The sequence below is a fragment of the Pinus tabuliformis genome, chromosome X, assembly GCF_031772625.1.
Source record: "Pinus tabuliformis cultivar Carrire ecotype Pingquan chromosome X, CPIR1, whole genome shotgun sequence".
In the NCBI taxonomy this organism is placed as follows: Eukaryota; Viridiplantae; Streptophyta; class Pinopsida; order Pinales; family Pinaceae; genus Pinus; species Pinus tabuliformis.
The window spans coordinates 607,075,142-607,147,230 of NC_142308.1; the positions used below are offsets into that span (position 1 = coordinate 607,075,142).

At 36.9% G+C, this 72,089-nt stretch overlaps 1 protein-coding gene and 1 pseudogene across 1 annotated transcript; both read right to left on the minus strand.

Moving 5' to 3' along the window:
• Nucleotides 1–13,510: 13,510 nt before the first annotated feature.
• On the minus strand, nucleotides 13,511–14,221 carry LOC149141504 (pentatricopeptide repeat-containing protein At2g22070 pseudogene; annotated as a pseudogene).
• Nucleotides 14,222–14,335: 114 nt separating this feature from the next.
• Nucleotides 14,336–21,760, minus strand: LOC149141505 (pentatricopeptide repeat-containing protein At4g39530-like). Its single transcript, XM_089451254.1, has 4 exons — nucleotides 21,382–21,760; nucleotides 15,155–15,715; nucleotides 14,620–15,020; nucleotides 14,336–14,527 (listed from the first exon to the last, which is right to left on the minus strand). The coding sequence occupies exons 1-4, from the start codon at nucleotides 21,758–21,760 to the stop codon at nucleotides 14,336–14,338; spliced, it is 1,533 nt and encodes a 510-aa protein (XP_089307380.1).
• Nucleotides 21,761–72,089: the final 50,329 nt, after the last annotated feature.

Here is a 72,089-nt window from a genome sequence, read left to right on the forward strand (position 1 = left end):
CATTTATTCATTGCATTTTGAGAATGTAACATCACTAAATAATGAATTAGTCACCTCTAGATAATTTTGTTTGAAGCAATTCTACCGTCCTCGGCTACTTATATTATGTCAATAACAATGAGAAACATATAATACTCATAGAAGAAACTTCCATGGTAGCCTCATCAATCCATGGAGGAAGATGAAGTCCAATAAATGAAAACAATAATCCAACTGCTATGGGGATACCCATTACATTATAATCCAAATCCCACAAGGAATTAAGTTTAATTTGTGTGAATGTGCTCCTTGAAAGGTCAATAGCAGTAATGCCATTTTCCAAGATGCTTCTCTTCAATACTATGTTAGCCACTACATTGGTGTATATGTGCCAACAACAACTACCATGTCCACATTCACAACCACAAGTGATGGAGAATCATTGATGCCACCACCCACCATTGTAACTATCATCCAAATATATGTAGAACAAAAATCAAAAGGACACAAGTTCTCTTCATACAAAGTTGAATACGCTCATACCAAAACGTTTAGAGCTCAACAAAAGTTTCTAGCCTTTTGCATTAGTCATATTAAAATACATATGACTAGGAAAAAAAACTATAGGGAGGAACAAATGCTTGTCCAAGGCTTAGGGGTAAAAGGAAACTAAAATGTAACTCTAACTCTTTCATTTTCTTTGTTATTCCCTATGGGAGCATTTCTTACATGAGATTGTTAATTCTAGCTTCCTTATCAATTGTGTTTGCAATATGCCAATTATCTCTTGTGACCATAATACTTTTAACTCTCATTGATTTCAAAATGGACATTTGCCTTTGGCTTAACTAAATTTGACATTGTGAATATTCCCATCAACTCTCTATTGATAAACATCAAAGATAAATTTGGTATTAATCAACAATAATTGTTAGTGATTAATCATTATTTGCATAAATGGCTCTAAAAAAATGTCAAAATAAATGTAATGTAAGAAGATTTATTATAAAATATAGATTACACATTTTAGTTTACTGCAACAGATATTTAGACTAGGCTATGTAGATATGCATTTGACGAAATTGTAACAATTAATTGATTTTAGTAGCATTTTCTCAAGGAAAATGTTTGAGAAAAAATAAATTAATAAATTTAATGAAGACAAAAATATGTGTGAAACTTTTCAATTTTCTTTTAACAGAGAATTAGTGCAGGCTTCGAGAATTTAGACTTAGTCATCAATAATTTATACAATTTGTCGATTTTTTTAGTAACGACATTAGATGAACTTGATGAATTAAGGGAGAAATGTTGAAGGGATTTAAATTTAAGATGATTATAAAACAATTGTAGGAATATAATCTTATGAAGAGTTTTGAAGCAAACTCTAGAGAATTATCAGCCATAACAATGTAGAAAGCGGGGATTTGTCAGATTATTCTCAACCCATCTCCAATATACTTCTATGGAGCCGCTTTCCTTGAATCGAGAGTTTGTAAATGAAATTGTTCAATGCAATTCTTGCTTAGAAACAAGAATTTGGTAAGTTAGTTTTTGGTTATCTTAGCAATAATTAAAGCTTTGTAACCATATTCTTGATAACATAAAGAAGGCCAAACTAGTTAAAATAAAAAGAAAAATATTCTTGACCTAGTGAAGACCGCAGGGAATTTTAGTGACAAACTAAGTCATTTGAGTGTCTACATTATTACATAGGTGATTATGGTTTGTGGACTGCCTTTTTGGTATTCCTTGTTAGACTATTTTACTACATTCCTAGTGAGTCACAAGAGCTCAAATGCCATCCTATTTTACTTACTTGGTCGTTCTTTCCTGCACAGTATATTGAGTTGAATTGCATGACATAACTGTAGTGTTTGACAAACTTAATTTGTTGGGAACAGGGGAATTGGAACTGCCATTTTTATTTGTGTTACTGGTGATTATTGCTTCTTATCAAGCCATGAACCTGAGGCAAGTTGTTGTTTTCCTTAACAAATGATTGAATTGGTGTTTGGAAATGTGGATGGTAGTTTATGGGATGTTGTTGGTTTGCAGAGGAACCCAAGCTGGAATGGTCATTTCCATAGCGGCTTCTGCATACTTGATCTATCAACACGTCACCAGGACAGGGGGATTAAAAAGGCTTTTGATCAGGGAGTTGTTGTACCCACCATTGCTGCTGCCTGCCGTTCATATTCCTCGTTAAAGGGTATATATTTTAATTTAACCAGGTGTCAGGCCTAAACAGTGCCATATTCGTAAAGCCATCTTGACTCCCTACTTAAAATTTTCAAATTATTATTGTGGAAAATAGTACATGTAAGGTGGTGTGTAATAAAGATCTAGTATATAAATAAGTCCAACAAGTTGCATGATTGACTCCTTGGGAGCCTTGTCTTCTTGGACAATCATGTCAATTTGGACTGCATGAGAGATTGGTTGAGAAAATTAGATCTGCTCTTTCTGGATATGTTTGAACCTCCTCTGTCCTTTTCAAGGGTAGCTAGTTGGCTGACTTGTGGAAAGCACTATTTTTGTCCATGGAGACAAAAATTGTATGAATAATATTTTAAAGAACACAAGGTTTTTTTCACTCAGCATACTTAAGTGCATTAATCGTGACACAACCAACAATCTTACTGTAGTCAATGGCATCATTATGAGCTCAACATAGCCATGGCAAGTTAAACATGAGTTTGTTAATGAACCCTTGAACAACAATGAGCACAAACTCGCTACAACAAAAGTATAAAGATCAATTTAGAATGGGGCTCAGGTTTTGGTTCAAAATATTCGATTTTATGCCACGGCTTCAATAATGCCACAAAATTTAGAATTAACTCAAGATTTGCTTCAGATCTTCTAGGGCTTACAAACCCGAAGCCCAAAATTTCATCAGACTTGACATGTGCAAATTTATCCTGCTGTAGTCAATATTGGATGCCATCATATCATTTCAAACCTCTCATTGATCACGTGGAATTTGTTGCATAGATAGTGAACAAGAGTTTGAATTTGTGTCAATTGTAGGTCTTTTCTCCAAGTATCATAAGAGATCCTCAGACTTCCCTCAGAGGCAGGCCTAAACAAGCCCTCTGTAATCTACACATTTAGATCCTCAGATGAACCATTAGCTTATGAAAAATTCCTTCAGTACATAGATTACAACATGCAGCAAGTAGAAGATATAATCCACAAATGTTATCTGTGTGTCCTCTGATATAATCCTTGAAGCTAAAGGCAATCAATGGTGAAACAATTTTCATCAACAGGGATGCAAAAGATTTCAAATCCTCTTAGACAATTTAACTTGTATCACCACTCTCCTGTTAGCACTCCTGCTATAAATGATTCTTCCATATACCCTTCCTGTTTTAACAAAACTGGCAGTAGCAGGCTTTAGTGAAAAAGATTCTTGGATAGAGCAATACACATCGCAGTATAAAACCTCTTCCTGGTCATCAAGGCAACAATTGCCATCTTAGCTCAGGCAGCCTTTCACTCAGCATACTTAAGTACATTAATCATGACACAACCAACAATCTTACTATAGTCAATGGCATCATTATGAGCTCAACATAGCCATGGCAAGTTAAACATAAGTTTATTAATGAACCCTTGAACAGCAACAAGCACAAACTCGCTACAACACAAGTCTAAAGATCAATTTAGAATGGGGCTCGGGTTTTGTTTCAAAATATTCGATTTTATGCCACGGCTTCAATAATGCCACAAAATTTAGAATTAACTCAGGATTTGCTTCAGGTCTTCTAGGGCTTACAAACCCGAAGCCCAAAATTTCATCAGACTTGACATGTGCAAATTTATCCTGCTGTAGTCAATATTGGATGCCATCATATCATTTCAAACCTCTCATTGATCACCTGGAATTTGTTGCATAGATAGTGAACAAGAGTTTGACTTTGTGTCAATTGTAGGTCTTTTCTCCACGTATCATAAGAGATCCTCAAACCTCCCTCAGAGGCAGGCCTAAACGAGCCCTCTGTAATCTACACATTTAGATCCTCAGATGAACCATTAGCTTATGAAAAATTCCTGCAGTACATAGATTACAACATGCAGCAAGTAGAAGATAATCCACAAATGTTATCTGCGTGTCCTCTAATATAATCCTTGAAGCTAAAGTCAATCAATGGTGAAACAATTTTCATCAACAGAGATGCAAAAGATTTCAAATCCTCTTAGACAATTTAACTTGTAGTTGTTATATATGTGATGGCAAGCTATCTTATTATAGTGGAATACATGATATGATTGATATGATCAAAGTCAAACAGTTGACTTTGCTCATGTCCATCAAAAATCAGTTGATAGTTTTCATTTAAAAATATTTCTGCATTGTTCACTCTTTGCATGCCTTTATTTGGAAATAGTCAACTATGCACATCATATAAACATTCACTCCATTACCTTGAGATTAACAAAATCCATTACAAGAAACACTTAACTATAACAAGCTATACATTTTTATTTGCTAGGACACCCACATTAGCTTACTTTTTCCTCAAAAATAGGTGGGTTTCTTGTTGTCATTAAATGGGACAAGAAAAAACATTCTTAACAATTGTAGGGTGTACAGAAATTCCAACATATCCTAGAATGTATTCATGGATTCGAATCCAAATGGCATTCGGAAAATATTACAATGTGCCCACATATCCAAGAATGTATCCAAAGGTCAGTACTCTAAAAAAGGCATTAGGCTTTTTTGAGTCATAATTCAACTTTCATTTTTGGGACTCAAGTAGTTGTTGAGGCAAAAAATGATTCAATTATGGTGTCGCAGGGTTTTGATGTTATCAAAGCACACAGCCATCGACAAATCTTTCCTTGCTCCACTGTTGGCCCTAGAGGCACCTGGAGATGTCATTTCTTGGATCAGGTGACCAGGTTCTTCCCAGTTGCAAAATTGGACAAATTCCAGTGAAGTGAACTGAGAGTTTAAACTTCACCCCACATTTGGATTTGTTTGTCTACATTATAACAGAGGTGATTATGGTTTGTGGACTGCCTTTTTGGTCTTCCTTGTTAGACTATTTTACTACATTCATGGTGAGTCACAAGAACTCAAATGCCATCCTATTTTACTTACTTGCTCATTCTTTCCTGCACAGTATATTGAGTTGAATTGCATGACATAACTGTAGTGTTTGACAAACTTAATTTGTTGGTAACAGGGGAATTGGAACTGCCATTTTTATTTGTGTTACTAGTGAATATTGCTCCTTATCAAGCCATGAACCTGAGGCAAGTTGTTGTTTTCCTTAACAAATGATTAAATTGGTGTTTGGAAATGTGGATGGTAGTTTATGGGATGTTGTTGGTTTGCAGAGGAACCCAAGCTGGAATGGTCTTTTCCATAGCGGCTTCTGCATACTTGATCTATCAACACGTTACCAGGACAGGGGGTATTAAAAAGGCTTTTTATCAGGGAGTTGTTGTACCCACCATTGCTGTTGCGTGCCTTATCTGTGTGCCGTTCATATTCCTCGTTAAAGGGTATATATTTTAATTTAACCAGGTGTAAGGCCTAAAAAGTGCCATATTTGTAAAGCCATCTGGACTCCCTACTTAAAATTTTCAAATTATTATTGTGGAAACTAGTACATGTAAGGTGGTGTGTAATAAAGATCGAGTATATAAATAAGTCCAACAAGCTACATGATTGACTCCTTGGGAGCCTTGTCTTCTTGGCAAATCATGTCAATTTGGATTGCATGAGAGATTGGTTGAGAAAATTAGATCTACTCTTTATGGATATGTTTCAACCTCCTCTGTCCTTTGCAAGGGTAGCTGGTTGGTTGACTTGTTGAAAGCACTATTTTTGTCCATGGAGACAAAAACTGTATGAAAAATATTTTAAAGAACACAAGGTTTTTTTCACTCAGCATACTTAAGTACATTAATCATGACACAACCAACAGTTTCACTATAGTCAATGGCATCATTATGAGCTCAAGATAGCCATGGAAAGTTAAACATGAGTTTATTAATGAACCCTTGAACAGCAACGAGCACAAACTCGCTACAACAAAAGTCTAAAGATCAATTTAGAATGGGGCTCAGGTTTTGTTTCAAAATATTCGATTTTATGCCACAGCTTCAATAATGCCACAGAATTTAGAATTAACTCAGGATTTGCTACAGGTCTTCTAGGGCTTACAAACCCGAAGCCCAAAATTTCATCAGACTTGACATGTGCAAATTTATCCTACTGTAGTCAATATTGGATGCCATCATATCATTTCAAACCTCTCATTGATCACCTGGAATTTGTTGCATAGATAGTGAACAAGAGTTTGACTTTGTGTCAATTGTAGGTCTTTTCTCCAAGTATCATAAGAGATCCTCAGACTTCCCTCAGAGGCAGGCCTAAACAAGCCCTCTGTAATCTACACATTTAGATCCTCAGATGAACCATTAGCTTATGAAAAATTCCTTCAGTACATAGATTACAACATGCAGCAAGTAGAAGATATAATCCACAAATGTTATCTGCGTGTCCTCTGATATAATCCTTGAAGCTAAAGGCAATCAATGGTGAAACAATTTTCATCAACATGGATGCAAAAGATTTCAAATCCTCTTAGAAAATTTAACTTGTATCACCACTCTCCTGTTAGCACTCCTGCTATAAATGATTCTTCCATATACCCTTCCCGTTTCAACAAAACTGGCAGTAGCAGGCTTTAGTAAAAAAGATTCTTGGATAGAGCAATACACATCGCAGTATAAAACCTCTTCCTGGTCATCATGGCAACAATTGCCATCTTATCTCAGGCAGCCTTTCACTCAGCATACTTAAATACATTAATCATGACACAACCAACAATCTTACTATAGTCAATGGCATCATTATGAGCTCAACATAGCCATGGAAAGTTAAACATCAATTTATTAATGAACCCTTGAACAGTGACAAGCACAAACTCGCTACAACAAAAGTCTAAAGATCAATTTAGAATGGGGCTCGGGTTTTGTTTCAAAATATTCGATTTTATGCCACGGCTTCAATAATGCCACAGAATTTAGAATTAACTCAGGATTTGCTTCAGGTCTTCTAGGGCTTACAAACCCGAAGCCCAAAATTTCATCAGACTTGACATGTGCAAATTTATCCTGCTGTAGTCAATATTGGATGCCATCATATCATTTCAAACCTCTCATTGATCACCTGGAATTTGTTGCATAGATAGTGAACAAGAGTTTGACTTTGTGTCAATTGTAGGTCTTTTCTCCACGTATCATAAGAGATCCTCAAACCTCCCTCAGAGGCAGGCCTAAACAAGCCCTCTGTAATCTACACATTTAGATCCTCAGATGAACCATTAGCTTATGAAAAATTCCCTCAGTACATAGATTACAACATGCAACAAGTAGAAGATATAATCCACAAATGTTATCTGCGTGTCCTCTGATATAATCCTTGAAGCTAAAGGCAATCAATGGTGAAACAATTTTCATCAACAGGGATGCAAAAGATTTCAAATCATCGTAGACAATTTAACTTGTAGTTGTTATATATGTGATGGCAAGCTATCTTATTATAGTGGAATACCTGATATGATTGATATGATCAAAGTCAAACAGTTGACTTTGCTCATGTCCATCAAAAATCAGTTGATAGTTTTCATTTAAAAATATTTATGCATTGTTCACTCTTTGCATGCCTTTATTTGGAAATAGTCAAATATGCACATCATATAAACATTCAGTCCATTACCTTGAGATTAACAAAATCCATTGCATGAAACACTTAACTATAACAAGCTATACATTTTTATTTGCTAGGACACCCACGTTAGCTTACTTTATTCCTCAAAAATAGGTGGGTTCCTTGTTGTCATTAAATGGGACAAGAAAAAAAATTCTTAACAATTGTAGGGTGTACAGAAATTCCAACATATCCTAGAATGTATTCATGGATTCGAATCCAAATAGCAATAGGAAAATATTACAATGTGCCCACATATCCAAGAATGTATCCAAAGGTCAGTACTCTAAAAAAGGCATTAGGCCTTTTTGAGTCATAATTCAACTTTTATTTTTGGGACTCAAGTAGTTGTTGAGGCAAAAAATGATTCAATTATGGTGTTGCAGGGTTTTGATGTTATCAAAGCACACAGCAATCGAAAAATCTTTCCTTGCTCCACTGTTGGCCCTAGAGGCACCTGGAGATGTCATTTCTTGGATCAGGTGACCAGGTTCTTCCCAGTTGCAAAATTGGACAAATTCCAGTGAAGTGAACTGAGAGTTTAAACTTCACCCCACATTTGGATTTGTTTGTCTATATTATTACAGAGGTGATTATGCTTTGTGGACTGCCTTTTTGGTCTTCCTTGTTAGACTATTTTACTACATTCCTGGTGAGTCACAAGAACTCAAATGCCATCCTATTTTACTTACTTGGTCGTTCTTTCCTACACAGTATATTGAGTTTAATTGCATGACATAACTGTAGTGTTTGACAAACTTAATTTGTTTGGAACAGGGGAATTGGAACTGCCATTTTTATTTGTGTTACTGGTGATTATTGCTTCTTATCAAGCCATGAACCTGAGGCAAGTTGTTGTTTACCTTAACAAATGATTGAATTGGTGTTTGGAAATGTGGATGGTAGTTTATGGGATGTTGTTGGTTTGCAGAGGAACCCAAGCTAGAATTGTCATTTCCATAGCGGCTTCTGCATACTTGATCTATCAACACGTCACCAGGACAGGGGGTATTAAAAAGGCTTTTGATCAGGGAGTTGTTGTACCCACCATTGCTGCTGCTTGCCATTCATATTCCTCGTTAAAGGGTATATATTTTAATTTAACCAGGTGTCAGGCCTAAACAGTGCCATATTTGTAAAGCCATCTTGACTCCCTACTTAAAATTTTCAAATTATTATTGTGGAAAATAGTACATGTAAGGTGGTGTGTAATAAAGATCTAGTATATAAATAAGTCCAACAAGCTACATGATTGACTCCTTGGGAGCCTTGTCTTCTTGGACAATCATGTCAATTTGGATTGCATGAGAGATTGGTTGAGAAAAATAGATCTTCTCTTTCTGGATATGTTTGAACCTCCTTTGTCCTTTGCAAGGGTAGCTGGTTGGTTGACTTGTTGAAAGCACTATTTTTGTCCATGGAGACAAAAACTGTATGAATAATATTTTAAAGAACACAAGGTTTTTTTCACTCAGCATACTTAAGTGCATTAATCGTGACACAACCAACAACCTTACTATAGTCAATGGCATCATTATGAGCTCAACATAGCCATGGCAAGTTAAACATGAGTTTGTTAATGAACCCTTGAACAACAACGAGCACAAACTCGCTACAACAAAAGTCTAAAGATCGATTTAGAATGGGGCTCAGGTTTTGTTTCAAAGTATTCGATTTTATGCCACGGCTTCAATAATGCCACAGAATTTAGAATTAACTCAAGATTTGCTTCAGATCTTCTAGGGCTTACAAACCCGAAGCCCAAAATTTCATCAGACTTGACATGTGCAAATTTATCCTGCTGTAGTCAATATTGGATGCCATCATATCATTTCAAACCTCTCATTGATCACCTGGAATTTGTTGCATAGATAGTGGACAAGCGTTTGACTTTGTGTCAATTGTAGGTCTTTTCTCCAAGTATCATAAGAGATCCTCAGACTTCCCTCAGAGGTAGGCCTAAACAAGCCCTCTGTAATCTACACATTTAGATCCTCAGATGAACCATTAGCTTATGAAAAATTCCTTCAGTACATAGATTACAACATGCAGCAAGTAGAAGATATAATCCACAAATGTTATCTGCGTGTCCTCTGATATAATCCTTGAACCTAAAGGCAATCAATGGTGAAACAATTTTCATCAACAGGGATGCAAAAGATTTCAAATCCTCTTAGACAATTTAACTTGTAGTTGTCATATATGTGATGGCAAGCTATCTTATTATAGTGGAATACCTGATATGATTGATATGATCAAAGTCAAACAGTTGACTTTGCTCATGTCCATCAAAAATCAGTTGATAGTTTTCATTTAAAAATATTTCTGCATTGTTCACTCTTTGCATACCTTTATTTGGAAATAGTCAACTATGCACATCATATAAACATTCACTCCATTACCTTGAGATTAACAAAATCCATTACAAGAAACACTTAACTATAACAAGCTATACATTTTTATTTGCTAGGACACCCACATTAGCTTACTTAATTCCTCAAAAACAGGTGGGTTCCTTGTTGTCATTAAATGGGACAAGAAAAAACATTCTTAACAGTTGTAGGGTGTACAACAATTCCAACATATCCTAGAATGTATTCATGGATTCAAATCCAAATAGCAGTAGGAAAATATTACAATGTGCCCACATATCCAAGAATGTATCCAAAGGTGAGTACTCTAAAAAAGGCATTAGGCTTTTTTGAGTCATAATTCAACTTTTATTTTTGGGACTCAAGTAGTTGTTGAGGCAAAAAATGATTCAATTATGGTGTTGCAGGGTTTTGATGTTATCAAAGCACACAGCCATCGACAAATCTTTCCTTGCTCCACTGTTGGCCCTAGAGGCACCTGGAGATGTCATTTCTTGGATCAGGTGACCAGGTTCTTCCCAGTTGCAAAATTAGACAAATTCCATTGAAGTGAACTGAGAGTTTAAACTTCGCCCCACATTTGGATTTGTTTGTCTACATTATTACAGAGGTGATTATGGTTTGTGGACTGCCTTTTTGGTCTTCCCTGTTAGACTATTTTACTACATTCGTGGCGAGTCACAAGAACTCAAATGCCATCCTATTTTACTTACTTGGTCGTTCTTTCCTGCACAGTATATTGAGTTGAATTTCATGACATAATTGTAGTGTTTGACAAACTTAATTTGTTGGGAACAGGGGAATTGGAACTGCCATTTTTATTTGTTACTGGTGATTATTGCTCCTTATCAAGCCATGAACCTGAGGCAAGTTGTTGTTATCCTTAACAAATGATTGGATTGGTGTTTGGAAATGTGGATGGTAGTTTATGGGATGTTGTTGGTTTGCAGAGGAACTCAAGCTGGAATGGTCATTTCCATAGCGGCTTCTGCATACTTGATCTATCAACATGTCACCAGGACAGGGGATATTAAAAAGGCTTTTGATCAGGGAGTTGTTGTCCCCACCATTGCTGTTGCGTGCCTTATCTGTGTGCCGTTCATATTCCTCGTTAAAGGGTATATATTTTAATTTAACCAGGTGTCAGGCCTAAACAGTGCCATATTTGTAAAGCCATCTTGACTCCCTACTTAAAATTTTCAAATTATTATTGTGGAAAATAGTACATGTAAGGTGTTGTGTAATAAAGATCTAGTATATAAATAAGTCCAACAAGCTGCATGATTGACTCCTTGGGAGCCGTGTCTTCTTGGCAAATCATGTCAATTTGGATTGCATGAGAGATTGGTTGAGAAAATTAGATCTGCTCTTTCTAGATATGTTTGAACCTCCTCTGTCCTTTGCAAGGGTAGCCGGTTGGCTGACTTGTTGAAAGCACTATTTTTGTCCATGGAGACAAAAACTGTATGAATAATATTTTAAAGAACACAAGGTTTTTTCAGTGGTCAAACCATGCCTTTTATTCAAAGTTGCAGATACCATACATGCATTTATATTCCTTTGCTTTTAAAAAATAAAGGATCCTCTATATTATGAGAGTATACTGAGTTGGAGGGTTTTAAAATTCAAGTTAAATAACTTATTTCTTTGCCTTTTATGCATGTGAGGCATGATCACACAAAGTTATCCATTATTCACAGTTCTGAAATATTGTGGAGCTCCTGTGCACAGTATTTATTTTCAATTTTTTGATATTTTCTATCTGTTTTCTGCCAATTTTTTTATGTCGCTTAATCTGGCATCCTTACTATTTTGATGCCAAATTTGTTACTGGATACAGAATATACTTTCAGTCTGCTAATTTTGATATTTTTAATCCGTTATTCGATCCGATTACAACACATTCTATTTTCAATCCATTATATGATATTGTTGCTCCAGTGCACCTTCTGTCTTCTTAAAACAAGATAATACCACGGATTATATAACTCGCAATAAGTCGAGATATGCAGGCTGTTTAAGGCAATATCCCATTTTTTTTTCCGAGCCTTCTGTCTTCTTAGAACAAGATAATACCACGGATTATATAACTCACAATTGTCAAGATATGCAGGCTGTTTTAGGCAAATATAACTCACAATTGTCAAGATATGCAGGCTGTTTTAGGCAATATCCCATTTTTGTTTCTAAGCCTCTGTGACTTCAATTCTAAATGAGTTTCCATATAAAACAAGTAATTTTTTCTTTCTTTATTGAGAAAGAACATATGTTAAGTTTCTATATAATATTATGGTGAAGTTAAATATTGAATTAGTATAAAGATAATTTGTTTATGATATAAGGATCTATTTTCTTATAGTAATTGGATTATTATTAGTTTTTACTGAGGTAAGACTTTGCAATATAAAAAGTGACTTTACAATATAAAAAGCTTATTGACTTATTGAACAATGTAATTATGCAATGTTTAATTTTGAAAAACAAATAATTATTATTAGTTTTTACTGAGATAAGATTCGAGTATTTTTTTTGTTTATTGATTTATTGACCAATGTAATTTATAATGTTTAACTTTGAAAAACAAATATTTATATTTCAATATTATTAAAAATAATAATAATTTTTAAACATTTAATTGGACCATAATTTAAAGGTCTTATTCTTCTAGGGTACTTGATATTTTACTAGCTTAAAATTATAATTAAATTAAATCAAAACTTGATTCTGAAATAATATAAAATTAGTATAAACCTGACTTACAATGATGGGGGCTTACATAAACAATGTCGCGCCGTTCCAAAGTTGGGATTTATCAATGTTTGACATTAATCAACATGCCATTTGTTCCCTTCCATTTAAAAGTTCAACTTGGTTTCCTGATCAAGAAATATCGATTGCATCCCTCCTTCTTAGCAACTCAATAATGATAAATGACTGAATTAACACTTCAACATATAAAAAGCAGAATTGTGAAAAAACATATGTTTTGTAATGTTGCTTCTCACCCATGCTTTTGTTCTCTTTAGAAAGTGATGTTCCTAACATCTATCCAAAGGGAAATTTTGACAATTTGCCAAACTGGTGCAGCTATAAAGACAACCAAAAATGTTAGAAATGAGTACTATAAAAGAAAGTGTCTTATGTGTCATGCAACAAGATCAGAACCGTCTTGTCAATAATCAAGCTTAACATACTAAATTTTTAACGCATCCATTCATGCTATCAAAGCAATGCAGAATCTTGTATGAAACTTACCAGAGGTGAGCTTGCTCCACATGAAGAAGCTACGAGACAATTGACATATTCTCAGCATGTTTCTCCTTATTTCCACGTGTCACAAGAAGCAACTTCTAGACCAATAGAGGATAGTATAGAGAAGCATTCAACCCACTCCCAAATAGTGCTCAAACTTCATCTTGTATTACCAATAATCCTGACAAGAGCACGTTCCATTCCTAAAATGGTGAAAACGTATAGCGTCCCTTACTACAATTTCACGTCCAACAATCTTAGAAATAAACTTGACAGCATTATGACAGTCACCACATACACGAAGGTTCTTTATTATTCGAATAGGGGCCCCCGGAGGTGTGCTCATAAGCCCAAATGCAATGACTAGCTTCTCACTGTGATGGTAGAGGACATGTTCCTTATGTTCATCCTCCATATCATGGAGGACAAAGTTTTTGTTCGGTACATAACCCGCCTCCTCCATTGGCCCGGCCAATGTATTCAACATTGCATGAACTTCCTCTATTTGTGGGTGTGATCTATCTGCTGACATGAATGCATGTACTCTATTCTTGACCTCAATCCAGCTGAACCCTGGCTTCTTTTTAGCGTCTCTGTCTTTCATCATTTTTCTAACCTTGGCTGCATCATCCCACCTGCCAGCTGCAGAATAGATATTTGAAAGTAGCACATATTCCGAAGTATTTTTCGGCTCCAAATCGAAAAGAAATTGTGCGACACGCTTTCCTATTTCCATATTGCCGTGAACTCTGTAAGCACTGAGTAGTACCACCCAGATACTGACATAAGGTTCAAATGGCATCTTATTGATGAAATCTTCTGCCTCGTCTAGACGACCAGCACGACTAAGAAGGTCAATCATGCAAGCATGATGATCCATTCTTGGTGTGATGTTATGTTCATGCCTCATGGAATGAAAGTAATAATGTCCTCAATCTACTAGACCTATATGGCTGCAAGTAGAGAGAAACCAAGGAAGGTTATGGCATCTAGACTAATGCCTGTCAGTAGCATTTTGCTCAAAAAGTTTCAAGGTTTCCACCCCATCCCCATGCTGAGCATGACCAACAATCATTTCATTCCATGAGACAACATCACACTCAATCATTTTCTCGAAAACTTTCCGTGCATCTTTTATGCCTCCAAATTTGGCATACATAGTAACTAGGGCGTTGACCATAGACATCTAGACATGGGTGACTCAAACCCCATACAGAGAATGTGGGCATGGATGTGTCTTCCATGCTCAAGCACTGCTAGGTTGGTACACGCACTAACAATGCTAGCAAAAGTTGCCTCATTTGGCTTCAAACCAGTGTGTTGCATTTGACAAAAGAGTTTTAGAGCCTCTTCACTATACCCATGCTGCACATACCCTGCAATCATTGCATTGCAAGAGATCACATATTGTTCATGAATTTTGTCTAACACTTGACGGGCATATTGTGGGCTGCCAGATTTAGCATACATGTCTACAAGAGCACTTCCAACAAACATATTTGAGTCAAAACCAGTCTGGATAATGTGGCCGTGAAGTTGTTTACCTTCTTCAAAAGTAGGTAAGCTGCAACTTACAGTGAGAATGCTTGCATAAGTGAATTGATTCAGTTTCACACCTATCTGTTTCATTTGGAAACTAACCTTTAAGGCCTCTTGATAATGGTCATTATGTGCATATCCTGCAATAATTTCATTCCATGAGATTAAGTCTCCTGCATTTTATCAAACACACATAGTGCATCTTCTATGGTTTGAGTTTTGGCATACATTGTAACAATAGCATTGCACATAGAAAATTGGGACTGGAATCCACTTTTGATAATGTACGCATGGACCTGTCTGCCAAACCTCAAATCAATGAGAACAACACACGCATTGACGACACTGACAAATGTCAACTCATTTGGCTTCATACCGGTCTGGTGAATTTCATTAAAAAACCTTGTGGCCTCGTCCGCTTGCCCATTTTGGGCATATCTTGCAACCATGGTAGTCCAAGAAACATTGTTTCGAACCGGCATTAAATAAAACATTTGGCGTGCACCATCTACTCTCCCACATTTGGCATACATATCAACAAGAGCAGTCCCAACAAATACATTTGACTCAAATCCGAGCTTAACAACCTGTCCATGAATTTTCCTCCCATATCCCAAATCCACCATGCTTGCACATGCACTTACAACGCTGGCTAAGGTGAACTCATCAGGTTTTGTGCCCATCCATTGCATCTGGCCATATAAATCCATGGCTTCAACCTGATCACCACATCGGGCATATGCCGCAATCATTGCATTCCAGGAAACTATGCTACGTTCATGCATTTTGTCAAACAGACATCGTGCATTTTCCACATACCCACATTTTGCATAGCCTGTAAGAACCGTAGTCCATGAACAGACATCTCATTCAGGGATTGTGTCAAACACTTGGCATGCATCCTTATTTGGGGACAAGAACACAGGTCCTTGAGCTGCGGCCATGGTTTTAATACCAATCCACTTTTGACTTCTTCCTTGCTTGGTAGCAATTTACAGAAAACTCTGTACCCCAACAACTAGTAAGCTCGAAACTTGTTCATATCAGACACTAATATATCCAGGGTTTTCAAATGGGCATCTCTAAAATTTTGGAAAAGAAATTTAAGCATTTGGCAAGTTTTGGCCTACTACTCATAAACATCAATCCAAAAAAGGAGTATGTGTTGTAGTATTCGTAAATGAGTAAACATTCAAATTTAGTTTTATATGAAAAAAGATTTAGTATGCATAATGAAACATTAAACTAAAATAATAATAATAAAACAATTTAATTGACATCTCATATGAACTTAGTAGTGAAAAATGTCATTTTAATAGAGTTTTGGCAAGTTAAGGAATTTGTGCATCCCTATATCTACGAAAATGTCACCGAGAGTTGAATTGGGATATTAAAAACACATTTGAGGTTTTATCCAAAAGAAAGTTCATGACATCTCATATGAAGTTAGTAGTGAAAAATGTCATTTTAATAGAGTTCTGGCAAGTTAAGGAATTTGTGCATCCCTGTATTTACGAAAATTTCACATTTGAGGTTTTATCCAAAAGAAAGTTCATAACATCTCATATGAAGTTAGTAGTGAAAATTGTCATTTTAATAGAGTTCTGGCAAGTTAAGGAATTTGTGCATCCTTATATTTATGAAAATTTCACCAGAGAGTTTGATTTCAGCAAGGAGTTTGATGGCTTTCACTTGTATTTTTCGAAACACCTAGTTGACAGAACCATGTAGTAGGAAAAGGACATTTAATTTTTACTTTCATGATGGTTTGTGACAGCTAGCAACCTTGTGTGCCCTCTTTAAAAGTGAAAATTCGTTCTTAAATATGTAACATATGGAAAAACAAAATCTCCAAATACAAAAAGAAACTTAAAATAATGTACAAAAATATGTTCACATAAACAACAACTGTTACATGAATAATGGATAACCTCTATATAACATTAACTATAACTCATTATCATCCACCCTTGCTTTCAAGAATGTCCATTCACATGTTTCTATTCTTCCACACGCTACTATTACTTATCCATATTCAAAACACACATAACTAATAGTTTCAAGTGTAACTCAATATCATCCACCTTTGCGTTCAACAATGTCCATTCACATGTCACTATTTTTCTACACACTATTATTTATAAAGTATTTATATTCAGCGTACACATAACTAACAATCTCAATTGCAACTCTTTATCATCCACCCTTGCTTTCAACAATGCCCATTCACATGTTCCTATTCTTCCACACTTTATGCCTTACGGCGTTTCCTTTGCAACATCAGGTGCAAATGCTAGTCTTAGCAACAATTAAAGCTTTGTAACCATATTCTTGATAGCATAAAGAAGGCCAAACTAGTTAAAATAAAAAGAAAAATATTCTTGACCTAGTGAAGACCGCAGGGAATTTTAGTGACAAACTAAGTCATTTGAGTTGTTAGTGTCAGTCTTTTCAGCCTTCCTACAGTGATCAAATATGCTCTTACAAAGTGGTCTCAGAGTTTCCAAGTCAAATTTTGTCATTTCAGTGAGTCTTCAAGCAAAATTTGGTCACTAGCCATTAGGTCTAGGGTTTGCCCAAATGTCAGTCTATGTCACTATTCAGCTGCGTCTATCATCATTCATAGGGTTGTCATTATCATGTCAGCGTCTAATGAGTCATTCCACACCTTGTCCATGCTTCAGTTGCCACCCAGGCAAGGTCATTTCCCTCTCCTAGGGTTTTGAAGGCAATTTCTCTTGGACGGTCAAATTACCGGCAAAACTTGTTTCCTGATGTTCATACACCTTCCCCTATCCTTAAAGTACCTTATCAAACACTCCCCATCCCTTAGATCCGCCAAATTCCTCATTTTTGTACAAACCCTAGTTTCTAGCTACAACCTGGCAATTTTCTAGGTTGGGCCTGTGTTTTGCTCTTTTAGACCCCTTCCCCTCACTCAATCACTGAGATTCCACTTTCCCCTGCTTCCTAACATCCCTCCCCACTCCCACAAATTTCCCCAAGAATTTAGAAGACCCCTATCCCCTTCATCTCGCTCCATTTCGACAAAATTCCTTGCTTCACACATCGGGACAAGTCGCACTCAAATGATGTTCCAGAGAAATAAAATATGAATTTTGGAAATCTGAAAGAGGTTTTTGTCCATAACATGCCAAAGAAGAAAAACCTCTTTCACTTTTTACACAGGTGTCATGGTTTGAGAGAAATGTCAAAAATACCGGCGAGAACGAAGGTGCTCCAAGGACAGTTGGCCAAAGCACAAAAACGAAGGAAAACGCCCGATCCACTCCAAACTTTGGCCAAAGCCTCTTTGACTGAGCATGGTACTTGATTGGGGACTCCCAGCCCAAATTTCAAGAAATTTGGAGAAAATTTTGTCATTTGTGAATTTTTTGTGCAATTTACAGGTTTTGGCCATTGGAATGGTCGCGCCCCGCGCGCGACCATTTTGGAGGACTGCTCGGAATTTTGAAAACTTGGCATTTTTGGAAAGGGCATGCAAAGAGAAAAATTACCAATACTTGGGAGAAGCCTGATTTTGAGATTTGAGCCTCCAAAAGCTCAAAATACATCAAAAAAATGACTTTCTGCACACTTTTTTAGTTGCAGAAAGTGACCTTGGGAGAAATGGTTTTTGAGGGGTCAAATCAACACCAAATTCAGAAATTCCACTTGGGATGGAAAGTAGACAGGCCAAGCTTTCCAATGAGAAATCTTGCACCTGATTTGGACCAGTGGAACCCACTCAAAAACAGCTGTGAAGGGGCGCGACCAGAACTTCCAGATTTGCCAGAATTCACATTTTTGGTCAAAAAACACTGTTTTGACTATGGTTGACTATTTTTACTTGTAGATGATGGATAAATGTAATATTTTCATGGCACTTTGGTAGATTTTATCTTTCTTTACCCTTCTAGAAGCTTCCATGATGTAAAAAGTGAAAAATTAATGCATGGATGAGTTAGCTAAGTAATAGAGGCAAGTTGTTTGGCTGCCTATTTTCTAGTTCTTAGTTTAGAATTTGTTCAAACTGCTCCTAGAAAGCTGAGCTCGACCCCTAGAGGTGGGGAAAGGAGTTAGATGGTCTATATGGTCTATATTATGCTCTCTCCTTCTCATTTTGATGGTTGGACTCTTGTGTAAGGAAGCTTTATTGTATATTGTGCATCTATTTCTGCAATTGAAGGCAAGGAAAGCCAGGGTTTTACAGACATCTTTGAGGATTCTTGTGGATCTGATTGTTGATGGTGTGTTCTATACATGTTCTTGTAAGTTTGTTTATGTGTTTCACATCTCTCTTATGCTTCTAAATTGGACAGATGAAGTGGTAAAGTTTGAACTCATGTTTTGACATGCTCAGCTTTTTAGTTTGTTCAATTTTAATGTTTTCTACTGTCTAGAGAGGATTCGAATTGTGTGTTTGCCCTCTTTAGCTTCTCCTCTATCGTCTCTGATCATCCATCTCAAATTAAGGCATCAGCACTCATTCCTACCTTGCCCCTTAGATCCCCCTGTGAAAACTGTGCTCAATCCCCGCACCTTGAATTGCACTTCCACTAATTGCCACCAAAAACCCCAAAAAATCATTAAATCAACCCCCTTATCAATTTACTAGCCTAAAATCTTTATTATTAATTGGTCAGCCTAATCATATTGAAAGATCTATCGAATCTGACCCGAGAGAGCCTTCTCATACCTCGTAGGGCTAGCTACGAGGTGAAATGGTTTGATGTAGCCTTGAGAGTTTGTCTATCTCAGCCTAGGTGAATTCCAAGCGCTAACATGAGTGTTAAAGAGTTATTTTGTTTATGAAGTTTAACGTTCCATTTTCCCATTCATATTAAAAAAATATTCATATTACCCCCAATTGTTTTCAACAATCATATGGGATTTCCCCCATGCAAATTATTTTGCAACTCGCTTATCAACATGTATATAAAATGTGGTAGCTTAATAGACACTCACAAAGCTTTCGACGAAATCCTTCTTTGAGAGATGTCATTAGGGAATATGGTTATTACAACTTATGCTAGGAATGGATTGCTCATGAGGCCATGGATTTCTTCTATTAAATGAATTTAACAAACACCCAACCTAATCGGTTCACCATTTCGAGTGTTATCTCAACAATTTCAAACTTGGGATCTCTAGCATAGGTTGGAGATCCATCAAGAGATAATTAGTAGTGGATTTTAGTTCGATGTTGTCACGATGTTGTTGTGATGGATGCTCTGAAAGTTTTGTATCCAAAATGTGGGAACATAGAGATTAAATGTGCATTGTTTTACAAAATGCCTCAGTGAGATGATGTTTTTTGGATAGTTATGATGGTACAATATGCACATGATGGGTTGGAGGGGCATTGAATATTTTCAAACAAATCCAATTGGGGGGTTGAGAGTCGAGACTAAGCTTAAAAAAAAATTATGTTGTTCTCTCAGCTTGTGCCAACCTGACATATTTAGAGCAGGGTATAAACATACATAGAGAATTGACTTCAAATGGATTTTAGTTTGATATGGTCATGGAGAGTTCCCTTGTAGTCATTGAAGTAGGTCTTTTGTTGGCTTAACATTTTAATAGAGGTAGACCCTGGGTTCGAACACAAGGTGCCAACAAAATAGCCTATCGTAATCTAGCATTACACTGCCATTTTCACCTCACTTACTGAGAAAGAGAAGTGTCTCACCCGAGGCATGTGGAGACTCAAAAAAATAAGGGATCATGATATGGAATCAAAGAACACCGCAATAGATATTCCATCTCATCGCCTTGGATTACTTTGAGCTCCAATGCACCTATTCTTCTTTGGCATCCCTTGCAACCTCCATCGTGACTACCCTCTTGTGTGCTTATCTTTCTTTGGTGATCTTTGTAAAAAAAATTGTAACTTCCTTTTCATTTCCTTTGCTCTCTTTTTCCCAATCATCCTCGACGTTTGGTTGTTTCGGCCATTTATCTCCTTTTTACTGCAATCTCTTATGCAACCATTTTTTGTCCAAAAACTTGACCAAAATTTGCCAAAATTGTTTACCCTAAAAATTAAGGACCCAATACGCCTTGACCATAATCTATTAACTCGTCCTTGAGTCAACCTGTTGCTAACACTTCTGATTTTTCTTGTTATTGTGCCACTTCTTCTTCTACTTGCTGTTGTGACATATTTGTTTATACCTCTCCTTCTTTTATTATTGGTTGTGTTGTTGGCCCACTTCCAAACAAAGGACCAAACTCAGGCATTGACTGTATAACATTCGCTCTAAACCATGAATATTCATTTATAGTAGACTTCCAAGAAGCCAAAACAAAAGTAGCCTGATCAAGAAATTGAGTAGTTTTCTCGATAGTAGGGTGCTCTATTCATGCACTTATCACGGTTTTCCATTGACTATCTGTGTCAGAGTTGAGTTGTCACAACTTGATAAAGTTATTTTGGGCAAGGCGATCCAAGATCTCGCAACACATATTTTGAGGCGTACAAGTCCTCTTACAACTAACGAATTTGTTTTTCCAGCGCATCAACACAAGCAAATAATTCCTGTTGCTGGTCAGAATCTTCAGTAACTAAGGCTTGATTAAAAAATTGTTGTGCTTGATGACGCAACTTATATAATGGTTGGTTCTTCTTTGAAAGCAGTTTGGCCCAGTCTTGAACTTGCCTAAAGACTTCTTGTGCATCCTCAATAAGACGATGAAGAGATTCTTGAAGTGAAACACCATTAACTATTTTCAGCTCAATCTCAGCATTGTATTGAGTGGCAGGGTCTAGAAGCGCCAGGTGAGAAGTTGTAACAAATTTACCCAACTCTCGATTGTTAGTAACAAGTTTAGTACAAACGAATCCAATGTGATCACAACATTCAGAAAGGGAACACATGGAAAACTCCTCTGGTGCATCAAGAATAACATCAATGATGGTTATCCATAATTTCTAAAATTTACCCTAATATCTTCAACTTGGCATTGTAATTCTTCTTTTTCATGGAGAAACTGATCCTGACCGACTTTTGGGGATTCATCCTGATTTGTTTGTAATGAATGGATAATTTCGACCTAATGAAGTGGGATAAAATTAATGATATTTGTTTCATACTTTTTAGCTTATTTTGTTATCATTTTTCCTATTTAAGAAGAGGCATTCATAGTTATACACAATGGAGAAAAACTGAAGACTATTATTTTCTGAGATAATTGAAGATAGAACTTTGTTTCATGATTTCTTTATGCTTGCTAGAGTGAATGAGTTGTTGTAGCTGAGTGTTTTAACAATGTACCAGTAAGCGTGGAGGGCCACCATACCAAGCTAAGTACACTTTGTTTTAGAATAATGTTCATAATCGTGCATATGCTAGTTTAATTCTTTATGTTCATCATATTTAAATATTGTAAATATTTGCAGATGTTTTTAATATGAATTCATTTTATAGTCGTGTTTTAAATAAAGATTTCTTTCCTTTCAACAATTAGTTTGAATGTGGAAGGACAACCATGACTCTTAGAAAAAAGACTCTTCTCCATGAGCTAGCACTAAACTAAAACAAGTTTCACTTTCTCAAATGATTTTCTAGACTAAATTCATGTTCTTTCATTTTACATTCTCTCATACTTTCTTAAATGTTTGACAATGTTATTATAGAAAAATTGTGGAAGGACAACATGGAATCTTAGAAAAGAGCCTCTTCTCAATCTTTTAAAATAGACTAATCTCATTGACTGATCGTTTTTATGCTTTTATAGAATAGATATAAATGTTTTTACTTTCTTTTGTAGAATAAATTTTATTTGTAATATGCGTTTCCATTATTTTCACAACTACCTTTTATATTAGTTTTATCCAAAATTCAATAAAGTGTGGTTTGTGTATAAGATTACCAACCTGGATTGATGAGTAAAATACATGTTTTAATTTACCTAGTAAATTAAGTTGGCATTTTTAGCATCGTTTCCGAGGAAGCATGCTTGGATATAACTAATTAGGAAAATCATTTAAAAATATTTAAGTATGGGGGATTTACGCAGTGCATTATATTAGATATCATTTTTTTTGGGATTCAACTGCGTTAAGTAAGTCATTCAAACGTATGACCATTTCCATGAGAGGTAGTCGTAACTGACTAATTTCTCATGATTTTTGAATAGTTCACTTAGCACTCATTTAAAAATATATATATTAGGATTTTTCATTATGGTTATTTATGCCTAGACAAATAGACGAAAAGGATATATACACAAAACAAGACCCCCCAACTACTAAACAATTGGTGGAAGTAGGACTACCTACATTCGAATTAACTACACAAATTGTTGGAAAACCAACTTTGAAAGAGTTAGAGGAAAAATAACGTTCAGGACAAAGGTTAACGCTTGTTGAAAGACAAACTTTGTTAGCTTATGAAGTAAAGAGAAAACAAAAACAAACAGAACATATTCCATAGGAAAACAAAGAGATATAGGAAAACCAATTGATCAGCCTATTCTTGAACAATTAGATTAGTCTATCTTTGAACAATTACATCAAACTATCTCTGAGCAAACAAAACAAGTTGAAAATACACAATCTCAATTTGTTACTAAAACATATGAAACTGCTGAAAATATATGGCAGAAGAAGGACAAGGATCCATCATCCAAATACTAACTCCAGAACAAAGGTTATAATATGAAAAGCAACAAAAAGAATGGAAAAGAAAAAGAGAGGAAGAGATGAGAAGAGAAGCAGAAAGAAAAAGAGAAGAAGATTCTAAAGGAGAATATGATAATAAGAGAAGATAAGATGCAGAAACAGATAATGATCAAGAAGCTACTTTTGGATTCCCAATTTTAGATACTAGAGTGATTCTTGGAGAAGAGGTAAAAATGAAGAATATTCCACCTTCTGTTTTACTAAATTTCTATGGAATGTCTTCTGAAGATCCTGATTCATTCATGTTTGAATTTGATATCTTATGTCGTACTTATGCTTATACTGATAATACACATAAGCTTCGTCTTTTTCCTACTACTCTTAAATCAACCGCATTAAAATGGTTTATGGGATTAGGATAACACACTATTACTTCTTGGGAAGACATGAGGCAAAATTTTCTTAAGAAATATCAAGCCTATTGTAGGTCTAGAGATTCAAAGGAAGATATTTTTAGGATGTCTCAACAAGAAGATGAGAGTTTGGAAGAATACTTAGAACAATTTCTTTACAACTTACAAAAATCCAAACAACATCCTTTAAATCCTGATACCATTCGAACAATTTTTCTCAAAGGAATACGAGATGAGTATCTTGATATTTTCAATGTGATGGGAAAAGGAGAGATATCATATTTTCCATTTGATGAAATTGCATAATTGTGTCAAAATTATTTCAGAGGGAGAGAAAAAAGTGGAAAAGGAGATGTAAATTCAAAAGTTACTAAATCAACAACAGGAATCATAACAAGAGCTAAATTAGGGAATTTGTTTGAGAATTTTAAAATTGATATTTTGAGCACATTAGGAACAAAATTTGATGTATTTAAGGCTAAAAGAAACAAAATGAACAAGATTGAGTACTATCAATTTTCTGTCCTAAATGTAGGAAGAAACATCCACTAAGGGAATGTCCTTTAGATGGTATTCATATTTGTGGATTTTGTACTGAAAACCATCTAACTGATAATTATCCAAAGCTAAAGGAATTACAAGCAAATTCAATAGATGAAAGTCAAGGAATTGACTACCTCTATTATTTGGCACCAAGAAGACCTTGGCAACCACGGTTTATAGGTATGCCTCAAAATTTACCTCAATAATTTACTCAACAAATTCCTCAAAATTATCAATATCCTGCCCAAACTTCATGGAATGCTCCTATGCCATGGCAGGCTTGGCCTCCTTAGCAAAACCAAAACCAACCCTCACAAAGTTGGCAAGGATATGTTTATGGAGCCCAACCTCCCCAACAATTTTACCCTCAACAACCATATCAAAAAAAATATCAATCTTATCCTCAACAGTGATATCAATAGACATATCCTCAACAACCATTTCCTTATCAACAATTCCAACAGCCCCCTCAATAAAATTCGTTCACACAACAATAAATTCTTGCACTAACACAACCTCAACAACTTCAATTGCCTTTTAACCAAACACCACCCAGACCAACTCAATTACCAGACCAACCGGTAGCAAATCCAAGTAACAAAGTGGAGAGGCCAATATATAATACTGAAGAAGGAACATCATATTCAATTCTTCCTATTCAAAACATCCACTTAAGGTCTGTAAAAATCTTACAAAAAGACTCTCCTATGATTATAGAAGAAAAAATTGAGGAGGAGAGAAATCCTGAAAATTTCAATGCAGAACAACAAATTCGAAAGAGTAGAATAATAACAACTCAAACAGTCGCCCCTGGTTCTGGTGGATCTTCTTGTAGCCATTGTTGGAGATTCGTTGCCATTGCCGAGTTGTTGGTGATCTGACTGTGTTTCGAAGTTTTCAGTGGGGGCTTTAAACGACTACTGTTTATCGGTTCCTGCAGCTTGAGGGGAGCTACATCTTTCGGCCCCTGCTACCCCATTCCTGCTGACCTAAAGCCTTTTCCTTGGCTTCGGCTCTGAGTTTTTGGATTGGTGGCCTGCGCGTCTTGGGCTCTATTTCGGAAGAGTTTCGGGGCACCTTGCATCGCTTTGTGTTGTGCGGCTGAGGCGAGAGTCTGTGCCTTGAAGGTTTCGGCGGCCCACTGCTTGATCCTACAGTGCCACTCTGCTTGGCGGTCAAGCAAGGAGTAGATCTTTGGTGTATTTGCCTGAGCTGCGGAGCGGGTGCAGGGTTTTATTTTGGTCCTCAAATATCTCTCTTCGTGGGGGCGAGGTGGCTGCCCTAGCCGCCTCTGCCCCCGGACTTGCCTCTGCTCTGGCTGGGACCGGATGGGTTCCTTTGCTGTGGCAGTTGGTGCTTTTTTTGGTGGCTCGCTAGCATTCCATTACAGTTTTTCGAAGCGTTGAGGGAATAGTGATGTGGAGGTTTTTCTCTGCATTGTTTCGTGCCGCTTCATCATAGCTGTTTATTTTGCTGGGGGTTTCTGCAGCGGCTGAGGGAGCTTGGGCAGTTTGGCCTCTTCCTCTGGTTTCGTCGGATTCAGGAGGAGAGTTTGAGGGGGCGGGGGAGGAGTGGCTACCCTGGCTGCTCTTTCCTCATTTCGTGCCTATCCTACTTGTTTGGGCAGCCAGATTTAGAGTTTTTTACTGTTATTTTTCTCTCCTCAGGAGCTATTATGTTTTATTTTGTTGTTTTGTTGTGACGGGAATGGGTATCCTCCACAGTTCTATTTTCTGCAGACTGGTTTGGGGTTTACATACCCTTTACTTGCTGCCCAGTCTGTGGGCTTTTCTGGAATACTTCTCTTGAAGTATTTTTATTGTAAGTGGCTTTGCCCACACTTCTGCATATGCGTTTAGCATTTAGAACATGTAATTTTCTGAAATTAATGGAAATTACGGATTTTTCTTCTCGGGAAAAAAAAGAAGAAGAAGAAGAAGAAGAAAAAAAAAAAACAACTCAAACACCTGCTTTTCCAGAAAGGTTAGTAGAGAAAAAATCTTCAATCTCTCTTCCTAAATTTGACATTTTAGATTAATTGAAACAATCTTATGTTAAAATTCCTTTATTGCACACTATTAAAGATATTCATGTTTATACAAAGGCAATTAATGAATTGTGCACAAAGAGAACTACAAAAGAAAACAAGGACCACTTACGATTCATGTCATTGGGAAATTAGCTAGTCTTATGTCAACAAATACCACAATTGAAAAATATGTTGATCCCAGAATACCTATGGTAACCATTTCAATCAACAATTTTTCAGTTTCGAAAACTCTAATTGACTTAGGAGCTACTATCAATGTCATGAAAATAGAAACCATGAAATATTTGAACTTGCAAAAATATCCGACCAGCCACTACAATTTTGGAACTAGTTGAAAGATCCAAAGTAGTGCCAGAAGGAGTACTCGAAGATATCATTGTTTCTATAGATTATTGGGAATGTCCTGTAGACTTCCTAGCCCTACAACCAAAATAAAATTTAGGAGGCCATCCTTTAATTCTTCGCATACCATGGTTAGCCACAGTTGATGCCTTTATTAGATGTAGATCAGGAAGTATGATCATATCACATGGAAATGAAAGGAAGCACATAACACTCTATTCTCCTTCCTAATCTCCTTATTTATTATCTTTTCCTCATGAACAAAAAAATAAATTCAACCCATTCTAAGTATTAATCAAGATTTCAATTTTAGAGAAAAGGATAATCACAACTTAATAGATCTTCTCATTTCAGAACCTCGCATTTCAGAGCAGCTAAGAACTATTCAATATAAAAGTTGTAGATCAATTGCTAGATCAATGTTTTCAGGAAACTTGGACTATTAATTCATTACAAACATTATTTTAAGCAATTTTCCTTGCTAACACAATAATAAATTCTCAAAGTAAACTGATTCAAATCAGCCCCAGAAAAAATATTAACATTGGTATCAATTTACAATCATCACAGGAAGAACAAGTAATTGTACTATTAAAGAAATATTCAAAAGATTTTGCTTGGAACTATACAGATATGCAGGGAATTCATCCAAAAACATGTATCCATCATATTTACACAGATGAAACTATCAAACTTATAAGACAACCACAAAGAATAATGAATCCAATGATGAAGGAGATAGTAAAAGAGGAATTGCATAAACTATTACAGGTAGGATTTATCTACCCCATCTCTGATAGTCAATGGGTTTCTCTCTTCATTGTGGTTCCTAAGAAAAATGGAAAATGGAGAATTTTGTAGACTATAGGGAACTGAATAAGGGAACACTTAAGGATGATTTCGCACTACCATTCATTGATCAAGTACTAGACTTATTAGCAGGGAAAAAGTTCTTTTCCTTTCTTGATGGATTTAGTGGTTATAATTAAATCAAGATAGCATTAGAGGATCATGATAAAACTACATTTACTTGTTTTTGGGGTACATATGCTTATAATGTGTTACCTTTTGGATTATGTAATGCACCTGCTACTTTCCAAAGAGCAGTCCTAGCCATCTTTTCCAATCTTATACATGAATGTGTAGAAGTATACATGGATGATTTTAATGTTTATGGGAATAAATTTGATGATTGTTTAAACAATTTGGAAAAGGTTTTACAAATATGCATTGACACAAATCTATCTCTTAGCAATGAGAAGTGTTTTATGATGCTAACTGAAGGGATAGTGTTGGGACACCATATTTCATCATCTGGAATAAAAGTGGATCCAACAAAGATAGAAATCATTGTAAACCTATTACCACCAACAACTCAAAAAGAGGCAAGAATTTTCTTGGGATATGCAGGCTATTACCAAAGGTTCATTGAAAATTTTAGTAAAATAACTTTGCCATTATTTAAACTACTTACAAAAGACATAGAATTTCAATGGAATACAAATTGTCAACATGCATTTAATAAACTCAAACACAAATTGTCCATAACACCAATTCTCATAGGACCAAATTGGTCATTATCATTTCACATATCCACTAATGCATCTGATCTAGCAATAGGAGCATCTCTTGGACAAAAATAAAATCAATTTAACTATGCTATATATTTTATCAACAAAAATCTAACTCCAACAGAGTTTAATTATACTGTAATTGAAAAAGAAATGCTAGTTGATGTACATGCAGTCAATAAATTTAGACATTACATATCAGGATATCAAGTGTTCATTCATATTGATCATTCAACCATAAAATACTTAATGAACAAACCTATCACTAATGGCAGAACCACTAGATGGTTGTTATTAATGCAAGAGTTTAACGTTAATATTTTGGATTGACCATGAAAAGACAATCAAGTGGAAGATTTCCTACCAAGGCTTCATCTTCCTGGTGAGATTGTTCCTGTATCTGATAATTTTCCCGATGAGCACTTATTTGCTGTAACCGTCAAAACCCCATGGTTTGCTGACATATATAATTATCTACCATTTGGAAAATTACCTTCTCATTTTACAAATAAACAGAAAAAGAAAATAATGAAAGATAGTGCTAGGTATAGTTGGGTTAATGGAGACATTTTCTATACTGGACCTGATCTTTTAATTGGAAAATGCATAAGAGAAGATAAATTTTTTTATATTTTAAAAGCATTTCATGATGAACCATGTGGCGATCATTTTGCAAGGAAAAGAATAGCACACAAGGTCTTGAATTTGGACTATTATTGGCCATCAATATTTAGAGACTCAAAGACTTATGTCAAAAAGTGTGATAGCTTCCAAAGGATAGGCACACCTATAGTTTATGATGAAATGCCATTAAAACCACAAGTACTTATAGAGCCATTTGAACAATGGGCTCTTTACTTTGTTGGTCATATGAACCGACCATCTAATGGTAAGAAGTACATATTAGTGTTTATTGACTACGTAACAAAATGGGCAGAGGCCAAAGCAATGACCAAGGTAACAAAAAATGCATTAGTATCTTTTCTTTATGAAGAGATATTTGTATGATTTTGGGTTCCAAGGTAGATTGTCATAGACCAGGGAGCACAATTCACCTCCAAGCTTGTTCAAGACCTTAAAGAGCAATACAAAATCAAGCATAGGAAATCAACTCCATATCACCCTCAGGCGAATTAAAAAGTGGAATCAACAAACAAAGTACTTGAGAACATCATGACAAAGACAGTGAACATGCACACGACAGATTGGTTAGAGAAACTCAATGAAGCACTATGGGCTTATAGGATAAGATGGAAGAATACTACTGGATTTAGACCCTATCAGCTTGTTTACGGAGAAGAAGTTTTGTTACCAATTAAATTACAGATCCATACATACAATCTTGTAGCAGAATTGGGATTGGACTTGAAGCACAACAACAAAGAATAATGCAACTCAATGAATTGAATGAGATTAGAAAACAAGTTGTAGAGCATACATCATTGGTGCGGCAACAACGAAAGAAATGGCATGACAAATTTATCAAGAGGGAAATTTTTCATCTAGGGGACTGTACACTTCTTTATGATTCAAAATATAAATATTTCAAAGAAAAATTTACTACTCATTGGCTAGGCCCATATGAAATAGAAGAAATATTTGATAATGGATCAGTGAAAATTAAAACAATAGATGAATATGCAACATCATTCTTAGTCAACGGACATAGATTAAAAATTTACAACAAACCAGTGAATAAGGAAGATTTTCTGAAGAAACTCTCAGTAGAGGAAGACATGCAGGTTTTGGAAAAGCATAGTCATATGCCTTCCTTAACTGTAGAATAAATAATAATAAGAATAAGAATAAGAATAAGAATAAGAATAAGAATAATAAAGATTTGACTGTGAAAACCAGATATCTGGCACAGATCAAATCTGAATTCATATTTGAAAACCAAATTATTAGTGAGTATGAATTCTTTGCTTTTCTTTTTAGTTCAAATTTTGTTTTAGCATTTTATTTTAAGACTTGAGGACAAGTCTGAAAGTAAGCAAGGGGGGAAGGTAAAACACAAGTAGTATTTATACTCTTGTCTATTATTACCTTCAAACCCTGTATACACTTTAGAAGGGACCTGAGCATCAAGAAAAAATATGTCAGTAGGGACCTGAAAGAATCATCAAGCAAACACTTTAGAAGGGACCTGAGCATCAAAAAAAAATGTCAGTGGGGACCTGAAATATCAAATACTTCAGAGGGACCCGATTATCAACTACTTCAAAGAATTATTCTATCTCAAAAAGATGTTATTTGTGCAAAAGACTCATCTCAGAAGCACTAAAAACTCCATTACTTCATAAAGATCACTAGGCAGCAGAGGACTACTCTATCTCAAAGGAAAAGCTACTTCAAAGGATTACTTCATCTCAAAAAGAGCCTGAAAAAAACAAAGATGAAACCTTCTTCCAAGAATAAGCTACAATCAAGAAAATTTTCTGAGTTAAATTGTTTTTTCTATTTTTATTTTAAATACTTCAATTTTGAATTAATACTCATAATTAAAGACTAAGTTGACCTTGATATTCCCATCTATTTATATTATATACCCTTCTAGAAATCCATTTCCTTTCATAAAATTCTTCCACTATGCCTCCATTTTCCTCAAAATTGACTCTTCTATAGATCATTTACACCCCCATTGTTTTTAAAATTTAAGTGAAAATCAGAAGGTAAACCTCCCTTCACTTCCAAAAAAGGCATCATAATAAGATTAACAAGGGCAGGTGTGAGAAATAAGAGTAAGTATGGGTAAGTGTTTCCTGCAAAATAAGACAAGAAAAGGGTCAAATATTAAACTAAGTTGAAAGGTAGCACTGGAAAAGTTTATTGCAACATGTTATACTTAACAAACAAAGAAATTACTAAGAAGTATGAGCTTGTAGACCTCTTCTTTTGCTTGTTTTTTAAATGACCTTAAACATGGTCATTTAAAAAAAAATTAGACTATATGGAAAATGAGAATAAGGGAATGAATTTGAAGGAAGTAGCATCATGAATTAATTTCATGAATACAGAACCTTGTTCTATGAACAAACAATCTATTTTCTCAAACTTCAAGCAAAAAGGATAACATAAGCCTACTTACATCATCAATAAACTAAGTGTAATGATGAAATCAAGTTATTGAGTATAAAATCATTACATAGACAACATAAAACATTGAAGTTATCAAGCACTAAAAGGTGAACTTTCCAAGGCAATGAAAGCATTTAATCTGTCCAAACAAAATGATTAACGCATACCCATCTGAAAGGCATAAGTGGAAGAGATCATGAAAACAAAACACAGAGGTAAAAGCCCGATTTTAAATGATTAAGCAACCAAAGGAGAAATCTTTCCCATGCAATGGTCATTAGGAGGAACGGAGGAGAAACACGGCCATGGGAACAAGACTCCATCAAATTCAAAACACAACTATGGATATGGCACAATGAGAATGAAGGAGGGGAGAATTTAAAAGAAAAAAACCAGAAGGAACTACGACTGTAATTAAAACTAGCAGTGTAGTACGAGATTTTGGGAAGACAGAGGTTACACTAGTTGTGTGCATAGGTAAGCAATCCCACAAAAATCTTGTGAATGAATCATCACAGGAAGTTCCACATACGAATCTCAAGTTCTAATTCTTATAAACATGTCAATAGAAACTCAACTTTGGCAACCACGTGGAGGAAATATAGGTAAGAACTCGACTTTGTTTCCAGTCTGGAAAATAAATGGGTAATTGACAGAGAGTAGGACTCGTGGAAAGAAACCTCTATAGCATGGATTTGGAAATCGCATGGAGGAAATATAGGAAATAACTCAGATTTTGTTTCTAGTTTGGTAAAAAAATGGGTAATTAATAGTCAGTAAGACTCGTAGAAAGAGCCGAGAGTTAAGGAAATGTTACGAGAACCTTAGCCTTGAAAAACCCTGTGTCAATTTCATTATATTTTGTGCCTCTGATGTCAAACGTACAGGAGCTTTAAAAAATGCAAAAGTATATAGGGCATCATTTCAACCTCAACACCAACTCGACCATAGTATCACACAAAATTGGTATGTACAGGGCATTGTTTTCTTTTATTCTCCTGAGAATTCAACAAAGAAAAAACAGTGTTACATGTTTTCTTTGAACTTTTGCATGAAATTTCATTTTTGAAAACCCAGAAATTGAAAATGTTTTCTAAACATAACACAGAGCCTCTTCAATGGAAAGAAGAACTAAACCTATAGGCTTTCAAATAGAAAATTGGGCACCAGAGAGTATCACGAAACTCCATAAGGCTGATTTGCTTGAGTTCTTGGGTAAATTTAGAGGGCATAACACTGAACTCACAAAATCATTTGTGGCCAATTTTTATGAAGGAAAAACAGTCATAGGAGGTTTGACTATTCTAGTAAATGAAGAATACATAGCCTAGGTCACAAGACTACCACAGACAAGGGAAAAATATCATAGGGGATGACACTTCAAGCGTAAGGAGTGGAACTACTTTTTGCAGAAGTCTAGAAAAGGGACAATTAGTTGGAAAATTGGAGCTATAAGAAATTGGTTTTAGGATCTGTGGAAGGAACCCATCTTGGTCATTTAAAAGTATCTTATCGTGATGGATGTACCATATTAAAATTCTTCAGCATATCCAAGGGGAAAAAAATAATAATCTACCCAACTTCTTTACAATGAGACTCTTGAAAATGATTGAGGGAGTTAATCAAAAGAAAGACAAAAAGGAAACAAGATATTATCATCAAGGGCCGATAAGAATGATGGTTGAACATCAACTGAAAAAAAATAACACAGGAGACATGGGCATACTTCATTAAGAGAAATAACTTCACAAAAAATCAAGAATAAGAAGAACAAGAAAATACCCAAACAAGTTTCTCAAAGGAGATAATGAACACACCCTCATATCCAAGAACAAGGTCAAGGAAAGATATCCAATTAGAAAACAGTGAGAAGGATAAACCTTTTTTCTCTCTCCTTAGGAAATCTAGGAAGGGGGTATCATCATAAAATAGGATGCCTAAGGAAACTAGACATATTGACATTCAGGATGAAGATGAACAAGGGGGTTTCGAGGAGTTTCCTTTTGATGAGGCACAACAAGAATATCATGACCACCTCGAAAAGTTAGAGAGAAGCAAATGAAACATTGATGGAAGTAGAAGAAGACAAACGAGATAGGTGGTGTGAGGAAACTAAAAAGGGCCGTTCCTCTTCATACTCTCCTTATGAAAAACTGAGCAAGAAACTTAAGAAAGTGGCAAAAGAATCATATGGAGAGACCTCCAAACCAAGCAAGGAAAGTGAAATAGAATAGATAGAGAAATTAAAGTAAAATCTTTGGGTGTCAGAGATCATGGAGAGGCATCTGAAGAAAGAAAATGAAATGTACAAGGCACAAAACAACCAACTAGTGAAAGAGAATAAAAAACTAAAAAGGAAGGCAAAGAAGCTTGAAACACAAAATATTCTCATTTCAAAACAAGCTTATAGATGGTTGAAGGAACAAAAACACTGGAAATACAAATATGAATCCCAAAAGGTGAAGACTGACATCTATAAGAGGCAGGAGGAAACAAAAGGGGTAGAGGCACTTTTACAGGTAGCACAAATAGAGGCCTCAACATCATCTCCCATAAAGAGAAAAAGATCCAGAAGAGGCAATCAAGCATGAGGACATGCTTGATGCTTAGCAAGGGGGAGTGTTGGCCTCTGATTTTGACATATTTTTATTATGCTTATTTCAATATTTATTACTTTTTCCATCATATTTTTGCCATAAGCACTTCATTTTCATACATCCATGCATAACAAGGTAATTTAACTAAGTCTTTTAATTATTTTAGTATTTTTCTGAAAATTGAGCATTTAATTAAAATTCAGACAAAACTAGAAAAGCCTGTAATGTTTCCATTGAATTCATGGTTGCAGGACACCTGGGATCAAACCAAGCATATATCTGGAAACTATGGGAAGCAAGGATGAATGAACATCTATTGGAGCACATTAAGACAGCTGCGAAGTAGTCGGTCAACGTTGGTCAAATTTCACCAGTCATCTAGAAGATCCCCTGAAAAAGGGGAAGTTTTAGGATTTTTGGAGATTCATCCTGATTTTTTGTAACAAATGGATAATTTCGACCTGATGAAGTGGGATAACATCAATTATAGTTTTTTCAGACTTTTTAGCTTATATTGTTATCATTTTACCTATTTAAGAAGAGGCATTCATAGTTATAAACAATGGAGAAAAACTGAAGACTATTATTTTTTGAGATAATTGAAGGCAAAACTTTGTTTCATGATTCCTTTATACTTGCTGGAGTGAATGAGTTGTTGTAGCTGAGTGTTTTAACAATGTACCAGCATGGGTGGAGGGTCCCCATACCAAGTTAAGTACACTTTGTTGTAGAATAATGTTCATAATTGTGCATATGCTAGTTTAATTCTTTATGTTCATCATATTTAAATGTTGTAAATATTTGCAGATGTTTTTAATATGAATTCATTTTATAGCCATGTTTTAAGTGAAGATTGATTTCCTTTCAGCAATTAGTTTGAATGTGGAAGGACAACCAGGACTCTTAGAAAAGAGCCTCTTCTCCATGAGCTAGGACTGAACTGAAACAAGATTCACTTTCTCAAATGATTTTCTAGACTAAATTCATGTGCTTTCATAGTTTACATTCTCTCATGCTTTCTTAGATGTTTGGAAATGTTATTATAGAAATATTGTGGAAGGACAACTAGGACTCTTAGAAAAGAGCCTCTTCTCCATCTTCTAAAATAGACTAATCTCATTGACCGATCATTTTTATGCTTTTATAGAATAGATCTAAATATTTTTACTTTCTTTTGTAGAATAAATTATATTTGTAATATGCATTTCCATTATTTTCACAACAACTTTCTGTATTAGTTTTATCCAAAATTCCATAAATTGTGGTTTCCTTCTAAGATTACCAACCTAGATTGATGAGTAAAATACATGTTTTAATTTACCCAGTAAATTGAGCTGACACAATTTCAATTTTGGTCTCTTCAGTAGGAGGGTTGCCTATATTTGGAATTTTGGAGATGGTGGAAGAAGGGGATGTTGAATGTGGTGATGGGATATGGGATAGGGGAGAGTTGGCAGGTGGAGAATAAGAGGTTTCTTCAATTATTTGTGCACCAGTAATAAATCCGTGGGGCTCTTCATCTGTGAGATCTACAATCTAGGAATGGCGATGATACAAATTGTTTTGAGTTGTAGATGGAAAAAGGGTAGAAAAATTAAAAGTATCTCGTACTGTTGGTTGGGAATTATAATTAGGGTCCATAGTAGCAAAATAAATGGGTAACAGTCTCAGTAAGTGAGTACTAATAGGAACAATAGTGTGAACATCAGAAGAGGAAGGTACATAACTTACTAAAGGACTAAAAGCTTGGAGAGTTCTTTGAGAAGAGAAGATGGACTCTTTGAATTGATTTAAAAGAGGATTGATCATCTCATAGGCTATGCACTTCCTGGACGATGAAGGACTCTCCCTGGGTGGCGAACGCGGTAACATTCCTTCAAATGAATAAATATTTTTTCCCTCTCGGACTTCACAAAGGATTTCTGGCCAAGAGAGGATCTCATTATGAAATGCTTCTTTGAAAGTGTAGAAAGGAAGCGACATCATATGGAAATTTTCAATGCTGAAAACTTTAGGTCGAACATAGGTGGTGCCATGGCGAATGCCAAACCAAATAAATTGAGAGTATTCATCTAGAATCGGTTACAATACTCAGGTGATATTCTCAGTGATTTCCACCATATTGGTATACTAATTGGAGAGGGATTCTTCGTTAATTGCCTTGCTATTAGGATCACCGGATCCTCTACACATGATATAGGTAAGGGACAATGGCTCAACATCTGATACTGGGTTTGGTTGCCCCCCTTCGGGCACACACCATTTCATCATGGTGATAGCTATTGCTATGTAGCCATAAATAAAATATGTAGTACGCTTATAGATGTCCTCACAGGTTTCAAATAACTCATTTAGCAAGTAGCTACATGAATTTAGTTGCTCACTCTAGTCGCAATCGTTAGCAACATATATGAGATTTAAAGTACACTCACTCTTGGTGTAATGGCACATAATATTTCTAGCTATAATGTGACATGCAAGCTTTATCTGAGGATTATTGATCATGTTGATAAATGCTCCTCGAACCCCTCGTTGAGTATCATACTTAGTGTAGAAATTATCATCACCATTCTTCTTAACCTGCTTGGAGGTATTCTAAAAAGCAGAGGGGACATCTACGCCAACAACCGATAATCTTGTCAACCTGTAGATGTAATTAACATTGATAGGGTACTCTCTGTCAAGCCATAAATATCCCTCATGCAATCAATTGATAAGGAATTCCGTGCACTTCATAACTACTCATGTGGTACCGAAGACATGAAGGTTTCTTAGAGTCATCAATGTAGAACTCTGCAAAGTTCAAAACTCTACTTTAACCTAGGAATAACCACTACCACTCTGCTTCATTGAGGATTTCATAAAAACTACAGGATTGAGTGCAAGAAATTGAAATGAATCGCTCTGATCATTGTTGACTAGTGAGGATTTTTCTTATTTACCAAGAATATATTCCATTTCTATAATGTCGGAATTAGAGGCACCCAGAGAAATAATAGACTTAGATACATGTGTCATGGTTGCCACTCGACGATTGTAAACAATATACATAAGAGGTCGGGATTCAGATTCAGAGATGGAAGAACTTGACACTGGAGCTAGGATGAACAATTCAACCAACCAACCATTTACAATGAAGAACTTCATGAACAACATGTATTCTATATAGAAAAATGTGACAATACACAAGGTGATAGGATTGTTAACTAATATATCTAGAAACTTCCCAAAACTGATTTGAATTGGGATAATAATGATGAATGTGACGCGGAATTTGGGTAAATTATTTATATGACTCAAAACGTGGGTTATAATTATGGTCAATTAACAGTGAATGATTACATAGCTGAAAACGGACAAAAAAAATTTGTTAGGTCATTACGGGAAAGATTATAATAATAACTTGAAAAGATTGTGCTAGTTATTACGGATTTTGATAGACAAGACAATTGACACGTGTTCCTCCGTGACCATAATTAGTTGTGGTGGGTCGCAACTAAACTAGACTAAAAAAATGGACGCAAGTACACTTATTATCGCAACTGATTAAACGGACAAAGACACACGACTGACTCAATCCTAAACCTAAATATGACCTCCTTCCAGAGATCAAAAATTATTTGAAAGTTGTCTTAGCCATATAAGGGATCCAAGCATGTGTCTTTAACCGTCCCTTGTAAAATAATTCCATCCAATTGTGCCAATTTCATAGCCCCTAAATCTCGTATCTTTGTAACAAGGAAAGGACCAAGCTAGTGAATTTGTAATTTCCCTGGATGCTTCAAATATTTACTATTGTAGAGCAAGACCTAATCGCAAATAGAAAAGGACTTCTTCTTTATGTGTTGGTCATGTCAGGCCTTATGTCTTTCCTTTTTAATAATTTGATGAAAATATGCCAGAAACCTCGCTTCGTCCAATTCCCTTAGCTCTTGTAACATTTCCGCAAGGGATTCATCCTTTGTGATCTTAGTGCCTTGTGCAATAAAGAGATTAGGAACAATAAACCTAGCTAGCACCATAGCTTCTTGACAGTAAACAAGTTGGAACATAGTATATTTGTGCAGTTGCTTCACCATAATACGATAGGCCCATAACGTAGCTGGTACCCATTCATCCCAATATTCCCTATTTTCATAACATATCTTAGAATTCCTTTTTCCAAAATCTTATTAAAATCTTCAACTATACCATTTTCCTGCTGATGATAAGGGTTTCTTTTATGGCGTTGAATCATAGAATTCTGCAGCAACGTATCAACAATATCAGTAATGAAATGTGATTCTTGATCATTGGTAATGCTCCTACGATACCCAAATCTGGTAATGGTATTCTCAAAAATAAATTGTGCAGCAGTATCAACAGTACAATCCTTGACAGCTACAGCTTCAACCTAGGACGTTAAGTAGTATGTTGCAGTGATAATATATCGAGCAGAAGAGTGTCATGCAGGAGTATTGATGGGACCCACAAAATCAATGGCCCACTTTTCAAAATCTTGAAGTGCGTGAACAAGATGTAGTGGAAGCTCATCTCACTATGACGGTTGACCAACCTAGTGGAAAACATCACACTTCTTGGCATACTCTTTTGCATCCTTGAAAAAAGTGGGCCACCATAGCCTAGCTTGCAGTACTTTCTTGGCAATGGATTTTCCTCCTACATGACCTTCCACAACACCAAAATGACACTACCATAGAACATATTCTTTCTCATGGTCCAAAATGCATCGCTGTAAAATATGATCCAATCTAGTTTTATATAATTTCCCCGCAATGAGTTGGTAATTTGTAGCTCATACCACCATATGTATTTTATGAGTTTTTGTATAATCATCAAGGCATTTAAAAGTAGCAAGGAACATAGCGACATATTTTATAATGTAGTGTACCTAGGGGGATAATAAGGGGTACAAAGGGAGGTACCCAAGGGAATAATGTAATAATGGGATGGGCCATAGTAATAAATAAGGTTGTTAACTCATATCATGTAAGGGACCACATGTAGTTAGCAATAATGTAATAAGCCCATGGTATTGAGGGAACCATGGTAATGACCCATGGTATTGTATGTATGAGGCCTATATAGAGGCTAGAGACTCCACATTAAGGGATGTCAAGGATTATTGTATGAACATGCATATGGCTTGTGGAGTGTTCTCCTTTCGTAAGGAGTGAATGTATGGTGTTGCCCTACCTTAAGGGTCTAATCAATAAAGAAGCATTTATTTATATTCAGATCTTGTTATTCTTGGTGTTATCTACAATTATTGGGTATATTGGTATCATTTCATATATTTTCAGATCATATCTATAACAAGTGGTATATTGTTATGCTCTTAACCTACAAGACGATACCAGAATACCAAATATGTGAAGAAATATACCCAGAACATAGAACAATGAGCAATAACAGCAAGTATTTTATTAGATATCATTTTTGGGATTCAACTGCGTTAAGTAAGTCATTCAAACGTATGACCATTTCCATGAGAGGTAGTCGTAACTGACTAATTTCTCATGATTTTTGAATAGTTCACTTAGCACTCATTGCATCGGGTGATGCTCACAGGGGTGAAGAAGTGGGATTGAAACTAGTGAAATGTGGAGAACAAATCACATAGCATCAATCATCACTTCCGGGGCTTGCACCCGGTAACCAGGACTTCCCAGGAGGTCACCCATCCCAGAACTCCTCTGGCTCAAGCGCGCTTAACTGTGGAGTTTTCCCCACAATCAAGCCCACTTAGCTTGCTACCCCATTTGCAAAACCTTAGCAAGTATTGTGCCTCATGAACCATTCAAGTAGAGATCCCTTGACTCTTTTTGAATTTAAGTATGGGGGATGTACGCAGTGCATTATATTAGATATCATTTTTGGGATTCAACTGCGTTAAGTAAGTCATTCAAACGTATGACCATTTCCATGAGAGGTAGTCGTAACTGACTAATTTCTCATGATTTTTGAATAGTTCACTTAGCACTCATTGCATCGGGTGATGCTCACAGGGGTGAAGAAGTGGGATTGAAACTAGTGAAATGTGGAGAACAAATCACATAGCATCAATCATCACTTCCGGGGTTTGCACCCGGTAACCAGGACTTCCCAAGAGGTCACCCATCCCAGAACTCCTCTGGCTCAAGCGCGCTTAACTGTGGAGTTTTCCCCACAATCAAGCCCACTTAGCTTGCTACCCCATTTGCAAAACCTTAGCAAGTATTGTGCCTCATGAACCATTCAAGTAGAGATCCCTTGACTCTTTTTGAATTTAAGTATGGGGGATGTACGCAGTGCATTATATTAGATATCATTTTTGGGATTCAACTGCGTTAAGTAAGTCATTCAAACGTATGACCATTTCCATGAGAGGTAGTCGTAACTGACTAATTTCTCATGATTTTTGAATAGTTCACTTAGCACTCATTGCATCGGGTGATGCTCACAGGGGTGAAGAAGTGGGATTGAAACTAGTGAAATGTGGAGAACAAATCACATAGCATCAATCATCACTTCCGGGGCTTGCACCCGGTAACCAGGACTTCCCAGGAGGTCACCCATCCCAGAACTCCTCTGGCTTCACTTGCCTCTTCGAGGGGGAAACCTCTAATAGAGCTGAGCTCGATTACAAAATAAGACACGATGCTCCTTGAGGGGAGTCTTTATCCTTTATATAGGATTCATACATGCAATACCATGGTTCTTATTAATACCATCTATCTAATACCATGGCCCATTTGCAACTAACTATGGTCCCTTCATTAAATGCGGGTTAACCAATTACAATTATTAATATGGGCTTTATTGACTCTTTACTTAACTATAACCTTGACTCGATCCTATTACATAAATAAGGGGGTTAGTGGGATCCTAACATGCTCTCCCCCATAAGAATAGCCTTGTCCTCAAGGCTGAAGCTACGGAAACTGTTGAAGAATAGTGGCGGGTTCCCAGGTTACATCTTCCGGAGAGGTGTCTTTCCACTTGACGAGGACTTCCTTGATCATGCGGCCGCACATGTGCCGTTCTCGTGTGTTAAGAACCTGTTCAGGTTGGAGCCAGATTGACCCTTCTTCTTCCAGTTCAGGTAGACTGGTTTGGATTCTGAAATTATTCCCAACCACTTTCTTGAGGCATTAAACATGGAAAACTAGATGGATTTTCGCAGTGGGTGGCAACGCTAGCTTGTAGGAAACTTCTCCAATGCACTGAAGTACTTGATACGGTCCGTAGAATTTGGGAGATAGTTTTTGACAACCCTTGTCTTTGAGTGATGTTTGCTTATATGGTTGCAGCCTCAAAAATACCTGATCCCCTTCTTGAAATTGGCATTCTGAGTGATGTTGATCTACTTGTTGCTTCATGCGGTTTTGAGGTTGATGAAGATTCTCCCTAAGGTGGGCCAACATGGTTGTGCGGTTCTGTAGGAGTCGATCCACTGCTTGTACCTTCAATCATCCCTTGATATAAGAAGTAGGGGAAGGAGTGAGTTGACCATAACTTGCTTCATATGGGGTCATTTTGATGGTGGCATGATAGTTGGTGTTATACCACCATTCAGCTAGAGGTAACCACTGTACCCAGAGATGTTGCTTTTCTGAAGTGAAACACCTAGTAGGTTTCCAGATATTTGTTGATTGCTTCAGTTTGACCATCAGTTTGTGGATGATAGGAAGTACTGAGTTGTAGTTGGGTACCTTGTAGCTGGAAGAGTTCCTGCCAAAGTTACTGGTGAAGACCGGGTCACGATCAGACATAATGGAAGTGGGCATGCCATGCACTTTGAAGATCTGATCCATGAAATATTGAGCGACCAAAGTCGGTGTAAAAGGGTGGGGTAGGGCGCAAAAATGAGCATACTTAGAAAGTTTGTCCACAACCACCATGATGACTGACTTGTTTCCTGACTTTGGAAGACCCGTAATGAAATCCATGGAAACCTCCATCCAGATTGAGGTCGGGATGGGCAATGGCTGTAATGTGCCTGGGGATTTCATTGTTTCTCCTTTGTGGCGCTGATGGACTTCGCATTCAGCTACAAAAGTAAGAATGTCCTTTTTCATGCCTGTCCAAAAAAATGATCTTCGAGTGCGAGCATATGTCTTCTGAAAGCCTGAATGTCTTGCAGTGGGAGATGAGTGCAACTCCGCCAAAATGCGGCTTTTGAGGGTGGATGTTGGTGATATTATGACTCTGTCCTTGTAGCAAAGAATCTCATCCTGCCACGAGTAGCCCACTGTGGAATTTGGATCCGCCTGCAATTGATTAATGAGTTGGGAGAGCCAGGGATGTGAAAACCATTCCTTGTGAGCCTCTTCAATCCATTCTGGAATGGGAAGGGAAATTGCGAGCAGGGTACTTTCCTCCTCAAATTGGCAGGATAACGCATTTGCTACAATATTTTCATGCCCTTTCTTGTAAATTATCTCATAATCATATCCCAGCATTTTGGCGAGCCATTTATTTTGTTGTGGTGAGGATAGGCATTGCTCCAAAAAATATTTAAGGCTTTGATGGTCTGTGCAGATTTGGAAACATCACCCCAATAAGTATGGTTGCCAGGTATCTACTGCATGTAAGATGGCCATCATCTCCTTCTCATAGGTAGATTGTCCCAGATTCTTCCCACTTAGTTGTTGGCTCGTGAAGGCCAAGGGTCAACCTTCCTGCATTAAGACTGCCCCAATACTTGTACCCGAAGCATCACATTCAATCAAAAAAGATTTGGTGAAGTCGGGTAGTGCTAAGACTGGAGTGGAACACATGGCATGTTTGAGAGTTGTAAAGGTTTGTTGTGCTTCATCATTCTAGAGGAATGAATTTTTCTTGAGGAGTTGAGTGAGGGGCCTAGCAATGCAACCATAATTGTGGACAAATTTGCGATAGTAGCCTGTTAGACCCAAAAATCCTCTCAGGCTCTTCAAGGTCTTAGGTTGAGGTCAATCCTGCATTCCCTAGATCTTTTTGGGGTCCACCATGACACCTTCACGCCCCATAATGTGGCCCAAATACTCAACTTCTTCCATGCCAAAAGAACACTTAGACATCTTGACAAATAATTTATTCTTGCGGAGCAGTTGCAAGAGCAGATCTACATGCTGAAGATGTGCGGCCCAGGTGCGATTATAGATGAGGATGTCATGAAAGAAAACAAGGAAAATTTTTCTAAGATATGGTTGGAGCAGGTGGTTCATAAGGCTCTGAAAAGTGGATGGGGCATTACAAAGACCGAATGGCATGACCAGGAACTCATAATGGCCTTCATGAGTTCTGAAAGCAGAGTTTGGAATGTCTACTTCTTTCATGCGAATTTGGTGGTAGCCTGAGCGAAGGTTGAGCTTAGTAAAGAATTGAGCCCCATTTAGTTCATCCAGAAAATCATCGACAACCGGGATGGGAAATTTATCTTTGACTGTCAACTTATTAAGGGTCCTGAAGTCTAGACACATACGCCATTCCCCATCTTTCTTGAGCACCATGACCACCGGCGATGAATAAGGACTAATGCTGGGACAAATGATGCCTGCTTCCAAGAGTTCCTTGATTATTTTTTCTATTTCATTCTTTTGGGCGAACGGATATCTATATGGGTGCACATTTGGTGGTTGGGCCCCTGGGACCAAAGTAATTCTATGATCATGTTCCCCTCTCGAGGGTGGAAGCTCATGAGGCCTGTTAAAGACTGGAAGATGGTTGTTTAAGATCTGTTGCATCTCAGGATGAATATGAAGAGAATTGGGTTCGAAGGCCTGGATGGAATTAAATTGAGCTATAACTCCATGGTGGCCCTTTTTTAACAATTTTTCCATCCGATGTGAGCTGATGATAGAGGGAGCTCCCGCCTGGAGTCTGCGGAGGGTATGTGTGTGGTTGTTCTGCTTAAAGCTCATATATAACTCCTGGAAATCCATTGTGATTGGGCCAACTATGCAAAGCCATTCAGCACCAAGGACAATGTCACACCCTCCCAAGTGTATGGAAAACATGTGGGTCTTTAACTGATAATCTCCCATTTGAAGTTTGACATTTTCATAGCAGCCTTCACATTTCGTTGTTCTCCCATTAGCAATTTGGACTTGGAAGTTAGAAACTGATCGGACAAAACAATGCACTGCTTCTGTGATTCTTTGATGGATAAAATTAAGTGTACTTCCACTACCAATCAAGACTACTACTGGGCGATGCTTAATAAAACCTCTGATTTTGAGAGTTTGAGGCGAAGAAATCCCTGCCAAAGCATGCAGCGAGATAACTGGTTCTTCAGGTACATTGTCCTACTATTTGTCCTCTTCTTCCTCCTCTGGTTCCTCAAGTGGTGGGGCTTCCTCCGATGAATTGTGATCAGTAGCATCAATTTGAAAGAATTTGGGCTCCTTGCATTTATGCCTGGGGGAGTATTTCTCATCACAGTAGTAACATAATCCTTGCTTTCTTCTTTCTACCATTTCTGCTGGTGACACCTTTTGAACCTTGAGTGTTTGGGTAGTGCTTTGAGCCTGTGGGGGGCGACCCTTGGCGATGAAATTTGGGCAATTGGACTCGGCCGCTAACGCACGTTCAACTTCACGAGCTATCCTGCAAGCCTGCATCGATGAACTAGGGTGGTGCAGTCAGACGTGGGCTTGTATGGCTTCTTTGAGACCACTGACAAAAAATTCCACATAGAACTCATCGTGTAGAACTCCAGTGCGGAAAGCTAAGGCTTCAAAGGCTGCAATATATTCATTCATTGTTCCTGTCTATCGGAGCTTAGTGAGATGACCCAAAAAGTCATATTCATGGTCAAAAGCGATCCATAAGATCTTTTTTTAATGTCTCCCAAGTTAAGGGCCTTCCATAGCAACATTGATTCCATTGCCACCATTGCCATCTTTCATTGTCCAAGTACATGATACCCACAATAAGCTGAGTCGCATTATCCAGGATGTAATTCAGATTGAAATATTGCTCCATTTGTGCTATCCATGCGGCCAGGTGAGAGCCATCAAATTTATACATGTCCATCTTGGGTGGTCGCGGATGGGATTGTTGGTGGGTGCCAAAGAGGTGAAGGGGCTGGCTAGACTCACCCTCACTGTTTCATTGCCAATATATGCCTCCGTGCATTCCTCCATCTTGCCCTTTGAGAGTGTTTCATTTATGTTCTTCATCGACAACAGTACCTCGTTTAATGTTGATTCAAGTTTGTCAATCTTCTCATTAGCCATAGCTTGAGCTCTAGTTTCTACCATGCACCGATCCAATGCACTTGAAATTTGGGACTGCCTGAATTTTTTGGCCCTAACAATTGAATGGTACCACCTTACTCAGCTCGTCATCCTGATTCTTATGGGCTAAGTCACCAATAAGCGCTCTAGGGGGGTCTCAAACTGTAGTAGCCAAATCCCAGAAATGTCAATGCTGCCAAAAGTCCTGCGAAAATCATGCCCAGGTATAGGAACCCACACAACTACTCAGATCTGGATGGCAGATCTGATGGATCTGAATGACTGATCTGAGAAGATCTGAACAATAGAACTAATTGTTGCTACGGATCTGATGGATCTGAGAGATCTGAATGGCTGATCTGATAGATCTAAATGGCGGAACTGATTGCTGCTGCGGCGACAAAAACCCACTTGCGAGATCTGATCTGGAAAAGGTTATGCATGATCCAGAGATAGATCAGGAAACTATGGTCTCCAGGAGTGTCAGGTGCTACAGATCGGAATGTACATAAGGGTCTGACAGTAGTACTCAGCCAAATTTTTCAGGGCACTAACCAAGGAGGATCAACCGTACCCTTAGCCATACAACCCAACTACCCTATCGTACACGCGAGTAATCTCTCTGAGTGTTGTTCTCGGTGTACTGTAGCAACAAGACGGCCGATGGTTTATCTATGGCAAGGTTTCAAGGGAGCTAGGGGGCTTCCGATATACCTAGAGGGTACTTGGAAGATAGTTCATGCATGGTTCTATCTAATGCGTTACTACTCGAAGGGGTACCCACAGGGGTTACAAGGGAGTCCAACAAGCGTGACCACCTCTTGTATTTCCTGCATGCATGTCTCCCCAAATTTGTAGGTTTATGCACTCAATGACAGATCCCATGGTTTAAAGACGTCGGAACACATCTCTAGCCAAAATTTTTTTTGCTAAAAATTGGAGATCCCACTAGCCCTCGAAAGCGCTCTGATACCACTTTTTATGCTCTTAACCTGCAAGACGATACCAGAATACCAAATATGCGAAGAAATATACCCAGAACATAGAACAATGAGCAATAAAAACAAGCATTTTATTATTTAGAAAGCAATGTTCACTTGCCTCTTCGAGGGGGCAACCTCCAATAGAGCTGAGCTCGATTACAAAATAAGACACAATGCTCCTCGAGGGGAGTCTCTATCCTTTATATAGGATTCATACATGCAATACCATGGGGCAATACCATGGTTCTTATTAATACCATCTATCTAATACCATGGCCCATTTGCAACTAACTGTGGTCCCTTCATTAAATGCGGGTTAGCCACTTACAATTATTAATATGGGCTTTATTGACTCTTTACTTAACTATAACTATGACTCGATCCTATTACATAAATAAGGGGGTTAGGGTGGGACCCTAACATTTTAGATCATCAGGAATGGCTTCAACTCGAAATATATCGTCATTAGGCAATTGGTCGTCCACTAATCCTCTCGCTTCTCCAGATTCTAACCAAGATAGATGATCAGGCCCGGCATTATACCACCACGATTTGACAATAACTTTGAAGGTGTATTACTGGAACAACAAAATCCATTTTCATACCCTTCCTTCAAAAATAAGTTTATTCACCAAATATTTTAGCACAGAATGGTCAATAAAGAACTTAAAAGGCCCTCCAAGTAAATAGTTTTTTAACTTCTAAAGAGAATACACCATAATGAGAGCCTCCTTCTCTATAATTGTATAATTATTTTAGGTTGTAGATAGCTTCTTGCTGGCAAAATAGATAGGATGGACTAAATTACCTTCTCATGGCTTACTTAGAATGGCACCAAGAGAAATTCTAGAAGCACCTATGTGCACATGGAATTCCTTGTTCCAATAAAAATAGACCAGTATCGGAGCACTGGAAAGTTTTTCCTTCAAGGTATCAAATGCAATATCACATTCATCCGTCCACACAAAATATTCCTCTTTCTTCAAAAACTTTTCCAAAGGAGCAGTGATCAAAGCATAGTTGCGAATAAACCAGCAATAATTACCTATATGTCTAGAGTTGAATGCAATTTCTTGATACTAGTGCGCAGGGGCATATTCAAAATGACTGCAACTTTGGTTGGGTCTATGCATACTCCATCCTTACAAACAATGTGGCCAAGTATAGTACCGAAGGGGACAATAAAAATACACTTTTTCAAATTTAAAGAAATTTTCAACTGTCGATAGCAAACGAACATTACCCACAAGAGACTGGAATGTTTTTTCAATAGGATATAGACCGTCAAATCATCCATATAAATTTCTAAAAATTTATGAATATACTCCCGGAAGTTTGCAATAACAATTCTTGAGAAGATGGTTGGATAATTTTTTAGGTCGAATGGCATCACATGATAGGCATAGGAACCCCACTCGGTGGTGAATGCGGTCTTGCGCTTTTCCTCTTTTGCAATATGTACTTGGTGATATCCTTAAAAATCATTTGTAAAGTAATAGGCCTCCTTTCCAACGACATTGTCCAATACTTCATCACTGAAATGGGTAGGGATTGGGTCATGGACACATGAATTATTAAGGCTCTGATAATCCACACAGACATGAATGTCATCAAAATCCTTATTATCTTGAATTACAATGGGACTAGCCCATTTTTCCTCATCAACTGGAAAAATGAGAATAACTGCTAACATCTTGTCTATTTCCTTCTTTACTTTCTCCTTTACTTTGGGATTCAATCTATAGGGTCTATGTTTAACAGGCCTTGTATCGGCCTCAAGAACAATTTTCATTTCTCCTAGGTCTCCTTTAATCCCCTTGAGCTCTGTGACTGAGGCAAGAAAAAAATCTTCATATTCCCTTAGCAAGTCAAAAAATTATTTTGTAGTCTACTCATCCAAGTAATCACCAATAGAATCCATCTTAGGTTTCTCATCAGTGCCAATATTATGTTTCCACAACTTCAATGGCTCTAGATGCAAGGCATCTGTAATAGTCCCATCCTTTATATATTTCTCTACTTAAAACTCTTTAAAGACTAGGTGCCTCAATTCTTCCAAATCATCATTATCGGAGTCTCGATTCACCTTCCCACAAGAAATAGCATCATGGAATTCTAATCCATAGACATGTTCAAGGATATCTTGGTCTATATAATCCTGAATATGCTTTCCTGTGAGGAACATAACCCTCTTAATTTCTTTCAAATCTATTGCAATATTTTCATCTTCATTTGAAAAAGAAGTCACCATAAAACTGGGCTACCATTGGTTCCCATACAACTGTTTTTATTTTCATTTCCTCCTTTACATACTAGGCATGCGAGAATGTTCCTAAGATATGGATAAGTTGATGTACCCATATTGTTTCAGGAAGTCCCTCTTCAATCCACTTCATTATGCAATTATGAATATGTTTCTGTAGATTATTCAATATCCCTTGATTCAAATGTTAATACTCGAACTTAGATTTTATTTGGATTTATATTGTATTCATAGATCACTCCCTCTACTAGACATGTTCCATAACATCAACAATATGGTGTAAATAAGCTAGTATGGTCCCTACGAAGAGGCCATGGTGAAATTGGTAGACATGCTACTCTTAGGAAGCAGTGCGAGAGCACCTCGGTTAAAATTTGAGTGGCAGTGTTTTTCCAGGAAGATCTCATCAATCAATTCTTCCTATGTAACAATATATGTTCAATATATTTATATTGTGATGGATCAATCCTATATTTCTATCATAGATATCATTCGGGAATAAAATGAATAAATGAGTTTAAAAAATACCAATTATTCCTACTCTTCTAAAATCCAAATTTTGATCTGTAAAACTCCATAGATGGTTTGAACCAGATAATAAAAATAATCAATCCTAGGCCAAATTAAATAAATTCTCAAAGAAGGCATTATTGAATAGTCGTTTCTGCTATTAAATAAAATAAAATGAAATTCAATGGTCATCCTCATGTTCATAGGCTATCTCCCTTTCCTTATCGGTATGCTCCTCATCCTAAGTATCACCTTGCTTGAAACTATCACCTGTCTTATTATCAGTCAATGCATCTTCTTCATCATCAGATAGATTCTAGGCCACCTCTCCCTTACGGTCGAGCAATAAATTCCTCACTATTTTTTTGGTTGAGTACTTCATTCCTATCCTATTAGTTTAGTCACTTAACGCACCTCTCATGAAACTATAAGCTCCCAAGTAATGGGAGGAAAATTAGATCTCTAACCATGTGCTTGTTGAAGAATGAGCTGGTGACTTATAGACAATGGATTGGTTAAGGGAACCTATCAGAGCCATAGCGAGAATGAATCTTCATGGGCCAATTTTCACTGCTTAATTGACTATTTGTTCTTTTGTTAAAGGTGTTGTAGAAATCTCTTTGATCGAGGAAAAATATCTCTTGTCATGAACAAATGTAATAAATCAAGTTAGTAAATTGGGTGTGATGTCGGTAGGTTGAGGGAGGATCTCTTTTATTTCAAATACTTAGTTGTCTCCCAAAATGGAAAAAAATGAGGAGAAGTGCGTTTTTGAAAGGTACTAACTTGGATCGAGGAAGATCCTGACCCTTGTTGGGAAGAAGAAAATTTATATTGTCAGAGGACACAACATTATGAAAATGACAACGAATCAGATCTAGCCCGTTTTTTCTCTTCTTTTATGAGGCGAACAACGAGAATTGAACCCACACATTATGGATTCACAAAGAGTTTTGGACGTGCATCATTTGCAACCAATGTCATGGCTCAATCAACGGCTACTTCCACCCTTGTGTTCACTACTTTCTCTCTAGTGGTGAGATTCAATCAACAAAATACATTTATAGTGGGGTTATTTCCTATCATGCCACATATACCTCTAAGTATCCCTTCTTTCCCTTCTTTCATAGGCTACCCCATTGTTTATACATAGAAAGTAGCCCACACCTTTTCCCACTTCTAGAGGTTATCAACTGAGGAACGAAGTTCTATTTGAATGAAGTGAGCCTACCTACCTTTTAGGAATGCTAGTTTAATAATCCCTTAGGGCACCAAATCGACATAAAAAGTAGACTTGACAGATTCCCACCCTTGAAGATGGTTACAATGAGCTCCCCACCACTTTGTTGGTGTTGCTTAAAGAGAAACATCCAACAAGGGGATATTTTATGTCTCCTCAAATTTTGAATCAACTTCATTAATAAAATTAACGACATAATATATACCATTGAAAGTAGTAAAATCTCTTACCTCCTTACAAATCCAACAAGAACAACAAATAGTTCCACATCATCTAGAATGTAACTCGTGATCTCTATATTTCCAATCATCCTGCACAACCTCTAAACCAACCTCTGTGCTTTGGATGCTCCTCCAACTAATAGAGTCATCGGTTGTGGGGTTAATATAATAGTCTCTTTCCCTGTAGTGAGTCTATATATTTGGTCTAGAAGTCTGGGATCCTCTTTGTCGTCTATAGGTTTTATAAATCTGGGACCTTGGTAAGGATCCAGTGGCTGGATTACCTTGATTCCATCTACCTCAAAATTCATTGTCTCTCATTTAAGATCAATAATAGCATAATTCTCAAAATCCCAATCTATCCCTAGTAATGTGGGATAAGGTTCCTTATCTCCCATAGTATCTATTACTTCAAAATTGACATAGGGCTTTACTCCTACAATATACACTTCAAAATCCTCCAGATGTCCACTGGGCAAAATATAATACTAATTGGCCATACACAAATGGGTAGGGGAGAACACTAGTTTTGGTTTCCCGAGATCTTCCCAAGTATTTCTTAGTCGGATGGTGACATCAGAGCCCAAGTCTAGCATAGAGTCCTTGATCTAAAACCATGCAATCTTACCATCGACATGGAATTCTCCCCTTGATCTCCTCTTGTTTCACTGAACACATCTGGAATGCCTCTTAGGAAAAAAATTTAAGATAGGTCCCTCCAAGAGCTCCTTGTCCTTAACAACAGTCTTGAGTTTCTTACGCAACTGGGCTGATAAATTCTCATCACTCACAATCTATAAAAATAATTTAAACTATTCCATTACATGTTGGGTCATGTCCTAAGAGGTCTTAGGCTCCTCAACTTTGATTGTTCTAGTTGTCCCATTTGATTTATATGGGTCGGCGTAATCTGCTTAAAAAAAATTGTTGCATCTTTATATATTCTTTCTACTAGTTAGGGCCATAAGATCTTTTAGGTGATACAGGTCTGACTACCACTGGTTGTTCAGGTACACCTATGTCCACTCTAGTCCTCTTTCCTCTTCTAGTAACTATATTAATATTTGACATGGGGATTGGCTCAGATTCTCAAGGCTCTGCATTAATTGAATTTTCTCCTCTTTGTCGATTATGCTCCTCCCACCTATCGATCAATTTGGGACAGTCCTTTTTTGCATGTGTGTTTACTCTGCATTAACAACACCAAGTCCTTTTAGGCAGCGGGCATTCATGGTAACATTTCCTTCCTTATCACATAGAAATGGATTAAACATCTTCCTCTACTTATGCCCCCCCTTGTCCCTCCACCTCCTCGCCCTCAAGGCATTTTGTTCACTCTAAATACAAAGCGATCAAGTCGTTCAACCAGAGTATCCAAAGCTCTACATTGATATGTATGATGAATCAGTGATCCACAAAATTCATAGAAAACATTGTTTGGAACATTTAAATATTTCTATAAGACAGGACAGAGGGCGAGGGAGGTGTCCAATCGTATGACATATTTCACAGTATAATTCAGTCGGAGCCGTACCTTGTTGATTAGGGAAAGCATGGAATTGAGTATGGCCTTGGTACAAGCCATTTGTGTTGACTTACGTAACTGCAGCAGTAGACACGGGTGGATTTGGAGCAATAGGCATGGAGGATGCTCTTGGACCTCTTAGCCTTGGGCATTCCATATCATGATGACCTTCAACATGGCAATTGGTACACCAAACTTGAGGGTGTATAGGTCGTGTTAAATGCATATATTTTAACTTTTATGTCATGTCATCAATCTGATGTTATATCCTGATAAGGAAAAGATCACTAGAAATAGATCCTCCTCAATGCTCATGAGGATACCTAGCCATAGCTTCAATCCTTGTAGCTTTCTCAAGTGCATTCTTCAATGTGTCAATCCTGAAGTGCACAAAAAAGATGTAGTGGAATCTAATATCACTGTGACAATCGACCAACCCACTGGAAAACATCACACTTCTTGGCATACTTTTTTGCATCCTTGAACAAAGTGGGCCACCACAGCTTAACTTGCAATACTTTCTTGGCAGTGGATTTTCCTCCTACATGACCTCCCAAAACACCAAAATGACACTCCCATATAACATATTCTTTCTCATGGACCAAAACACATTGTTGTAAGATATGATCCAGTCTCATTTTATATAATTTCCCCACAATGAGTTGGTAATTTGCAACACGTACTACCATATGTATTTTATGAGTTTTTGTATAATCATCAAGGCATTTATCAGTAGAAAGGAACATAATGACATCTTATAGATAATCAAGAATGGCTTCAACTCGAAATATATCTACATTAGGCAATTGGCGTCCACTGATCCTCCCGCTTCTTCATATTCTAACCATGAAAGATGATCAGGCCCGACATTAGCGTGCCATGGTTTGACAATAAATTCGAAGGTGGATTCCTGGAACAACAAAATCCATTTTCATATCCTTCCTTTGAAAATGGGTTTATTCACCAAATATTTTAGCGTAGAATGGCCAGTAAGGAACTTAAAAGGCCCTCCAAGTAAATAGTGGTTGAACTTCTAAAGGGAATACACCATAGTGAGAGCCTCCCTCTCTATAGTTGTATAATTATTTTAGGTTGTAGATAGCTTCTTGCTGGAAAAATAGATAGGATGACCTAAATTACCTTCCCATGGTTGACTTAGAATGGCACCCAGAGCAATTCTAGAAGCACCTATGTGCACATGGAATTCCTTGTTCCAATCAAAATAGACCAGTATCGGAGCATTGGAAAAATTTTCCTTCAAGGTATCAAGTGCAATATCACATTCATCATTCAACACAAAGTGTTTTGATTTTTTCAACAATTTTTCCAGAGGAGCAGTGACAAAGCTTAGTTGCGAATAAAATGACGATAATAACATCTATGTCCCAGAGTTGAATGTAATTGTTTGACACTAATGGGGGGTGGCATATTCAAAATGACTGTGACTTTGGTCGGATCTATGCATACTCCATCCTTGCAAACAATGTGGCCAAGTATAGTACCGAAGGGGACAATAAAAATACACTTTTTCAAATTTAAAGAAATTTGCAACTATCGATAGCGATCGAACATTGCCCACAAGAGACTGGAATTCTTTTTCAATAGGCTATAGACCATCAAATCATCCATATAAAGTTCTAAAAATTTATGAATATACTCTCGGAAGTTTGCAATAAAAATTCTTGACAAGATAGTTGGAGAATTTTTTAGGCTGAATGGCATCACATGATAGGCATAGGAACCCCACTCGGTCGTGAATGTGGTCTTGTGCTTATCCTCTTTTTCAATGTGTACTTGGTGATATCCTAAAAAATCATTTGTAAAGGAATAGGCCTCCTTTCCAGCAACATTGTCCAATACTTCATCACTGAAAGGAGTAGGGAATTGGTCATGGACACAGGATTTATTAAGGCTCTAATAATCCACACATACTCGAATTTCATCAGAATCATTATTATCTTGTATTACAATGGGACTGGCCCATTTGTCCTCATCAACCGAAAAAATGAGACTAGCTGCTAACATCTTGTCTATTTCCTTCTTTATTTTCTCCTTTAATCTAGGATTCAATCTATAGGGTTGATATTTAACAAGCCTTGCATCGGCCTCATGAAAATTTTTCATTTCTCCTATGTCTCCTTTAATCCCTTGATCTTTGCGACCGAGGCAAGAAAAATATCTTCATATTCCCTTAGCAAGTCAAAAAATTATTTTGTAGTCTACTCGTCCCAGTAATCACTAATAGAAGCCATCTTAAGTTTCTCATCAGTGCTAATATTATGTTTCTGCAACTTCAATGGCTCTAGATGCATGGCATCTGTAATAGGCCCATCATTTATATATTTCTCCCCTTCAGACTCTTTAAAGTTCAGGTGCCTTAATTGTTCCAAATCATCATCATCGGAGTCTCAATTCAACTTCCCGCAAGCAATAGCTTCATGGAATTTTGATCCATAGACATGTTCAAGGATATCTTGGTCTATATAGTCCTAAACAGGATTTCCTGCGAGGAACAGAACCCTCTTAATCACTTTCAAATCTCTCGCAATATTTTCATCTTCATTTGAAAAAGAAGTCACTAGAAAACTAGGTTACCATTGGTTCCCATACAATTGTTTATTTTTTCATTTCCTCCTTTACATACTAGGCATGTGAGAATGTTCCCAAGGTATGGATAAATTGATGTACCCGTAGTGTTTCAGGAAGTCCCTCTTCAGTCCACATAATTATGCAATTCTTAATATGTTTATATGGATCAATCACTATCCCTCATATTTAGGAATGCTAGTTGAATAATCTAGTGGGGCACCAAATTGACATGAAAAATAAGACTTGACAGATTCCCTCCCTTGAAGATGGTTACAATGAGCTCCCTTCCACCTTGTTGGTGTTTCTTGAAGGGAAACATCCAACAAGGGGATCTTTTATGTATCCTCAACTTTTGAATCAACTTCATTAATAAAATTAACAACAGAATCTATACCATTGAAAGTAGGAAAATCTCGTACCTCCTTACCAATCCAACAAGCACAACAAACAGTTGCACATCATCTAGAATGTAACTCATGATCTTTGTATTGTCAAACATCCTACACAACCTCTGAACCAACCTATGTGCTTTGAATGCTCCTCCAACTAATAGATTCATCAGTTGTAGGATTAATGTAATCTTCTCTTTTCCCTATAGTGAGTCGATATATTTGGTCTAAGAGACTGGGATTCTCTTTGTCGTCTATAGGTTTTATAAATCTGGAACCTTAGTAAGGATCCAATGTATGGATTACCCTGATTCCATCTACCTAAAAGTTCATTGTCTCTCATTTAAGATCAATAACAACATAATTCTAAAAATCCTAATCTATCCCTAATAATGTGGGATAGGGGTCCTTATCTCCCATAATATCTATTACTTCAAAATTAGCATAGGTCTTTACTCCTGCAATATACACTTCAACATCCTCCAGATGTCTAATGGGCAAAAAACAATATTGATTGGCCATATGCAAATGGGTAGGGGAGAACACCAATTTTGGTTTCCCGAGATCTTCCCAAGTCTTTCTTAGTAGGATGTTGACATCAGAGCCCAAGTCTAGCATAGACTCCTTGATCTAAAACCACGCAATTTGAGCATCGACATGGAATTGTCCCCTTATTTCCTCTTGTTTCATCGAACACATCTGGAATGCCTCTTAGGCAATTTTGTTAAGATAGGTCCCTCTAAGAGCTCATTGTCCTTAACAACAATCTTGAGTTTCTTACACAACTGGCTTGATAGATTCTCATCACTCACAATCTATAAAAATAATTTAAACCATTCCATTATAGGTTGGGTCATGTCCTAAGATAATCTTAGGCTCCTCAACTTTGATTGTTCTAGTTGTCCCATTTGAGGTTTATGGGTCGGTGTAATTTGCTTAAAAAAATTGTTTCATCTTTATATATTCTTTTTGCTGGTTAGGGTCATAAGATCTTTTAGGTGATGAAGGTCTGACTACTACCGGTTGTTTAGGTACACCTATGTCCACTCCAGCTCTCTTTCCTCTTCTAGTAATTATATTAATATTCAACATGGGGATTGGCTCAAATTCTCGAGGCTCTGCATTAATTAATTTTTATCCTATTTGTCTTTTACGCTCCTCCCTCCCATCGATCAATTTGGGATAGTCATTTGTTGCATGTGTGTTTACTCTCCATTGATAACACCAAGGCCTTTTAGGCAATGGATATTCATGCTCAAAATTTCCTTCCTTATCACATTTATAGCAATGGATTGAACCTCTTCCTCTAGTTCTACCACCCCTTGATCCTCCACCTCCTCGCCCGTGAGGAGTTTTGTTCACTCTAAATGCAAAGCAATCAAGTCAGTCAACCAGAGTGTCTAGATCTCTACACTGATCTATATGATGAATCGGTGATCCACAAAATTCACATAAAACATTGTTTGTAACATTTGAATATTTCTATAAGACATGACAGAGGCGAAGGAGGTATCCATACGTGCATCATATTTCACAGTATAACTCTGTTGGAGGTGTACCTTGTTGATTAGGGAAATCATGGAATTAACTACAACCTTGGTACAAGCCATTTGTGTCAACTTGTACAACTGTAGCAATAGACAGGGGTGGATTTGGACCCATAGGCATGGAGGATGCTCTTAGACCTCTTAGCCTTGGGCATTCCATTGCATGATGACCTTCAACATGGATATTGGTACACCAAACTTAAGCGTGTATAGGTCATGTTGAATGCATATCTTTTAACTTTTCTGTCACGTCATCAATCTAATGTTATATCTCGATAAGGGAAATATCACTAGAAGCATATCCTCCTTGATGCTCATCAAGATACCTTGCCATATCTTCAATCCTATCAGCTTACTCAAGTGCATTCTTCAATGTGTCAATATTTTGTTGAGTTATAGGTGTCTAAGTTAATGGAAACAAGGCCTTGATAAACTAATCTCATTGATGGTTGGGATCAATAGGATAACTCAACTTACCAATAGAATCCTTAAATCGCTACATCATCTCCCATGTAGTTTCCCCTTCATGTGGTTTAATATCCCATAACTTGGACATTCCTAGTTTATTTGTCTGTGGAAGTTTGAACTACTTAAAAAATTATCACTGAACCTCATCAATGGTAAGATTTTGATGCATATCAAATCATTTAATAGACCACCTGAGCACCCTCTCTCTTAGAGTAGTCTGAAACTAAATAAGCTTAGTAGTGTCAAGTGTTTGTCTAGCCCTCCATATCGCTTCACACAAATACCAGTGTTGTTCAACATAGTTCTTCCCCCATCCTAAAAATTCAGGATATCAAGTGAATGAACCTACTATGTTACCATCCATTGTACATTGACTAGGGGTTATGAGTATAAACCCCTACGAACTAGATTTTGAAGACCCTGAAGAACCTGATTGAGAACTACTACCATCACCACTAGAAGTACTAGTTACATATGTACTATAAACTTTTATGATTTTAGCTAGCTTCGAAATAAAAATGAGCAGGATCTTGATAAGGTACCAGGGGGAGGTCAAGGAAGGTGTCATCTATCCCATTTCTTCATCAGGAGGGATATCTTGGTTCATTATTTCATTTATAGGCCCTGATCCATTTGGTGTCTTTACTCCTAGTACATGTCGACTTTCACTACTCCCCTCCCTATGTCTTGCGGTAGGGGTTTTTTCCAGTCCCATTTGGCTAGAACCTGCACTATCACTACCTTTCATTCGTCGTAACTCCAAACTATTTCGTCCTCATACCCTCACCTTTGGACTACTCCACACCTCCCATATTTGGCGTAGCTCCCTTTGTCGCCTTTGAATATCATGAAAATTTTTCTCTTGCCATTCATCGACTATATGTTCCTTCTTTTGTGCTCTCAAATATCGAGCCCTTTGCAACTCATATGCATCCATTGCAGCAACATCTTCATCTCCCAGAACTAGGTAGCATTTCCTTCCTAAATCCTTCCCCCAGTACTTGAAGTTTTTAGCTACCATAGTCTATCCCTGAAACGACAAAATTTTTTCTTCCACCATCAAAACTTTAATCTAAAAGGGGATCTCCTTCAACAACCTTCCCCGCAACTTGTATTTGAACACAACTTCATCTTTGGAAAAGGATAAATGATCTTTTTGAACGAACTCAACAATATAACTCACTAGGGTTGCTTGTACCCATAAATCAAAAGCTCTCATCAGTTACATATATATCCTATGCAACTCATCTAAATCAACAATAATCTATGTATGAGGACATCTACAATGATTTCTAGCCCCCCCTTTTATCTACAACAGACGCAACCAATTATGAATTTCTTCAGGGAACTTACACCAAAATATTTCATATTGGTCACCAGCGAGTTCTGCATACAAAACCTCCTCTTTTACCCACTCCAACCTTTTCTGGTGTAATAGCGCTTGCTGGGAAATAAATTGATCAACCTACTCATGCCACCAATCCTAAAGATCTCCTCTAAGGATCCTCGATACCATGGTCCAGATCACTTGAAAATACAGGGTCCCGACAAAAGAACCATTTGTTGGATTAAAGTTTTAACAGAGATAGACCCTAGGTTTAAACACAAGGAACCTACAAAATAGCCCATCGTAGTCTAGCATTATGTTGGCATTTTCACCTCACTTAATGAGAAAGAGAGGCGTCTCACCCAAGGCATTCTGAGACTCATCAAAATAAGGGATTTCGACATGGCATCAAATAAAATCACAACAGATATTACATCCCATGCAATTGTACTAGAGGTATATTATCTACATCCATCTAACATACAGAAAGAACTAAATTGAAATATAAATAGAAATAGGAGAGAACATTCCAACTCATACTTTAAAATTTCTAAAAGGGGCTAAACAACCCATCACAATTCAAGCACATAGAGAATTCTCACAACTTCCTTTCACTAACAATATAGATCATTACATCATTTCATCTTAACGGCCTCTTCGTCGCAAGCTAGAACATCATTCCTTATCGGATCAGGTTACACAATAAGATTCAGAGAGAGAGATCGTGAACAATGCAGAGTTCTACGAATAACACAATGGCAACATTTCAGCATAAATCCTAAGCTTCTTCTCCTTTCTGTTATCTTACCTCTGGATTTTATATATTCTCTTCCCGTAATCTTGCTTGCTCGATCTAGTCCTTATCGCCTCTGATTCCTTTGAGCTCTAGCATGTCTATTCTTCTTTTGTGTCCTCTAAAACCTACACATTGACTTCTCTCTTGTGTGCTTATCTTTCTTTGGCAGTCTCTCTAAAATCCGTCGTAACTTCCTTTTCATTTTGTTTGCACGCCTTTTCCCAATCATCCCCAGCATCTGGTTGTTTCGACCATTTATCTCCTTTTTCCCAAGATATCTTGCGCAATTGTGTTCCAACCAACATCCTGACCAAAAATATTTACCCCAAAAGCGAAGGACCCAACAACTTCCTTGGATATTTAATCAAAAGAGATGGCAGGGCTTCATCATTGAACCATGTAACCAAGATTTATTTTTGGGAAAAAATCTTTCACCTCTTTTCATCATCAAAATGGTTTGCTTCGTGTGTTGTTGCACCGAGAGACGCTCTACAACCTAGTGATGAGGGAGATATTGTCATGTAACATTATATTAATATATATCTGTGTATATGTGTGTGTGTGTGTGTGGGCTAATATATGTATATGTGAGATGATGTGCATAATGTTACTTTAAAAATTAAATAATAATGTTACTTTTCCATAAATAAAATACTTCAATTTTCACTTTATTTTATATCAGTCTTTATATAGAGATATAAAGTAATTGAAATTAAATAAAAAAATAAAAAAATTGCTTAGTATGGGGATATATGTATAATATACTAGAAATGTGTAAAGTAATGCAATGCAAACATTTTAACTGGGTGAAAATAAAATAAAATAACAAATAAAAATAAACCTATAAAAATTAAAAAAACAAAAAAATCATTGGTTGTTTTAAGAATCCATGGTATTGACCCATGGTATTCATGTGGAATATAACCTATTTTAGGGGGGAATTAAACTAGCCTAGATCCATCTTAGTTTGATGTTATATTTAGATACATAATTAGTTGTAGAAAATGATGACATTGAAACCTATTTTAGGGGGGAATTAAATAGCCTAGATCCATCTTAGTTTGATGTTATATTTAGATACATAATTAGTTGTAGAAAATGATGACATTGAATCCATGTAGCTGTAAAACCTTTTTATTGATATGCTCGGGCTGGGCATTTGTCTAAATTTGTTAGAGGTGGGGAAATATTAGAAAAAATTTAATTATTACATTTCATCTAATATTTTAGCCTACCTTCATCCACTTTTTATAAGGTTATATTAGGTAAATATAATATTATAATATTACATTTCACCCAATATTTCCCTCATCCACTTCTTATTGTGTCTTTTCTTTATATTTGAAGTTTACAAGCAAACAAAATAAACTATAAAATTAAGAGGGGTAAGGGGGAAATATTGAGTAAAATGTAATATTTAGGTTGAGGTAATTCCTATGTAAACATTTGATCGAGAATGGTATAGATGATGTAATGTTTAAAATTTTGACTTGGTACAAATAAAATAAAAAACATAAAATTAATAACTGTAATTATAATTAATAATTAAATCAGTCTAGATCCATATTAACTCTAGATCTACCAAGTGTTGAGAGGGATCAAATTTCTTGAGATTGTAAACTTTTTTAAAGTGAAAAGAGATTTTATCTCTCTCCGCTCCTGGTAGATCCAGAGTTAAGATGGATCTAGGATGGTTTTAGCTTAAGAGGAGTTAGGTAACTATATATGGAAGATGGCTCATTAGGCATAAAATAGTTGAAAATAGGGTAAATTGTTAAGAAGCTTGTGGTTCCCAATATATTTCTAACTATCAATGCACTCCTCCACTACCATATGTGAAGCTCAAAAACATATGCATCCTTGTTCATAGGTTGTATGTTTCCTGAAACTTTATGTGTGAAGCCAAACGTAATGTGTGATATTCAAAAAAACTTATCCCACCAGGATTCGAGTGGTGAATGTGGCATTTCATAATCTCATCCATCCAAATTATGAGAGGTGGAATTTTCATGAAGGTTATAAATAGTGAAGGATACCTTTTTTTTTATGAATTTCCTTTTAAATATTACTTGAATTTTTTTTAATGTAAGTTTTATTGATAATGAAAAAATGATATAATCTATGGATAAATGTTTATAGATGACTTATCATCAGGGAAACTGCACTAATAGCCTCGAGGGTTATCTCAGTTGGTTGAGTCTTTGTCATTAAAACATCTATGTTATTGAGAGGTCACAGGTTCAACTCTCTTGACACTCTCGGGGTCGGGCTCTGTGTTTGAGCCGACAAAAAGTGATCCTTTTGAGTAGACCTTCCTAGCACACATATTATGTGGACGTAGCGGTCAGAGATCTCCGGGGATCTTGAACCACAAAGAAAATAAATTAGGGAAACTAATAGTAAAACATCAATACTTTAATAATGTGTTGTTTTGGAATTGAAAAGAATATATCTTATTGGTTTTAGAAAATAATTAGCCAAAAACATAAAAACAGTTGCAAAGAGCCAATTTAGCACCAATAAAAATTCTAAAAAAAAATATTAACTGAAAACTATGGAGAGGGTGAGGTTTCCACCTCACTAGGATTTTTTGTTGCCTTAACTAGAGAGACTAGGGCCAAACCTATCTTAATACAAGTGAGCCTTCTTTTGATGTTAAATAATTAGAGTTGAATTTCCTCGAGCACCACCAGAATTGTATTATGGCTTGTATGATGATCCAATAGGACCATACCAAACAATGTCTTCAGGTGCCAGTATATATCAATTGTGTAGAGATATTGGACTAGGAGCTCTCACGCGTGCCTAGTGTCTAACACCTAGGAAACAAAATTCCCTGATAACTTGGTGTTTGCAAGTTTCTGACATTCAAGCTTGATCTTGTCCTCTACATCTACTATTTACCTACACTTAAGGAAAAATTTGTTTATGATAGATTCAAGCAGAAGAGTCAGCATGAAGATGAACATGGGTATCGCCCATGGACCTATAATCCTCGCCACCTCATCTACATCTAACATGTTTCTGTGTCATGGAAATATAAGGAAGGAATACAAATATTGGACATAATGACCAAGTCGTCAAGGGGATGGGGAGATGAAATTAGGAAACATTTTAATGCCCTTGGAGAACACCAATGAACCTAAAGTTTTGAAGCTTAGGAGAAAATATTGTCCAAAGAATGATGATGGGAAAAGAGAGCAGGAGTAGAGATACTCAGCATGAAAATTCAAAAGAAGGGAGAAATCGCTAAACAAATCCATCATGAGAAAGAGAAAAATCCATATAAGGGCTACATCAAATAGGAGCAACAAATATTGAAAAGCATCAAACAAATCCAAACTAAGGAGACAAATGATGGTCATGCCTTCCTAGCCTAGGGATTAATGGGAGGTAGTTTGGTGTCATTAAATGTTCATTTATGTGAGATTTTAATGAGGGTTATCAGTTGGACAACCATGTTCACCACATGCATTACTTGTAGGGACGGTGACTGGAGCCATGGCCAATACCACTGGAATAGTGGTTGTTGTTTGGGTACATTGCACTCAATATTTCATCATGAATTACATTATGGCCATCATTAGAGCCTATTCCATACATTATTAGGGGCACATATGACCACTTTTGATTCACTACAAGGCATTCCCTGTCATTTGGAAAATTCTTTGTTTTTAGGGTTTTATATTTTTAGTAGGGGGTGCCACGTAGGATGACATATGGTCTTTATTAGACACTAGTTGGAGGATGACATGGATAATTTCACTCCATTAATTCCTACTTCCTCATGGATAGGCCTTCATAGAGTGAGTATGCATTTCCTCCCTACTTTGTAGCAATTAAACACCAATTTTCTCTCTCCTCCCCTTGTTAGTTGATTTTTAAGATTATTTTAGAGTTTAACTAGTTAGTATTTTTCATGCGAGAGTTATCAATTAGTTCTAACTTATTTTTAACTACACTTACTTCTAGTTCACTCCATTTTATTATATTTTACTAATTTTGGGTCTCTTAGTCTAATTTTAACTTATTTGTCGACTAGGGAAAGTACTTTTGAGTTATACCGAGTGCATGCACAAGGAACCCCAACCTAATTTTAAATGGTCGGCCTCCTGGGAAGTCTATATATTGTATTCATGTTCAGCAATAAAACATCATCATATTTTGTGCATAATTTAAATTTTCTCCTTGGTTCATTAGTCAATTTCTCAGCAATTTTATTCTCTCTTCTTTCTTATTTCGTAAGTAGGTAGTCTAGTAATTTTTTCACACTTAGATCTCGTGATTATGCTTAAAATTAAACATGGTTTTAGAGCCTGAGTGAGTTTGTGAAGAATACTACTACTTTTATTGCATATTTGGCAAGATTAGAATAACCAAAAGAGAATGGACCAGCTCACAATGGTCCTCACTCCTTTAAATTATTTTGACTAGAAGCCAAACATCATTTTATTTGTTGATTTTCTAGTGCAATCAAGACTAGTATAGTTTTTCAAAATTGATAACTACTACTCCAGGGGATCAAAATATCCAAATCAAAGTGATCAAAATCTCCTTAAACTAGTGTCAAATCATAGATCTCTTCGTTCTGATTCCAATGATGCTTGAATCACCTGACACCATATTTGAAAGTTATCGCATTCTGAAGTTTTGGAAAACAACGAAAAAGTCAACTTGAGGGTTGACTGGGTTGTTGACTAGGAAGGTCATACAATGATGTGGCCTTGATGTCAGCAGGTGACTATGCAGGTACAACAGAGATATGGGTTAATCACGTGCTGACATGTGGCATGGTTGTACAGGGACAAATGGTGACTTTTTATTGGTTGTTGAGGTTTGGGTTGGACCAATTGTGAGGCACCATGTGGCCCAATGGGAGGGCGCCATGTGGCCCTCAGGATTTGTGCCAAAATTTTTTATGAGCCAACTAGCCTCGACGGGGATCGACCCCACAACCTCACCGTAGCACACCAAACGTCTTACTGTTGGAATGCCTATGTTACTTGTTAAATATATACGATAGAATTATATTTAAATTACAAGGGTTTTGGCTTTGGTGGATGGGAGCAGGGCACATGCCCCAACCCCTAGTCATATCACATATCACATGCCCATGGGTAAATTGAAATGGTCAGGACGGTTAACCCTAGCTTTGGGTCACATTAATACAACACAACCACGTCATGGTGGAGTCCTATGTTGAACCCACATGACCAATAACGGGGGCATTGAAGAAGGAGGGTTGGTGTGTGGCCCAGCCTGTAGCCACATGGCCCACATACAACTAGGTGCGATGGAGCGAGTAGGTGTGTGGCCTCTAGCTCACGCCCTTCGCCATATTATTTTCCACGTGATCGTGAAAAGGGGCGATAGTTGGGGCCATGACACCCAACTAACCGTCCGCCAATTTACACAATTAACTACAGAATTTTTGCTGCCCCTGCACAAATTTGTCGCCTGGTGGTTCTGTCAAAGGAGGTAAATGTTTCCATTTTAGCCAACTTTGTGAATTTGCAGGACAGATAATAGAGAAAGGAAGAAGGAGGCATATCTTGGCCATTTTTCAGCCTTTTTGAGCTTAAGAAGAGCCTACACAAGGGTTTTCAAGCCTTCCGGACGCATTTGCATTATCTGTTTCTACATTAGAACAACCATATTTTTAGTCTATTCTCAGTATGATTGTAGAGAAAGACCATTTCAACACTTCATTATGAAGCAGTTGAATTTGTGCTTGCTTTGATCTCAAAATGGGTATGAGGACCTGTTTCCACATTCAGTGAGAGAGTCCTTTTCTTTTGATGCCATCGTTTCTTTGCTAAAGGGAGTCAACTTGTGAGTGAGAGTTCTCTAATCGATAATTTTTCTTTAAAGGATAAATAGTGCCACTCCAGAAGGAGGTTTACTATATGATTCAGAGATTTGTAATGTAGTATTTTTGTTGTTGAGATCAATAAAGTGGCCTAGCCATTAGAGCAGGGCCCGAAGACGTAATCCACACTAGACGAACTTTGTTATCACTTGGTTGTTCTCTTCTTCATTTTTATCATGATGGTTTTCATATGATTAAGTTCATTTAAAACTTAACTTTTCTAAGTCACTGTTTGAAGACCCAAATTTATCAAAACTTGCAAAGTGTTAGAGGAAGATCGAATTTCAGATCAAGTACTTCCAATGATATAATTTGACTTCCTATAGCATTTCAATCATTAAGTAGTTACACATGAAAAAATTCAATCATTCACTTTCTACAATAGATCAATAGAGATCATAGTAAACAGTAAACAAAATATAAGAGACACTAGAAATTAGACTCGCAACCAAGGCAAAATCCACATGGGGAAAACCCAACTAATCTTTCCTAATGAGAGGGAAATTATGTTCATAAATAATACATCAAAATATTCCAACAAGATACCAAATATTACCTCAATTTATCAAATTCAAAACCAGACAACAATGAGAGAGAAAAAGTCACATCTAGTCAAAGTATGATCTACAACGATAGGGATGAATTTTGGCCTGTGGAAGCTTTGAATAGGAGGCCTAAATTCGGTCAATACCTCAGTCAATAAACCTCTAAAATATCTTGGTCAAAGACTTAGTTAAGTCTCTGGTCAACCCAAGTCAATGAGCCCAGAAACAGGATAGAATCTCAGTCAAGTCAATAGTCCTCTGCAATCTTCATCCTCCTCTGACAATAAAAAATTCGGTCAAACAGATGCAAAATAACCCAAGTCAATGAAATTCAAATAGAAGAATAGATGTAGGTCAACACAAAACAGAAAACCTCCTTTGACTCCTTCACAAATGTGGATGTATTTATGCGATTTCAAATCTAATTGTGTGATATGATGTGTATCCAATGAATTCCAATGAGCCTCTATTTATATGTGATTTTAGAAGTGTATTTTCTCACATGTGGGGCCGACGTTTCCTTCTTAGGACTACTTGGTCAAACTTGAAAATATGATTTTTTTTCTCCATTAATGGCCAATGAAAATACCAACCATAGCTACCCATTTTTCAACACTCCCTCTTAGCTAGGGAGGTACTTTTCATTCTCTCTCAAAATAAATATCCCCAACAAATCCATAGGTCTCCTGGCTCACAACCTAAGCAATAAGCACAAGTCTCTCTCTATCAATATCAATCTACCCTACTAATCCATAGGTCTCCTGGCCCACAACCTAAGGGAGATATCATTAGGCTCATCATAAGGAAAGATACATAACATCCAATACATCCCACAAGCTACAACACCATGGCATCCAGGTCAATGCCCTATTCACCAATGGGATCAATCAATGAAGCTAAACTAATCATATGTGTAAGATACATCTCCCCGAACTATTTGTAGTTATTCTAGTCCACAACCTAAGGGAGGAAACTTGAGATCAATCTCCCCAACCAATACATAGGTCTCCCAGCTATTGCCTAAGGGAGAGATCAAAAGATAAATGTCCTCAACCAAACTGGTCCCTTGATAAAAACCTAAGGGATTACTCCATGCCTCAGAACCAATATCCCAAACCAGACTCACTGGCCTCCCATTCAACTGACCTAAAGGAGTGACAATCTTCCTAACTAATCCATAGGTCTCTTAGTTAAAGCCTAAGGAATATTTTCCATCATTTGATGTTGTACAATCAGTGCTCACTCTCTCTTAGAGAGGGATTCTCAACAACTCATGCAAACTTCATCTAGGACAATGTACACTTCAACATAACAACAACCTTCTCATTAGTAGAGACATACTCGAGCCTCACATATCTCCTCTGGACAATATTTTAGATGTAATGATACTTGATTTCAATTTGCTTCAACCTATCATGAAACATTGAGTTCTCATAAAGCTTCACACAACTTTGTTATCACAATGTATAATGGTCGATTCCAACACTTGATCAAACAAACCACTAAAAAATTTCCAAAACCACACAACTTCACAGCAAGTTGAACATACAGCTATATACTCAACTTCAGTTGTACTCAAAGAAACATAATCTTTCTTTCTATTAGACCATGAAATCATAATGGAGCCCAAACCAAAACATAATCCAGAAGTGCTCTTTCTATTATCAGAGCTTCCATCCCAATCAACATCAGTAAATCCATGCAGCTTCCATTCTCCATTAGAAGCATATCTCAGACCATATTCAATAGTACCATGCAAATATCTCAAAATGTGTTTCACTGCAACCGAATACACATGTTTGAGCTCAAAGAAGAATTGCCTCACTATATTCACAACATAAAAGATATCAAGTCTAGTGCTCACAAGATATTTCAATGAGCCAATCATTTTGTAATACATATAGTGATCAATCAAATTAGAGTAACAGCCTTGAATCTTCTTCAAATTCATTACCACAAGAGTGTCCATGGACTTGCATACCATCATGCTAAACCTCTAAAGGATTTAAATAGTTTATTTTCCTTGACCAGCAAATATTCCATCCGGATTTTGCCAAATTTCCAATCCCAAATAGTAATGCATAATACCAAGATCCTTTATTTCAAATTTAGAAACCAACTCTCTCTTACATTGGACAATCATAACTTCAGCCCTTGTCAGAAATAAATCATCTACATGCAACAACAACATCAATGGATCACCTTCAACAAATTTGAAATACAATTTCAAATTAGCATCGATCTTCTTGAAGCCAAGGCTCAATAAATAACCATCAATGTGGAGTACCATGCACAAGGAGCCTACTTCATCCCATACAATGATTTCTTCAATTTGCAAGCATGTGTTTCTCTATCGTGGACCTCAAACCCTTTAGGTTGTTCAATATAATCTTCCTCTTCAATGACCCCATTCAGAAAGGTAGTTTTGACATCCATTTGATGCAATTTCCAACTTGTAGTAGAAGTAAGAGTAATGAAAAATCTAATAGAGGCATACCTGGAAATGGAAACAAACATGTCTTCATAATCCTATCCCTATTTTTTTGGAGAATCCTTAGGCCACAAATATTGCCTTGTACATTTCAACACTTCCATCAGCTACATGCTTAATTTTGTAGATCTGTTTTAAAGACATGACAATTTTTTCTTTAGGCCTTGGAACGATTTCCCAAACATCATTCTTCAATATAGATTGGTATTATTCAGTCATAGCATATTTCAAAACTTGATGCTCAGTTGCTTCCTCATAGTTGGATGGCTTAGACTCAATAATTTTACACATCATGGTTGCATAACCAAAGTACTCCTTCAGCTTCTTATTTTCCCTTAAGGTCCCATGAGGTGCAACATGTCATTCAACTTCCTTCAATGTTCTTTCAATCCAATCATGTCTTTCCGAGTCTCAGGCACAATGTCTCTTGGAGATTCAAAAATTTCATGATCATCACATTCTTCATAAGGATCTTGTTCAATCAGTTCAGGTTCTTTAGACTTTGATTCCACATTCTTCGAAGCCACCTATATCTCATCATAAAAGTCCAAGTGTGAACCCTTAGACTTCCAAAAAGCATCATCTTCATCAAAGATAACATCCCTGCAAGTTTCAGTATAATGTTTTCTTGTTACATAGCCCCTGAAGGCCTTTGAATCCCCATTATAGCCGACAAAAGCTCCTTTCTTCCTGGAAGGTTCGAATTTTGTCCTTTTCTCCTTGGTCACATGAACATAAACATGACAACCAAAAAACTTTAAATCCTCAACATTTGGTCTTTCACCTGTGAAGACTTATTCAAGAGTCTTGTAGTCTAATATTTTATGTGGGCATCTATTTTGAACATAAATAGTTGTTCTTGCATCTTCTCCCCAAAGAAACATAGGCAACTCTTGATTGTGAAGCATGGCCTTGGCAGCTTCCATAATAGTCTTATCCTTACTTTCAACAGTTCCATTTTGTTGAGGATCATAGGGAACTATCGACTCCCTCTTAATTCTAGCATCCTTGTAGAAAGAAATCAATTCCTTGGATACATATTCTCCTCCATTGTTAGACCTTAAGATCTTGATCCTTTTTCCCATAGCATTTTCAACTTGTGCTTGAATTCACAAAAATTCTCAAATACTTGATCCTTGGAATTAAGAAGATAAATCCATGTTTTACGTGAATAATACTCAATGAAAGAGACATAATACAAGTTTCCACCCAAGGTTTTGTTAGACATAGGCCCACAAACATCAGAGTTCAAGTACATCTTATTTTCACATTTTTCCGAAGGGCACATCCCTTGCAAACTCCATCATGATCAACCTTGATTTTTGGTACACCTTTAACAAAAGCTTTATGATTCTAGTCAATGTTTTATAGTGAATATAAGTGTACCTTCAATTCCATAGCTCATAGAGATCAGTTGTGTTATGTGAAAATAACTTGTCCATCAACAAAAGCAATTTGATATCCTTTGTCTTCAAGAAACGAGATGGACATAAATTCTTCTTAAAACCAAGAACATATAAAATATTGTTAATGGATACATTACCTCCTGAATCCAATTGAAAGGATGACGATCCAATCCCTTTGACTTTGCATTTTTCATTATCCCCAAGTTCAACCCTTTGAGCAATCTTCATTGCAATGGTACTTGTAAAAGCATAATAAAATGAGTATTCATCAATAGAATCGTTCTTTCTAGGCCTCCCATTATGATAGGATTCATAAAGGTCAATAGTTGATCCAGGTGGATCTTCGATGCCAGTGGCATGGAAAAAGGCTCAAAATTCAAAGTGGTAAAAAGATGATGAACTTGACACTAGATCGAAGTGCTCATCACCCAAATTCTAACAGTGCGAACAAAACTTTAATCCGAGTCCGTATGAGAAAGATAGAAGCATTCAAAGTTTAAGGTTGACTTGCACATGTGGTAGGCTTGAGGGTGCAATTTGGCAGAAATCCGACACAAGAATCCGGCCAGTTCTCTAGGAAAATTTGTAGGATGCTTAATTCATCCAATATCCCTAAGGTTCAAGAAAATGGCTAATAGGGGTAAAATGGGCTACAAGCCATGACCCCACCACCCCCAGAACCACCATGTAACAATTTAATATATATATATATATATATATATATATATATATATATATATATATATATATATATATATATATATATATATATATATATATAGGGGCGAGAGACCATGACCCCGCCGCCCCCAGGAACCACCATATATTATAATGTATGGGGGGCGGGCAGTCAACACCGCCGCCCCTCCACACCACTATTACAACGAAGCTGCCGATGGAATTTTGGGGGAGAAGGCCACCGGACTGGCGAACCCACCTCCCATTGCAGCCATTTCAAAACTGTTATGTAATAAAAATGGATGGGTGGGATTTGATCCCTCGACCCCTCCTCAACCATCCAACAGTTTTAGCCAGCGCGCCAACGATCTCCCTTGGGAGATCTGCCAGCAAAAATCATATTTAAACACTTATGCACGGTGCGTTCGGGGGGAGATCACGACACAATTTTCGAGGTGAATGTTTTGTAGGAGGTTGGAACCCTGAGCAGCCTGTGGTAGGGCGCAGAACCTTGCCTGAGCACATTTTCAGAGGGTCAATTTTGGTCTAGTGTCTGAATTGGGCAAGTTTTATATCGATTTTTCACCTCTTGGAAACAGGAACTCAATGATGATGCCAGTTTCTACAACAGAGCTCTCCATTTTTCGACCATTTTCTAGAGTGGAGATATAACAATCCTTATGTAAATGTTGATTATACTTCTTTCTTTTTTATGCCACTTAATGAATGAAGGCCTCCCCATTGATTGAGAAGGGCTCAGAGATGTAGTCCAAATTGGATGAACTTCGTTATCAAGTCCCTTGTCTTCTTTTCATGCCTCATGTGTTTCTTCACTTCTTTCACGTGCACATTATGATTTTTATGGTTAAGCTACAAAATTTGTCAAGTAATTCTTTAATACATCTATAAGAAAAATATCTTGGATAAAGTGGTATCAAAGCAGGTCTTTGTATATGTGAATTGCATGTTTGTATGCTAACAAGAAACAGGTTCTGAAGAGGCGAAGGGAAACTAAAGTCTTTAGATCCCGAAGCAGGGCGTGCACATCAAAGGAGAAACATGGCAGATGACAAGGCTCGTTATGAGGAGGAGCACAATTACTGCAAAGCCTTCTATACAATGGCAGAAAAGGTTGATCAATTGTTTTCAAGGCTAGAGAAATCAGAAGAGAGAAAGCTAGAAGAACAAGGTTCGGTGCATGGAAATGGTGGAGAAGAACCCCCTCCTCCTTCCACGAGTGAAAGTTCTTCTTCCTCTCATCACCATCATCATAGGAATTCAAGGGATGCATCTAAGAAACATTTCTTTAAATTAGATGTCAAATTTGATCTTCCCATGTATAACGGTGAAAGTAATGCAGAAAATCTTAATAACTAGATTAGGCAGATTGAAATCTATTGCGGGATTCAGTAGATCGAAGAGGACGAGGCAAAGATCCAGTTGGCTTCTCTTCGGCTGAGTGGCACTGCTCTCGTTTGGTGGGAGAGAAAATTGCGAAGCAATAAGAGTTTGGGTAATCTTCTTTCCTCATGGCCTAGTTTTATTTATGCATTAAAGGAATAATTTTATCTCTTGGGTTATAAGCAAAAAGCCTTAATGGACTGGAAATACTTAAGGCAAGGAAAAGGTCAGGATGTTCAAAGATTTACCGAGGAATTTAGAAAGAAAGCACTTAATTTGGGAATTTCACTTGAATCACCTGAAGTAGTAACTAAGTATATTGGATCATTACATACATTAGGAATTCATTATTATTGTTTGAACCAACTATTATTGACTCGGCCAGTGTAAAGGCCATTCGTCTTGAAAACATGGGAAAAAATGAAAGAGATGATAATTCCAAGAAACCACTTTTCAAACCTCCAAATGGAAAATCCAAAGTGAAAGGAAAGGGAAAGGAAAAGAGGATGGCATCAACCAAGAAAGATGAACGAGAAA

Coding starts and splice junctions, on each gene's coding strand:
- LOC149141505 (XM_089451254.1), bottom strand. CDS start 21,760: ATGTGTTCCCTTTCTGAATGTTGTGATCACATTGGATTCGTTTGTACT. Junction 15,021..15,154: donor CCATGCGTACATTATCAAAA/GTGGATTCCAGT, acceptor AAATTATTGCAG/GATATGCACATAATGACCAT. Junction 14,528..14,619: donor AGGCAACTTTTGCTAGCATT/GTTAGTGCGTGT, acceptor ACCCATGTCTAG/ATGTCTATGGTCAACGCCCT.